The following is a 72089-nucleotide window of genomic DNA, read 5'->3' on the forward strand; positions in this document are numbered from 1 at the left end:
TTAGTCATCTTGTATTAATATTAGTATTTATATTAAGAGTTATTGTAGGATAATATTTGGTGGAGATAAGATACCTATAGTCTTATCTATTAGATAGACTTATATTGGGTATACATATTTTTAGGGAGACTTACTTAGAAGACAACTCTTTTCTATATATATATATATATATATATATATATATATATATCTCTGCAAACTTAGCTCTAAAAAGATATGATAGGTTTCTACTATCTGCTCTCTACTACATCTCACACATGCATCTGTCCACCATTCTTATCTCTATAATTTTCTACAGTTCATCTTTCATAAATTCTTTAGTTTTAGTTTGCATTATTCTTTTTAGATCTAAGAAGCTTTTCAAGAAGTAAAGAGTGAAGGACCAATTTAATACCATGATCATTGGGTTAAATATGTTAGGCTAGTTTTATAAGTCTTTAGTTTAGCATGTTTACTTTTGTATAAATTTTATTATTTATTTATTTAATGAGTCAATTCTTTACCTTCATATCTTTATTAGTTTCAATTATTATTGTTAGTTAACCATCATATTAATTTAAATGATAATAATTGTTATGAACATATTTAGGTTGAATGTGTTAGAGGCACCATCTTTGCTTCAGTCTATATTGGTAGAAGAAATTTTAATGCATCATTAGCTTAAGTAATTAAAGAAAAAGACATATCAATACCTCATTCATTAGATCTAGACTTAAAGTAGAACAAGAGAATTATTAAGTGGCTAAATTAAATATTATCTTTAGCATATAGTTTTTATACATCATATTATTTTATGTTTACTTTATAGTTTATTATATTTTACTTTATGAATACTATTCTTTTAAATATTAATTTAGAGTGTTTAAATTTACTTCTATTGTTTTGTGTTGATAATTAATCTTTATAATAAGTGGCTTCATAATTCCTTGAGAGATTGACCTTGGGGTATTTTTATCATTTTTACTATAAAAACAGTTCATGTACTTACGAATATTAACTTACATACATCAATTATATATATATATAAATTGGCTTTTATATTTATGATACGATTGTTTTCTTATTAATATATTTTTTATAGCATCATAAAATAATTAAAAATGAAAAAACTTGACTCATAAGAATTTATATTCATATTCTTTAATTATATATCTGGACTCTTTTAACTTACAATATAATCAATATACTCTATTTAGCGGATGTTTTAAACAATGAATTAATTCTTTAATTTTTGAATAAATATGATTATAAAAGGAAAATTCTTTTAGATTCATGAAAGAAAATTTAAACTTCATAAAAGGTTTGATCCCAAACTCTACCAAAAATCCTAAAATATTTATGAACAAAATTCAAAAAATTTCAATGGTTTTAAATTTATTATATTTCTAAATTCATGAGAGAATTCAAACTTCATAAAAGGTGTGGTTCCAAACTCTACCAAATATCTTAAAATGTTTATGAAAAAAATTCAAAAAATTTCAATGATAAAAAAAAAATCAATCAGATATCTATTAAATCAAATTATTATATAATATAAAATAAAAAGTAAAAGAAGCATACTGAAATAATCAGCAGTAGATTAAATAGAGAGGAGAGATATCAAGGCTTCTTTTCTTTTTCAAATTTGCCTTTCATATAATGCATATGTATCTATTAAATGAACCATCCACACTAAATTATAGAATCTATCAGATAGTATATAGTTTCACCCATAAAATTTATTAGTTTAATCTCTGATATTTCTCTGTTATTATTTTAATTTATAGTACTTCTCAACTTTTATATTTTACTATTCTCACATCCCTAACTTCAACTTCTGTTTCTAACCTCTATCACTTTTGTATATATATTTTATATTTTCAACCACTTAATTATAAAAAATTATATAAAAAAATAAAATTATATATTTAAAAATAAAAAATATCATAGATTAAAAAGATATTCGAGAAATGCCAGAAGATAAATAAATAAAGTTTGAGGGTATAATTATATATTATGCCAATCTATCTTTGGAAGAGGTTAGACCATAGAGCAAAGATTTTAAAAAAGTGTTTTGGAATATTGTGTTTATATTTGGTAAAAAATAAAGGACAAATTAAAACTGCTAGAAAAGATGTGTTCCCCCCTTTTCTTTTGTTTTAGAGTGTTCTGACTGCTTTTCCACAAACATTGGATGGATTTGCTGTATCATGTGAATCTGTGTCTTTTTGGTTGGGTTGTGTCACGGGTGCTTGCATGAATCACATTTCATCCCAATTATTTTGCCCTTGGATGTAGCTTTCCGACATGGCTGTTTTCTCATGAATTCTAATGTTCGTTCCTGCCAACAATCAGACGTAGAAAATAATCTCAAGTAATAAGAATTTGATTTTACATCTTTTATATTTAAATCCCATAACATTAAATCTCACTTTCGATATAAATATAGCAAGATTGTTATTATTTCATTCATAATTGAATAAACGGACTATAAACTATATAATAGGGATAATCATCTTTTCACACTCTATAAAATTAAATATTCACTTAATATAAAAAAAAATTCGAACTCATGACCTATTATTTTTAAGAGCAAACACTTTTGATATTTAAGCTGGGTTTGCAGCCTCAGCAAGATCAATAATATATAATCTCAAGGATGTGAATTAATTGGCCTACTTGACTGTTGTTTTATGCAATAAAGTAGCAGGTCTTATTCTTCTATTTTTTATTTTGTTTTTTTGTTTTAACATGAAATCTCACTACTTCAAAACCTTCGTCTCCAAACAAAGGATACAGGAGAAAAAAGAAATATAAACTCAAATTCAAAACCCAATCTAGCTAAATATATCAGCCCAATAAAATAAAGCCTCAAAAAATCTCTAAAAGATTGGGGCAACTAAAACACCAAGGAAACAATTACACAAAACTTGGACAAATAAAAATAACTAAATTCCTAAATTATACTTCAATTAATGGCCTCAAACTTAGTATGGAAAGAGACCGTGTTAGTAACCAGAGAAGGAGGAAACACTCAACCAATGGCATATATATTGTTCCATATTTCAGCATCTCAAAACCATATCTTAGAAATGCTTACTTGAAGCTCATGAAAATGATAGATTTGTGTTAATTCTTGATCTTGCTTGCTATATCAATTAGTTTTTATAGATGCAGACAGTTAAAGAAAGGTATTCTACTTTTACCATTTGAACCTTTACAAGAGCACGTAAGTGAGAAAACCAACTCTATATTAAACTCCATGGAAGAAGGTTAAGGATAACTCTTTAGAAGAGAGGGGAAACAGAACACCCCCTAACAATAAAGGCCTACAACCTAGAAAATCGTTAAAGCTAAAAGAAAAAGTAGAGCATAAGAGGTTGAGGGAGTGGTTTTCGGCCAAAAATCAGACAAAGAGTAGTGAGCCGTGGTTGGAAAGTCGGGGAGAAGAAAAAGATATTAGACTTCTAAACTTTCCTTGCAGGTATATATATATATATATTAATTTCTAAAATTTAAATTTTTTTTTATATATACACTTAATTTTTAACACGTGTGATTTTTATTTTGATATTATTACTTTTTGACACATGAAATTCAAGTTTATATGTATTTTTATAGTTTTTTTATTAATTTATTGATTAATAAATTACATTTCTAATTAATCACCAACTTTAATAAAAAAAAGTATTAATTATATTTTAATATTATATTAACTAATAAATAATTTTCTAATTAGATAATAATACTAATTCTATCTTAGAAAATAGAAATACATCAATTATATTCTAATATTATATTAACAAATAAATTATTTTTACAATTAAATAATAATTCTAATATAGAAAATAACATCTTAAATTATATTTTTAATATTATATTTAATAATAAATAATTTTTAATTATATCATAAGTTTTTAACTCTAAAAACATTAATATCAATTATATTGATATGTTAATTTATAATATTAAAATTAATTAGTACATAATATTATATTATTATATTAACAAAATTTTAGAATTTTAAAAGAATTAAAGACATTTAAAAATAGTAAGTTTGTTATTATTTTTTAAAATTTTATAAAATAATATTAAATATAAATTTTTTATTAAATTGTATCAATCAACTTGATTTTATAATTAAAATAATAATAACGGCCGTGCAACGCACGGGTAAACGACTAGTAGTATTTAGTTTTGGCACAATTTTAATAAATCAAATTTAAAATAAATACAATCTTAAAGTAAATGTTTTTCTCTAAAGGATATTTAAACAAGGCCTATTGGAGGAAGAAAGAAAAAGGTATTCAGCAAGAAGTGTACTACGAAAGAGGAGTTCTTTGACTTGACTCGCGGTTGATCTTGAAAGAGTAAATATTCGCCCGCGAAATAGAAATTTTTTAGATTATTGGATTATTTTGATACTTCATGCTTTTGCCATACACGATAAACTAGATTAGTGCCTCTCCAGTGGCTTGTTTAACATATAATTAGAGACAATAGTAAGTGATTTTAATAATATAATTAAATATTAAAAGGAAATTATATAATATAAATCATAGCTAATGAGATTTGCTATAATTACTGGTTTCATTAAGATGAAACAACGTCCAAATTGAACATAACAAAGAAAAGAAAGGACTCAGTCCAAGATATCTCAAGCTCGCTGAGGAACCGAGTTTGTTTAGCAATAGTGTGAGCCACTATGTTGGCTGAACTAGGAACAAAAGACATAGAAGCTTTAGCTAAACAGCCTAAGACATCAGGAATAACGGATCTATAATAGTTAGAGTCGATTCTAGCTAAAGAGATGGCTTGGATGATACCCAAATTATCATTCTCACAGACTACATCAATATGAAGAGAAACTTTAAGACCAAACAGGATATCATTTGCTTTTTTTTTTTTTAAATCTGATAATCTCTATTTCAATGCTATTCTTTTTAAATAAAATATTCAAAAAGAAAATTAAATTAACAGTTGCGATCATTTGATTGGAATGAAATTTGAAATAATTAAAATATAAATTTAATTTTGTTAGAAATAATAAGTAAATTGACTGATTGAATTAATTTTTTCCCGATTTAATAGCTTCAATATGGTTCAATTGCAAATTCAATTTTTATAGACAACTGAACTGAACTGATCATTAATTCTCAACCGGTTAAACCGCCGGTACAATCCAATTTTTTTAAAAGAGAAGTGCCTCCACATTTGTGAAAAATCCTATTAAACTATGCCTAACATTTCAAGTCAATCAGGTGATTAGAGTGTTATTGAAATAATTATTTAAAACTAATCATAATTTTTTTGCGAAAACATCATTTTTTAACTTATACTATTACAGATAAAATTTATATTCATTTATATTCTAACTAAATCTAAATTAGCATCATTTGAATGAATTGAACATTTTTATAGTCATTTTTAATTATAGATAAAATATTTAAAGGAAAATAGATTTGGAGAGTAAAGCTTAAATGGATTAGATGATTCATCAGCTAAAAGCAGTTTTGGATTATGAGTTGCACTTATGCTTCCAAATCCAGTTACATATGCGCCAGACGCGAGGTGTCTTATGCATATAGAAGAAATTTCGTGGGATACTGTTTTTTTTTTTTTAAGAGTTTTATCTTTTATGATTTCTCTAAATTTGTTTTATAATTACTTTCAAAAGATTTTATTTACATGATTTTTTATTTTTTATTTTTAATTTTATCAGAAAAAAATATTAAAAAATATATATATAAAATATCAAAAGAATATCATTTAACTTGCATCGTTGTAAAACCAGTTAAAAGAAATAGATTTTTCGTTTTTGTTTTATAATTTTATATTTGATATTTATGAATTTAATAATATTATATATTTTTTATAGCAGCTAGTATGTTTTGATGACATAGAGATATATTTTTTTTTAAAAATATATCATAATATATAAATAAATACTAAAATATAATTAAAAATATATGAAGATATAATTAAAACAAAATTAAGAAATCATTTAAGTATACTAAAGAGGATAATAGTTTTATATTTATAACAACTATTTGAATTTGTATGACAATAAAAAAATGAATTGAAATGGAGAATGAAAATGATATTATCACAATTTATTAATAAAAATGATACTAAAAGAACACTAATAAAATATCATAATGCAGGTTTAATAAAAAACAAGTATGTAAATAAATTTTTTTGAATCTTAATTTATAAACTAAAAAATTTAGGCTGTAAAATTTTTCAACTCATTACCCGTATAAGAATTAGGAAAGTTGTAATGACCCAGAACCAGATCACATGAGATATTTGGCCCTCCACTGGCCTCGCGGTTTTATCCCCTTGGCGGGTTCAGAAACTTCCTAGAAGGTCCTCCATTTTAGAATTTCTCAGAACCAAGCACGTTTAGCTTTGGAGTTCCTCCAACTCCACAGCCAAACAACCAAAAGACACCTCACGTGATTAGTTCTAACTCTTTATATATATGTTATCAACTATTCTCGCCTCATTTTGATGCGCAATTTGATTCATTCATGTACCCTCGTACCTTAGAGTACTGCTAGAAGTCGCTCCTTGTTCAGGCATCTTATCTTTGCTCTAGCGTTCACTTCCCGCCCTCGTCGGACCACTCTCTGGTCAGACTGTCACAAAAGCTATGGTGAAACATCCATTTAATAGTAACGGAAAGGTTGCTCTTAATGTATTATTTGGTTTTTATTTGATTAATTTTTTATTTAGGTTTGATTTATTTTAGTGTTTTTTCTTCTATCATTAGAGTTAAATTCTTAGTTTATTTATATTGGTTTATGTTGGTTTCGATTTCATTTATTTGAGTTTTTGTTAAATTTTTATTTGATTTAAGTTTAACATATTTTTTATTTAATTTTATGTTTATGTTTATTTTATTTTTGCTGATTATTTATTCTTGTTTTTATTTTATTTTTAGGTTTTTGACTTGTCTTTTTCAAGAACGTTAATGAATATTGTAATTAAATATTTTATTTTAGAGTCATTCTAATGTACTATAGGTATACGATATCATACAAATATATAAAAATTGATATTATTTTAATTTTAATAATTTATTAATATAATTAAATACTAAATTGATCAATTATATATAGTACTTAATTATTGATCAATTAAATATATTATTTTTATTTATTAAATTTATTTATCTATTTTTAGAATTTAGTTAGTGGTACTTGATAATTATAAAATTCAACTATAAAATTTTTACTTATATAAATAATTAAAAATTATATATAAATTTATTAACAATCTATATTAGTAGAAGAACATATAACTTAAATAAATTATGTAAAATAATATTAGTTAATAGTTTATAATTAAAAAAATAGACTTATAATGGTGATGCCATAATAATGCTCTAGCAAAATCCTTATTTTTTATATTTATTAAAATTTGTATTATTTTACTTAGTAAACCTATCAGAAATTTAACATAAACTCAAATAGAGAACAATAAGAAACTTTACAAAAATCATCTAGAAACCAACTGACACCAAACATATATAAAAAAACTAACCAAAATCAAACATAACAAATCAAAAACTAATTAGAAACTTATCTAAAACCAATAGAAATCAACCGAAGTCAAATAGAAACTCAAGACAAACTAATCAGGAACTCAACCAAAACCAACAAAAACTAAAATGTACTCTATTGTAACCTGTTAAAAAGTCAATAGAAACCCATTGGTAATTTTTTTTTATATAGCATATTTTTGAAAGAAAATATGGCAGTATATTTTATAATTATGTTATATTTGTTATATATTTTTATGAAAACCCATTTCTTTTCTTACTAATATATAAGGTATTTAATTCACATTTGATGAACTTAAGGCTCCATTTGTTTCTTGGAAAATAATTTTTTGAAAAATATTTTCTGTTTCTTTTTTGTATCTGATGCATTTAGAAAATTAATCAAGGGAAAGTTTCTTTTATCAAATAAATAACTAAATTTTAAATAAAAATAATAGTTTTTTTAATGGAAAAGTAAGTGAATATTCTTCAAAATAAAAATAAATTTTATGTATACTATCAAACAAAAAGATTTAATAAGTTATTTTTCTTAAAAAAGTATTTTTCTCATAAAACAATTTTCTAGAAATAAGTTATTTTTTCCCAAGCAAATAGATTTTAGCCATTGTTTTCTTTTCCGTGAAAAGAAGGTGAAATAAGGAAGTTGGACCTCTTATATCTTAACTCTTAAATAATACTTATAACAAAAAAAAATTATGATTTGCATACATATATTTAGATTAATGTATATATCATTCTAAAACTAAGTCTCATTTTTCTTCTTTTAAATTTATTAATTAAATTTAGATCCTCTATTCTATGATAAATTATATCATAGACCCAGATACACCGTGCATTATGTACCCGGCATCTAAAATGTGACCGTTTCATTTAAATGAGGAAACTGAATTACAAAATACATGTGTAAGAGAGTTTGAATTTAAATATAACACTCTACCTACTATTGCCAATTTAAAACATAATTGCAGTGTTCAGTTGTTTGGCTTGATTTTGTCTTCTCCATCGTTCAAAGCTTCAAATCAAATTCTACAAGTTGTTGTTATTTGTTCTTCTTTATTTTCAGTTTTTGTCCTCTGTTATATAATTATTTTTTATTCTTATATATAAATTATGCATATTTGTAGACTTTGAAAAACTTATTTCTGATAATATGAAATTCTTTATTCTTTCTCCATTTCTCAGATTTTTGAATCAGACTTTATAACGTTTAATCCTTCTTTTAAAGTACGATTATAAGTTGATTAAATATAATGTTTGTCATTATGTTAATTAAAAATATAATAACAGTTTCATTTCTGAAAAATAATAGGTTCATTATGTATGAATTACAGGTTTATCATTTTACACATAATTTTGATAACAGTTTTATCTTTAAAATTGAATAGATATATTTGTAGCACGCTAAGGTTCATTGTATATGAACTATAGATTTATAATTTTATTCATAATTTTAATAACAGTTTTATTTTTAAAATAGAATAAGTTTATTTTTATCATATTCTAGTTCACTATATATGAATTATAGGTTCATCATGTTGTTCATAATTTTGATAACGAAATTATTTTTTGAAATATAGTAGGTTCATTTTGTAGTACAATGAGCCTTATATCATTAACAAATTGGGTAAATTACATTGACAGTCACCAAAAACTTTGTATTTTGTAATAAAAAGATACCAAACCTTTGTTTTATAACTAAATAGTTACTGAACTTTAATTTTAATAACATCAATGAGTTTTACCAGTGAGTGTGAAGATAAATTATATGGGTGGTCATCGAATTTGTAACAAAAATTTACTAATTTTAATTTTAAAAGGTACTAGCGATACTTTTTTTAAATTAAATAAAAAATTTAGTACTTTTTTATTACAAAATGCAAAGTTTGATAATCATCCATATAATTTACTCTCTAAATGTGCTGAAAAAATTCATTGGTGTTATTAAAATTAAAATTTAGCAACTATTTAATAACAAATTAAGAGTTTGGTACTATTTTACTATAAAGTGTAAAGTTTAGTAACTGCCAATATAATTTATCTTTAAAATATGAATATAGAAGTTTTAAGTAATAAACATATGATATATGTTCATAAAAATAAATTATTAATCATGGGTTATAATGAACAGATTCATTATTTACAAATAACATATTCACTAAAGTATCACTTGAGGTTCATCAAATATATAATACAATTTTATAGTTTATAGATTTATTATTCGTAGGTTACAATCAACATGTTCATTATCTGCTAGCAATAAGTTCATCAACATATTATTTGATGCCCATTAAATATATAACAAAAATTCATTGATTATAGGTTAAAATCAAGAAGTTCATCATGTATTGTTAACAGGTTCATCAAAATATGACGTAAGAGTCATCAAATATGTAACATGTATTTATTCTTGTAAAATATATTTATTAAAAAAACTTATACATACAAATTTAATACAAAATAAGAACTAAATAATAAATTAAAAATTACATTTTTAACTCTTAAAAGATTAAAATCGAAAGCCAAAAAATTATAAAGATTGTAATTTTAAGAATAAGAGAGTGTATGTAAAATAAAAATGGAAAAGAAAATAAAGAAAATTGATTTTTAGTATCGGAAAAGATAGTTGTACATTTTTGTTGAAGCAAAAAATCGTATATTGAGTTGGTAATTTTTTTCTTTGATTGTAGATAAAAAATCTTCGATTAATTTCATTTCTTAAAAACAAAAACGCACAAGTCACACGTGTTAGTAGTCCTAAATGTATAATACTAGATGTATCTAAGTCGAATTGCTATTCTATAGCTCATATAATGAGGGAAGAGACACTTTATATAACTCTGGCAAATTGGCATGCTTACATTGATCATTTGGATTCAAGCTTAACCATACCATAAGTAGCTTATTGAAACAAACATCTTCCTACATAGAACCAACTAATTTGCTTATGTACATAAAATATTATCATGTTCGTTGGATGATTGGAAAAAGAATATGGCCGGCAGAGAAGAGGATAGAAATGCTATTTATCTAGTTAGAAACTGGACTAAAGTGTACGTTTTGTTAATATATTTATTTAAATTAACGAGACCAATCAAAACCTTTTTAAGCAATCTTTACTTATATTGATTAAACTAAAGATATTAATTTTTATGCTTGCTATTTATATTTATTGTTAAAAATAAATAAAGAAATAAGACAAGATTCGCAACTGTATTGTCCATTGCTTAAGTTAAGCATGGAGATCGAGAAGTATATTTATTTGCAACAGCTATATATATATATATATATATAAACTTCTGAGGCTTATTCTTTTGTCATAGAGTTCTTGTGGCTTCTCTATTGGATGAGATTGTTCTAATCATCAGTAATATTTTCTTAAGGAAGACACAAATAATTCTTTTGGCTCTTAATTATCGGCTTGCTAATTAATCAAGGAAGACGAGTCTTTACTTCTTGCATTACTAAAGCAATTCTCTGAGCTCTAACAACTAGAATTTCATTTTAGATCTCATTAATTATACGAATGAAGGATTGTTTAGAAGGAGTGAAGAATTACTCCAGAAAAAGGAATATTCAGTAAAAGATCTTAAGTTGTGTTGTGAAGTTTTAGAATGCAAAGGGTTCAATACTAATGCTGTAATACCTATATATTATAATTTAATTTCATGTCAAAAAGACAAAAGAAATAAAGTGGCATATAAAAGGAGAAAATAAATTTTAGTAAATCGATTGCTTTCAAGTAGAATGGAGTTTTATTCCACTCATATATGACATGTTTGGTTCAACTCGTCAAATGCAGTTAGTAGCTGGTGGTTAATAGCTGGTAGCTGATGGCTGATAAATTATACTATTTGAAATTTTTTTATTAGCAGATGCTGTTAGTATGTTAAATGACTATTGATGGTATAGTTTATCGTTAAATATATTTTATTTTATTTTATTATATTCAATGATACAAATTAATAAAAATAACTTATAATAATTTAAAAGATTATAGCTAATTTTTTTTAGCTCAATTATATTTATTATTAAAAATATTTATAAAAATTATTTTAAAAGTAAAAATTTAAATTTAAATTCTACTAATAAAAATTTTAAGTTTCAAATACCATAATTATAAATTTATAATTATTTAACTATTAAAAATAATTTTAAAATATTAATTATTTATTATAAAATATAAAAATTTATTTATATGAGATAAACTTAAAGTAAGCTCTTACTAATAAGTTTTAATGAAGATAATAGTGTCTAGATAAATAAAAAAATCAAATCAGTTATCGGATGATAAGAAAAAACTCTAAAATAGAGTTGATACAATCAATAGTTGATTGAGATTAAATCAGCTATCAGCTATTATTTTTTAAATTTTTACCAAACATTTTAATATAGTTGTTCAGTAAAAAATAGCTATCAGCTGCATCAAATCTCTAAACCAAACATCCTCGTAGTAACTGATGGAGTTTGTTCCAACACTCTCAATATCTATAGAATATTTATAGTGTGTCAAAATTAAATATAATATAACAAAAAATAATTTTAAACTATATTTGAGATCTAACTCGAATGATAAAAGTGTTTATTCTTGGAAATATGAGACATTGGGTTCAAATTCTCTCATTCGTATTAGATGAATTTTTACCTTTATGACGAATTTAAAGAAATGATTAATCCCATTGTATAATCCATGACGTGTTAAGCCTCTTATAATTACTTTGAGCTTGTATTAAACGCCTATATTAAGCAAGTATTTTCTTATTAAAGTTTGAATTTTTCTCCTTTTTGTTTCTTAAAAGAAAACTACCATCACCTATTAACTTGTCCCAAGTGTTGTTTCTTTGGAGCTTTCATTTCATCTACCATAACTTTCTCCAATTGAAGATGATTGAGGGCTACTGTCAAATGGGAAGGTGTCTTATTGTTGAAGCAAAAGCTTTAGATTGCAAGAAATTATAAAATCACGTGTGATAATATAATTTCTCGTCAACTAGACAAACTTCTTCTTTTTCTTGTTCTTTTTTTCCATTAAAGAAAATAAAGATTCCAACCAATATCCTAATTGACATGAGCACTGACATTTTCTCCTGATGTCCAATGGGCGCATTCATGTGAAATATTGTCGTTATTGTTATTTGTTATTGTTAATTGTTATTGCCACAATCGATCAAGGAATCCAATTTGTGAAGCCAAACAACAGTAAGGTACAAAAACTAATGTCCAGAATAGGTCACTATTAGCATTCAGCAACAGCAAGGCAAATTAAACCTCTAATTAACAAAGACAAAGACAATGATAATTAACACCATGCCAATTGCCAAATTTACATTCAACGCTGCCTCTTCTACTAATTAAATATTTTGTGAAAGGCAGGATCTAACCGCGTTCACTATATCTATATATATATATATATATAGGTAATTGGCATATGCTCATCATTATATAAACAGCAATTCTTCATCAATTTCTCCACTCAAAAGCTCCAGAAAACCCTAGTTTAACACCTCAACTCTTTCACTATCTCTCTCAAACATGCAGACTTTCTTAAAATTGGATCCCAAGATTGAAAAAGTGGTTCCATTCCTACGCAAGATAAGGTCAAGGCAAAAGGGTTTTCATAATAAAGCCAGAACAATTACTTGCAGTTATAGAATCATGCAAGAAAAGAAGACCAACTTCTATGAAGTTCTTTCTCTTCAATCCAAGAATGTAGGGTTTGATGAGATCAGGAAGGCTTATAGGAGCATGGCTCTACAGTTCCACCCTGACGTTTGTCGTCTATCAGCAAAAGAAGAATCGACGAAGCGATTCGTTGAGCTTCAGAAGGCTTACGAGACATTGTCTGATCCAGTTTCACGTAGACTGTATGATTATGAATTGAACTTGGTTGCTTCGATCGGGCTTGGTTTAGAAATAAGAATGGAGGAAAGAAAAAATAGTTTTCCCAAGGAAGTTTGGGAAATGCAACTTTATGGATTGTCTCAACGATCTCATATCCGTTTACAAAGGAAGAATAAAAAATATATGTAAAATATATATTAATTATGTTATTTATTAATTTTTCTTGGTATAACAATTAGAAATATTGTGACGATTTATCTAAAATTGTGTTTCCTCCTTGAGTGATTATAAGAACGAGTCTTCTCACTTAAGCCTAATGCATTCAGAATTTACACTTCTCTTGTCATATAACTATTGAATACGAATTAATAAGAAAATAGATTATTCTTCCTTATCCACAAACCAACCTTTTATGAGTTTTATTAATTATATTTTTATTGTTAGCACTCTAATAATTTTCTTTTTGATTATCTCCATTCAACTAGGTTATCTCAAGTTTAAATTATTAAAATAAAAGTAGAAAGGTTGTAGAATTAATGAGAAATGTGTTAACTCTTATTGTAATCAAGAACTAGATGAGTAAAAGCTGTTAAAAACAAAATGAAAAGAAAAATAAATAAGTAAAATAACGGATAATTTATTGGTAAATTTTAGGGTACCGTAGTTTATAATAGTGTAATTTTTTTTTAATATTTTTATATATTTATTCAAAGAAAATTTATAATGTCTAAGTCAAATTTGCACAAAATATTTTAATATGTAACTTATATAAATTATATATTAAAATATTTTTATATAATTTTTTTGATATAAATTAATCTAAATTTTAAAATTTTTTATTCAATAAACACATAAAAATATGGAAATTATAAACTAAGGCCCTCTACAATTCACTAAGTTTATAGTACATATGGCGCTTTTAACTTCAATTGCTACTAAGTAATTAATATATATTTTTTTGTTTTATTGTCTATTAATAGAGGAGATATTATAACTCACTCCTATGTACTAAATCTTTAAATTGTGATCAAGGTAATCATATATCAAGCAAATAATCAGAAAGGGTCTCCATCATTGCTGCATTTTATTCTTGGAGATTAGGTTCTGATCTGAGCATTTATTCCTACTGGATTAGCAGATGCAAAAACCCACCATATCTCCCAATGACATTTACTGCAACACGATTGCATAGTTGACAAAATCTGTACGAACAGCCAGTGGCAACAAAGTCAAACTGTAGCCAATTACCAATGGCAGGCAGCACTGAGCTTGAATCCATCGCTTTCTATAGGGACTAGAATTATCCATCAATAATTGAAACTTAATAATAAATGGTCAATGTCCAATATGCTGATTTTTTCTTTTATTTTTTTGCCTTTTCACTTTCTAATTTAGTAGAATATCAAATGGGTCATGAACCCAAAAAGGAGCCCTGACATTTTTTTTTATAATCTGATCTCTCTTTTGTTTAATGCCATTGATAAACTCCAAAACTCAATAAATTTACTGGATAGAAAGATTCACATTTCTTACAATCTAACACATTTTTAGTTCGCTTAATAATGTATAAATCAGAAAAAAAAAACATTTTGTAAAAGATTGGAACATACGCTAAACTAAACGATTAAAAAGAAATACTATTTTCAGAAAACTTCTATAATATTGAGTTATTAGTTTTATAAAAAATGTCTAACGAATCTAATCTATAAAGTTGGGCCAAGTTGATAGTAAATCATCTCAAGGTTATTACATTCACCCTCGTGATTATACATGGTACAAAGCATCTACATGATAATGCTGGATTATTAGTTTTCAGAAAAGAGGGAACTTATTCTTTATCATAATCTACAACGCAACAACTATTTGATCAGGTACATAGTTTGGCCTATAAATGCAGGTGATTTCATATGTTGCTTCTACACATTAAGACACAATAAAGTAGTGCAGAAACTAAATTCAGTAGAGAGAGGTAATTCTGTGGAAATCAGCAAGGCATTTCCCATTCAACTCTCCCTCAAGGGCTTCACAGATCACATGAGAAGGGTGTATGTGTGTGTGGTGATTGCTAGGGGTATATGTGATGATATGCTCAGTCATGCATAAGTGAAGCCTGCGAGAGAGAGTTGGATGGTACCTGCCTTAGACATGTAAGGTTGAATATTATTTATATATATTTATATATAGATATATATATCTCTTCCTCAACTCAAATGGCAAAATTATGAAGCAACAGAACAAGAAAGTATGCCTGAAGGTAATTTTTTCAGGTTGCTGCTCTATACACCATTCTCTACTTGTCCAAAAAGCAGAACCTGCATTCTTATTATATGGTAATACTTAGAGAGTGTTATCTCACTTAATAACTAAATTAAACCGTTTAGTAAAGACTTAAATATCAATAGCTCATAGTTTTTTTAATCCTAATCAACTGTGGCTGTATCAACTCTATTTTAGAGTATTTTCTTATCAATTGATAGATTATATGATTTTACTTATTTATTTGGATAATATTATCCTTAATAAAACTTGTTATATTTTAAGTTCATCATATAACTAATTTTTTATAATAAATAATTATTATTTTGAAATTATACTTAAGAATTAAATAATTATGATATTTATAATAATGACATTTGAAATTAGAAAATTTTCTATTAGTAGAATTTAAATTTAAATTTCTACTTTTAATATATTCATATTTATTTGAAATGACATTTAAAAATATTAAAGAATCTGCAGTTTAAATCTTATGAAACTAAAGTTTATAATTGAAAAACAAACGTTTTATATAGATTTTTTTATTGATGAATATATTTATTTTGTATGAAATATATATTCCTTTAAAACATCTTATGTATGTATGATGAACTTTTTGATTATAACCTATGATTAATGAATTTCTGTTATATATTTGATGAATCTGAATTATATGTTAATGAACCTGTTGCTAGTAGTTGATGAATATCTTGATTATATCTTACGAATAATAAATCTATACTATAAAACTGTATTATATATTTAATAAACCTCAAGTGATACTTCAATAAACCCGTTGTTTTTAGACAATGAATCCGTTCATTATAATCCATAAATATTGATTTATTTTTATGCATATATGACATGTTCATTATCTAAAACTTTTATATTTATTTGTTAATGATATAAGGTTCATTATACTATACAATTAACTTATTTCATTTTAAAAATAAATCTATTTTTAAAGATTATGAATAATATGATAAACCTATAATTCATATATAATGACCCTCAAGTAATACTTTAATGAACATGTTGGTAGATTATCAACTCGTTCGTTGTAACTCATGAATACTGATTTATTTTTATGCACATACGACATATTCATTATGTAAAACTTTTATATTCATCCGTTAATGATATAAGATTCATTGTACTACAAAATGAACCCATTCTATTTCAAAAATAAATTAGTTTTCAAAATTATTAACAACGTGATGAACCTCTAGTTCATATATAATGAACCACAAGTGATACTTAATAAACTCGTTGTTTGTAAACAATGAATCCTTTTATTATAACCCATGAATACTGATTTATTTTTATGCACATATGACATTATCATTACACAAAACTTTTATATTCATCTGTTAATGATATAAGGTTCATTGTATTACAAAATAAACCTATTCTATTTTAAAATAAATTTATTTTTAAAATTATGAACGATATGCTGAACCTGTAGTTCATATATAATGAATCTTAATGTGCTACAAAATTAACTTATTTTATTTCAAAAATAAAATTGTTACTAAAATTATGAAAAAAGTGACGAATCTATTGTTTATATATAATGAATCTCAATTTACTACAAAATGAACCTATTCAATTTCAAAAATAAAACTGTTATTAAAATTATAAATAAAATGATGAACCTGTAATTCGTACATAATGAACCTCAATATCAGACATAGTAAATCTATTATTTTCTAGCAATGAAACAATTATCATATTTGAAAGAAATGATTAAAGCTTGTAGAATCTGATTTAAAGGTTTAAAGAATGAAAAAAGAATGAAGAATCTTGACTCGTTGAAAATAAATTTTCAAAATATACAAATATGCATAATCTACATGTTGGAAAAAATAAAAACAACAATATTATGCAGCAGAGAACAAAAAAAAAAAAAGAACGAAGAAGAACAATTTGTAAAATCTAATTTGAAGCTTTAAATAATAGAGAATCGAAAATGGAGAAGATAAAATTAAATCAAACTGATGAAAGAAAGTTTTCGATTTTTTTTTAAATTGACAACAATAGATAAAGCGTTATATTTGAATTGAAACTTTCTTGTACGCGTGTTTTAAAATTCAATTTTCTCATTTAAATGAAACGGTTGTGTTTTAGACACCGAGCAAAGAATACCCAGGTATAGATCCATAATATAATTTACCGTTTTTCTTATCATGGATTCACATGCACGTGGACTCAAGATATAATTTGCCAGAATGTTTTCATGTTACGATTATGGCTTACTGGTCTAAGAAATTAGTTTAAGCCCAAGACCCAGGTAGAAGGGGGTTATTAGACCCATTAACTCAAGCCTTAGCAAACTTAACCCAACTCCTTTAATTTCAATATCAGTATCACGAGTCATAATCATAGAAGTATTATTATCGCCATCACCTTTTGGAAGTTAAGCTGAACTGCCGCACACATCACTCAATCATGCAATGAATTGTACATGACACATTATTTTTATGTATTTTTTTTCTCTTTTCTGATTTAAAAATGGAATTAAACCATTGATTAAATAGAAAAAGGAAAATACATAGAAAGAAAAAATATTTTCTTGGTGCCTTAGAAAAAGGACGAAAAGATTGAAAAGGAGATGTATGTATGTAGAGATTTGTTGGCCATGACAAAAAGCAATATTTGATTTGGAAATATCCTGATACTTAGGCATGCATTTGATGATCCCATCACTTGTTTGCTAGCGACTTTACTTATTCTTAAAGTGACCAATCATTTTCTTGTATTCACCGTCATTTTGCCGTGAAAAAACAAACATTAAAAAGGGCCTAAGCAAAATCCAAAAGAACAAAACATCATCATCTCAACACATTAACTTTAGGACAGTTTCCATTGTCTTTCGCACAATTCTCATATCAGAATCTTGAGAAACCAAGAAAAGAAAAGAGAGAATGTGTTTTAATTTAGGGTACAATTTCAAGAAGGGAAAGTTTGTTCGAGTGAAGGAAAGCGATGATGATGATGACGACGGTGGTGGCAAGGGATTAGAAGGGAAGGGTTTGCTTTCTAAGGAGATCCACAGATGGCAGAAACAACAAGAGTTGTTAAATCAAGTACAAGCATGCAAACCTTCATCAAAGTGCAATCATTTATCCTCTTCCTCTTGATTTATTTATATTATTTGAGTATTTCTGTTTGCATCTTCAAGAAAATGTAACATTTCCCAAATGTTGCTGTAAGTAGGCCTTTTTGGTTTGTTTTTTGTTTTTAACTAATAAGATTGGCTTGCTCTAAAAAATGGTGGGGGAAAAGAAATACACAAGTACAAGATGCATAAGGTTTTCTCATTGCTTTATTGTCTATTAATTCCTTTATATGTGTGTGATTTTCTTTGCCTTTAATTGTTGACTTAATTTAATAGATTACCCTTGACAGTTTTTCTTTTTAAAAACTTTCATGATGTTTTTCTTTTTAAAAACTTTCATATTACTTTTGATATTAACACATAGCCTTTTTCCCCTTAATTTTCTCTTTTCTCTCTGTTTTCTTAATATTCCTTTTTTTTTATTTTGTTTTTAATGTTTTTTTGGATTGAATTCGGGTGTGGAAGGAAGAAATTTGCGCTGTATCTAGCAATATTCCCAGAATGATAAAATGGTACAAGGTCATAATATAAGCATTTGGTATTACATACATTTCCCATATATAGTCTCTGCAGTCAATTGACATATATGTAAGGGGACTATTTATCCAATTATAATGTTGTTTCTCCGTGACATTTTCTTAGCAGCGGAAAGTTGGAGATTTTTGAACTGCAATCAAATGTTTTAATTGAATTACACAATCAATTGAGATTATTTAGTAGCTATTTTCTTAAAAATTTGATGATTTTATATTATGAGAAAGAGGGAAGTATCATCATCTGTTTTCAATAGGCAAAATCCATATTTTGGTCCCTCTATTTTTCGTATTTGTTTCAAGTAGTCCTCATACATGAACTGTGTCGTAATTGGTTCCTGTTCTTTTATTTCTATATCTACTTGATCCTTCTGTTAACAGTTCTCCAAAATTGCTATTAAATTATTTTCAGTTCAACAAATATGCTTTGCAGTAACAATTTTTACAAATGTCACTTAAAATATAAAAATTGCATATTAATAAATGTAATTAAATACCATATTTTTGCAACAATTCTTTTATAGTGACCAACAATTTTTTAAAACTGTTACTATAATAAATGTCACTAATTCTGTACCTATTGTTTTGACATTTTAGTAAATGTCACTAGTACAAAAATTACTTTTATAATTAATTTCATTATAGTTTAGCTTGTTGAGATATTTGTTTCAAGCGTTAATACTTAAACTTCATTATTATTATTATTTATTAAATTATATTAAAATTAATAATTACTTTTCATAAAAATATCAGAAAAACATAGAAATTATACAAATCTAATGAATAAGTAATCATCAAATAAGTCTATTTATTTGATCTTCTCATTTCCGCATTTATTATTCAAATTTAGACCTAAATATTAATTAGAAAGTAATTAAAAGTGTTTTTATAAAAGCATGTTAATATAATTGTCACTGCTAACTTCTTATGAAAAGCCCGGGTTGAATATATGATTTTTTTATAATTATGATTATAATTTATATTGTTTGTAGCAAATTTGGATACAACTTTAGTTAAAAAGAAATGAAAATCGTAGTTAATCAATTAAAGAGAATTTAGAATCTTGCTTAGAAAAGGATACATATGAAAAGTAATATCACTATAATTGAAGAGAATTGCAACAAAAAAAAAAAAAAAACTGATCTTGGTAGAAAATTTGCATTTTAATTTTCTATTTATAACTTTAGATTTTATTAATAATTATTTTATTTATGTGCAAGTATAAGAAAACTCAACTCTAATCCATTATATCATTTTAATTGAGCATGACATCAAATGTATATATACGTTGTCAAGGATTACATGAAACTAAAATTCCACAAATTGCTTCAAGCGGGGATGATGGCTACATACCTTCAGAGTTATAATTGTGATAAAGGATTATATCAACTAGAGTTGTAACTGCTATACTTAATTTCTTAGGAACTATAGTTTTATCTTTTTGTTAAATATATATATATATATATATTATAATTTATGTTTATAAATAAAATAAATATAGCAAGACATATAGGATTCAAAAGTTATCATATACATAATAAAAATATAATAAATGTTATATATATATATAAACATTATATTCATTGAATTATAGCAATAATTTATAAAATATTACAATAGATAATTTTGTCAATAATTTAAATAATTCCCATAACACTTTTTAAGTGTTGGTATAAAAGATTTGTAATAATATTTTACAAATGTCACCATAAGAAATTTTATAATGTCACTATAAATGAATACCAACACTTTTATGAAATGTTACTTTAATAGTTAGGGACACCCACTTAAGCAACATTTGAGCAATATTTCAGAAAAATGTTTGTATAGATTTTTAGTGACACGTTTTAAACTCTCAATAACATTTGTCAAATGTTATTATAAGCTAAATTTGTTAGTGTTTTCAGATAATATAATTTTAAAACCTACAATCCTACTTATCATCCAACTGGATAGTGAGGTGGATAATGTTGATGTCTAGAGTTCCAACATAAAAGAAAAGGTTAGGGTTTCAAAATCATAACTCTCTTTCTCACAACTCTATCTTTTACATATTCACTTATCATCTTCACATGGATAACAAGATCGGAGATAGTAATATTATCTTCCTGATAGATTGCAGAGCCCTAGTATTTCTTCTTTATTTTATGATACCAATGGCCTCTTTGAAGAAGAAGAAACGAAAAGAAAAATCAAAACCTCATCTGTGTGTAATACGTTTTTGTGTTTCAATATCATATTTAAAGAGAGCGTGCTTGTCATATTTGTTGATAAAAAACTATTTATCTTTATTAGTATATAGGTGGCTAGTAGCCTAACATATACATGTACATAACAACACGTGCAAATACGCTAGGGATCATTTAAGATGCAATTGATGTATAACTACTGCTTAAAGCAAACACAAAAAACAGAAGGACCATCCTTTCAATAAATTTCTTTCTACTTTCTTTTTTTCTTTTCTCTGTTGTTCTTATTGGACGCTACCACCCGCCAGGAAGTGGGCAAATGTTTGTTTCTGGGCTTGATCACATGATGAAGTACGATTAATTATGCCTGGAAGTTCATTAAAGATTAATTAGGCAGCATCATATAATCCATCCATAATTTGGAGCTTAGTTTTTATATCATAATTTCATAGGCAACTAAGTGAGCCAAAATTAAATATTTTGGTGGCATGTTTAATCGTGTTTGTAAAGAGATGATAAAAATAAAAAAATAAAAAAATTTATTAAAATACAATCAATTATTTACAACTAAATATAATAAAATCAAAAAATATAATAATCCAAAGATGTATTTTGCCATTTCTTAAATGTAATTTAATTTGATTAAAATTCAACAATTTGAACCTCCTTTGATTAAATCCATTAAGAAAAAAATGGCACATGAAGAGAAGTAAAAATCACAAAAATTATGAAAGGGGTATGAATGATATAAATATTGTGTTTATATGTGAAATGTGATAAAGGTTGACCAATAACTTTAAATGCACTTCTAATTTACTTTGTTTTTAAGAAAGCAATGACCATGACCATTCATATTTGATTATGCTTCTAGGGATGCTAGCATGCTCAGGTTCAAGTGCCATACGATAGTGTTATAGTTGACTCACAGGCATTATAGTGTCAGGACAATCAGTACTGACCAAGAAAACCTAATCAATAATTTTGAACAGTGTTGGCAGTGGATACCATACGAGTGAACCAAACTCAATAGCATTAACATTTACTGTGATATCAATTTCATCATCACAAGAAATCCACCTCCAAACCTTCTTTAAATACCACATCATTAGGAGAAAATTACAAAACTTCCACTCATTTACAAGAATAATAATGTTGTTTATTTACTACTTCATGATTTAGTCCGTTAATAATTTATTATCAAACATAATAAAGTCGTATATTAACTCTAATATAGTTTTAAAAAGTGTAAAGGAAAACCTAAAAGATTAAAGTTTCAGAATTCTTACTCAATTCATACAATATTTTATTAAATTTAAGTGACATGACCATTATTTGAGTTCAAAGATTTTGTTATGAAACAAAACAAAATCTAAGAAGCTAAAAGATTAAATATAGAAACTAAAGAGTTGAAGTATTAATAAATAGCAAAGCTAAGAGTTGAATATAATAAAAGTAAAGTAATTTCAAGTTAACAAAATTTGTGTTTAGTAATTACTATTGACAAAGATCAGCTAAGAAAATAAGAATTGGTAAGCTTGTACTTGCTAAGCTAATGACTATTATAAAGATAAAATATATTTTGATAGAACTTTTTTGGCTTTTTTGAATTGGTGTCTTGATTTGATGATGAGCTCTTCATTAAATAGACCTCATGCTTGCCATGTATATATGGGATGTGCAGATTTCTCTGGTTGCCAAGAAAAACATCTTTTATAAAATTTGGAGCCATCAAGCTTGTCTTCCAGTTTATCTTTGAGTTCCCGAATGCATGAGGTATTCCAATGATGTGAAACACTTCTGCCTTAGCTGATAATATCTTCTTCTTCCTTGAGGAGATTGTGTTAATCCTAGTCTTCACCGTTGTAGTATTTGAGTTGGGCTAATAGCATGGGTTTTATCTTTTTTCTATGTCTTCTAGGGAAATTAGATTTATCACATTATCAAAAAATTCGTCCAATGAAATAATGATATTTAATTTATCTTTTTTTTATATGTCAGTTTTATTTTTAAAATTAATAAAATAATAAATTTTTTAAATAAAACTTATGTGAAAAAATAAAATAAAACATCATCATTTTATTGGATGAGTGTTTTGATGAAGTGGTGAATCAAGCTCATTTCTTTATTTAAAGACTTCCAATGATATTAAAACTGCATTATTATTAAGAAAATAGAAATTTATTATCATTATATTTAGTTGAAATAAATTCTATAAAATTTATTTACAAATTTAAGTTTATGTATTAAAACAGAAATTCATTTAAGATTTTACTCGATTAATTTTTTTAAATTAATTATAATCCAAATGAATTTCATATTAAGAACTTACCTAGTTTTGACACACGCGATCATCATATCATTCATTTAGTATATAAATATAATTAAAAATACTAGTTATTTACCTATGTATTGTACAATTATTTTTATTATTTCGATTATAAAATTAAATTTATAGATACAATTTAAAATTTTTTTATATTTAACATTAATTTATAATATTTTAAAAATAACAACGAACTAACTATTTTTAAATGTCCTTAATTTCTTTTTAAAATTTTATAATTTTATTAATGTAATAATATAAAATTATTTTAAAAGTACTTTAAATTAATTCTAATATTATATAAATTAATGCTATTATTATAATTGATATTACTATTTTTTAGAATTAGAAATTATTATATAGTTACAAATATTAATTTATTAGTGAATATAATATTTAAAAATATTATTTTCTATAATTAGAATCATAATCTAATTAGAAAACTAATATTTTATTTCTTATGATTAGAATCAGTGTTGAATTAGGAATGTAACTTATTAATCAATAAATTAATAGAAAAAATAACAAAATTACACATAAACTTGAATTTCATTTGTCAAAATAAGTACACATGTCAAAATAAAAATTTTATGTATCATACATGTCAAAGAAATTTTATGTATCATACATGTGCGTTGCATGACTATTATTATTTTTTTGATAATAAAATCAAGTTGATAGATACAATCTAATAATATTTTTAATATTTAATATTGCTTTGTAGGATTTTAAAAAACAATAACAAACTAGCTATTTTTAAATATTTTTAATTTTTTTAAAATTATAAATTTTTAATGGAATAATATAAAAATTATTTATTAATTAATTTTAATATTATAAATTAATATATCCATATAATTAATATTTATATTTCTTAGAATTAAAAATTTATTATTTTAGTAAATATAATATTAGAAATATAATTTAAAATGTTGTTTTTATATTAGAATTATTATCTTATTACAAAACTGATTTATTAGTTAATATAATATTACAATATAATTAATATACTATTTTTCTATGATAGATTTAATATCATTATCTGACTGGAAAACTATTTATTAGTTAATATAATATTAGAATATAGTTAATGCGCTACTATTTCTTAGGATAGAATTAGTATCATTATATGATTAGAAAATTATTTATTAGTTAATATAATATTAAAATATAATTTATATATTATCTCTTAAAATTAGAGTCAGTATTTAATTAGAAATGTAATTTATTAATCAATAAATTAATAGAATAAACTATAAAAGTACACATAAGTTTGAATTTCATGTGTCAAAAGTAAGAAAATATCAAAATAAAAATTTTATGTGTTAAAAATTAAGCACACATATCAAAAGAATCTTAAAATTTAGAAATATATATATATATATATATATATATTTGAGGTTGTTACAGAATAGAATCGGTTGTTCAAGAAGGAATAAATATTAGACCAGAAGCTTTTCAAGTTCAAGCTTTTAATTTTTTTAGTTCGAGATCAACGTCTTGAGGCTAATATAGGATTTGCTCAAAGACCTACTAGGTTAGGTAAATATTTAATGTGTCCGCCTATCGAATAAGTTACTTTTGGAGGTGAAACTATGCGTTTTTTGGATCTACATAGATTATAGACTATAAATTTATAAATTAAGTAAAAACATATTCATATGTTAATATAAGTTTATCAGTAAAAATTAATGAATATACAGTTTATATTTAATAAATCTGAGAGTAATAACAGATGAATATACACTTTACAAGTAATGAACCCGAAAGTTAATATATTTGACACTAATAATAGATGAATATACACTTTATAAGTAATAAACTTGAAGTTTATGTTTAATGAACCTGAACTAATAACATACGAATATACACTTTATATGTAATGAATATGAAGTTTATATTTTATAAATCTGACAATAATAATATATGGATATACACTTTATAAATAATAAACACGAAGTTTATGTTTAATGAACGCGACACTAATATACATGGATATGTACTTTATAAGTAATGAGTATTGCCGCTTATGAAAAAATAAATTGATATAGGTTGAATAATAACAAGTTCCTCATCAACAAACTATAAATTCATTAAATATACATTTAAGGTTCATATAATATAATGCATACATTCATAATTTAAAAAGTAAATTTATTGCTACAAATGCTAAATATATAAGCATTTAATATTTTTTAATATCGTATTTTATAATAAATAATAAATAATTAAAAACTATTAAATATTATTAAATTTTTTAAATAATAAAATAACTAATATTTAATGTAAAATAAAGTCAATTTTAAAATTAATGCTTAATAAAATAATTAATTTTCTAAATATCTAATATAAAATTATATTGTGAAATTTATAATTAACTAGCTTGGAACATGAATATTTTATTGTTCATAAAATCATATAAAATAGAAATAAGAAGCAAACAAATAAAAATATATTTAAAAAAGTCTTTTATTATATACATGTGCTAGTCTTACACTAAAAAAAAGTGTTTACAAAATCAAACTTATTATTACTACCGCACGTGTTAAATAATCCAGGTACATATTGCTATGTATACCTAGGTTTATAATATAATTTGCCCTTGTTAACATTACCCTTTTTAAAATATTAAATTATATTTCTATTTCTATTCGTATTTATAGGTCAACTAACAAAACTATAGATAAAAGGTACTAAATTTATTATTTTTATAATAAAAATAGGTGAATAATTAAAAGGAATAATTATATATCTTAAAGCAGTAATAATAGTTCATGGATGTCGGTAATCTATTATTGGCCCTTTAATTTTAACTTATAATAGTTTTCCTTTTAAGAACTTTTTTAATATTATTCGTTTCAATTTTTTTTATTAGTGTAATAATATAAAATTATTCTAAAAATATTTAATAATTGACTTTTAGCATTATATAAATTAAGACTATAAATAAAATAAATATTAATATTTTTTTAAAAATTATTGTATAATTAGAAAACTAACTTATTAGTTAATTAGAAAATTTTAAATTTTTTTAAAGATATTATCTTTTAAAATTAGATCATTGTCTAATTAGAAAAGTAATGTTTTAGTTCATATAATTTTAAAAATATAATTTAAAAGCTATTTTCTAAGGTTAAAACTCATTATTTAGTTAAGAATATAATTTACTAATTAATAAATTAATAAAAAATAATAAAATTACACATAAATTTGAATTTCATGTGTCAAGAATAAGTACACATAATAAACAAAAATCTTATATATCAAAATATAGTCACACATGTCCAAAAAATTTAATATATATATAACTAAATGCAAAGAAGAAGGAGACGAAACTAAATGCAAAGAAGAAGGAGACGAAACTAAATGTAAGGCAGAAGGCTAGAAGGTCGTGGACATTAATGCCCATCGATTGGATTAAAAGGCAAGGAGGAGAAAAGGCTCCATAGTACTGTAAGTAGTTTGAGAATTTAATTTTTTGGTTTTAACTCTTAGTTTGATTTAAGGTATAAAATTTGGAGAAATTTATTAATTGAATACAATTTTAGGGTTTATATAATTATAATGCTATTTCTGTTATTGATGGTGTCTCAGTAATTGAAATGGTTATAGAACTTGAATCTAGAGTTTATAAATTAGAAAAATTCAAGTTTTCTAAATAATGTGAAATGAATTGATTGTGTGTGCTTTAGTTTGAAGCATGATTGCATGAATTTCTGTTTTTAAAGCATGAATGTCCTTAACATTTTGATGTAGTACTCGGTTCTGAGTACTTCATAATACACTTGCATCATAAACTGGTATTTGGGGTTAAGGGTTATGTTGGATCGACAGTTGGGTTTATTGACTTCTATCGTTTAGACAAGATTTCCAAACTGAAAATTAATTCAATGGCTGAAGAGTGTGGTTTGGATTAAAATTTTCTAGTTAAACCCTAGAAAGAATTATGTAAATGGGTTAAATAAACTTATGAAGCTGTGGAGATGTCATTATTTGTTTTTATTTTGATTTTGAGCAAGAGTTTAGGATTTGAGCAAGAGAGTGAAATAAAGAGTTAATTGGGTACTCTAGTTTTATAATACATTTGTTGCAATCGGTCCTACAAAAGCTGAATAGGATTAATAAACACATGTGTCAATGGTGATGTGGACAAATATAGTGAATATTCTAAAAGTATTTTATTTTTAAAGCCATGTCATCAAGAGAGACCAGAAAATATATCCGGTGATATATTAATTTAATCTAGGTGACCAGTTTATTACAATTTAACAATTTAATACTTTTTATTACAAAATATAAAGTTTAAGGACTAATAATTTACGCTAACATGTTTTCTCAAGATCTATAGTTATTTTATATGACTGATATTTGTTATCGTGTATAGCCCCACTATTGTTAGACTTTTATGAGCATGAGTATATCAATTATTGGAGGGTAAAATTTGCAGCTGATTGGCCCAAAGTTCCCACCACTAAGAACTTTTACCATTATTAAGAATATATTATCATATCCTTCAGAACTCACCGTTGCATAGTTGTAATGGAGCAGATAAATCTTCGCATATGTTGGAACCCATCTTCTCTAATCTAATCTCAGAGGCCTCCATACTCATCTCTGGAATCCATTCCTGAAGAGCTAGTGGATGCCAATGAAAAGTCAATGGACCGTCTCCTAATGCCTGCAAATTTCCATATCTTCACTTGCAAAGTTGAAAAGAAACACGTTTGTTTTAATCATATGAACCAAAAAACAAATTTGCAGATCCAATCCAATCATCCAACACTTCCGCTTTTCAATTTTGTTTTCTTAGTTAATTCAATGGAAGTCCAGTGAGTCGAGCGCGGGATGTGGGAAGACTCGGCAAGTAAGCTTTTACCCACGTTCTCCATCTCTTGAAATATAAGGAAACATGCTTCCTAATGCCTACGATACGATCTCCACTCTTTTGAGATATGACCACTCCTTCAAACAAAATCTATAAGGAGAGCCAGAAAGTAAGAGAACTAGACTGAAACTACTAAAATTTTAGAAAGTAGAAGGCCAATTCGGAGGGTCCTGAAATACATGTATACACCATAACGAGAGCTCCCTGCGTAATTAGCTAACAATCCTGCAACAAAAAGTGACTTCCCGATGTATATGCCGAATCTCAAATTGCAAATCCCTCTCTAGAAGTCGCCAACTTCCAATTTAAATTATTGAATGTGTATAACATTGATGAAAAATGGTGCTATTCTATATATGTATTTGTTTGGTATTTCACCATATATCCGTACAATATGATGTTTATAACTTGGTCTAATGATAAGGAAAAAAAGTTAAGAACTTTTTCTCGTTTTACAATTTTAATCAAACTAGTTTTCTTACATACGTGCGATGGAAATATTAACCATCTGACTCGTTATTTTTTAAAAATAAAATAATATATATCTTTTAAAATTAACATCATGAACATTTTTAAAGTTAAGATAATAAAAAAATCATTTTATTATAGAAAATTCATATCTATTTAAACTTTATAAATCTATATTGATTATTTTTACAGTTGATAATAAATAAATTTAATGTATTATTAAAAAATTAAAATTGGTACATATTATAAAAAATATATTAATTTAATTGAAAAATTTAGATATCTAAGTTACATGTAAGCCATTAAATTAAAATTGGTACATATTATAAAAAATATATAGCAAACACTTTGTAGTATAAACTATTATTTACTTTTCTATTTCAACAAGTTATAAAATTAAAATGTCCTATTTAGATTTAGATATCTAAGTTACATGTAAGCCATTATCACTATTTGGGCATTTAATATAAGTACAGTTAGATGAAAGTTTGTTAATTTATTTTTCAATAATTTTGAAATGTAAAATAAAATTATAAAATTATTGTTTATATTTTATAAGAATTTTATATGTAAATCATGTCAATTATTTTAAAATTATTTTTAATGGCCTAATGATAGGATCATTGAATTAGAGATTGTATATTTAATGTATAACTTCCATTTTATACTGATAAAAAATATTAATAAATAAAAATCCTATAATTTATATATTTATTTTAAGAGGAAATAAGTATATTTATATTATATTAAAATAATAATTAGATACTTCATATAAATACATTTTACATACACAACTACTATTTTTTCTTTCGTTTCTTTTAAGGTGTAATAATAATTTTAATGTATAAATATAAACATAACTTCTTAGTCATTTTTATTTTATTATAAATCTACAATAATTCATACAATTATAAACAATAGTTATATAAAATAAGTAGATATATAGAATTTTAGAATTATATTTTAATTAGAATTAATATTAGATATTTTATCTAAGTAACAATCAAGTTAATATAATTCGATAAGAGCACTATTATTATTATTTTTATTATTCTTATTATTATATTATTATTATATATTTTCATGATAAAGCTATAGTGATATATCAATATTTGATTTTAATTGATAATATTCTTAGCTTCTTTAATGTATTATTTACATTATCAATTTGTGTAACAATTCTATAGGATCATTTCTACACACTTTTTTTTTTGTTTTAACGAATTGTAAATATTTATAAGTTTAGATATAAAGATTGTATAGGTTATTTCCCTCATATAATACTTTTTATTTATCATTATTACTATTTTAGTATATTATTTTAATTCTTTGCTTATTATATTGATATTAGATTAAATATTAAAAATATAGTTAATATGTCATTTTTAAGATTAAAATTTATCTATAGTTAAAAACCTAATTTGTTAGTTAATATAAAATAAAAAATATAATTAAAATATTATTTTCTAGAATTAGCGTCATTGGTAATATAAAATTCTAATATAGTGAACTTTTAAAATTAGACTTCTAATAAATGAATTATTAATTGCAAATACTATATATTGTTAAATTAAATTAGTAAATTACTATATTAATTTAATTAACTAAAGAATTAGTAAGATCTTATTAATAAAGTTATTTGTCATTCTTCTTTCGCATTTTTGTATATGTTATGATATTTTAATTTGAAAATTTTGTTGTAATTCTATCCTATATTATAAAGTTTAGGATAATAAGTGAGAAGTATGTATTTTTAGCTTCTTGGCAACCATGCTTTACCCTTTTGTTATTAAATGCTAGAAATCCAACTTCATTTTCAAAATCACATTTATATTTACACTAATTTATTAAATGTGACAGAAAACCGATAACATTTTTCCTGCAAAACAATTGTCTTTTCTATACCATAATGTCATGATATTGAAGGGTGAAAAGGTGATTTTAGATAAAATTGTTCGGACATATTTTCCACGAAGGTAAAAGCCGTGCCACTTGCCTAATTTTACAATATGCGGTAGAAATTTTTTAAAATTAGAATAAAATTAAAAAAATTAAGAAATCATTTTGATAGAAATTACGAAACATATTATCAAAGTACAAAAAAAAAAAATTCATTTACATAGTAGATGCTTATCTTTATATTTTTTTGATGGTGTTATGCACTCCTATTCAGTAGCTATTTTAATTACAAATTTATCTTTTAATTTTTAAATAAATTTGATTATAAAAATATTAATAAAACAATTCTCGCTAGACATTGCAGCTTTATGAAATTTTATAAATATATCTATAAAGAAAGATTAAAATCTTCATAAGAAAATCAATACCTCCGTGTAAAAGACAAAGTAGAAAATTTTAATAAATAATAAAGAAAAGATAAAAAAATTTAAAAATCTATATTTATTGATGAAAATAAAATTATAAATAATAAATAAATAAAAAGAACAAACTACCATAGATTTAAACAATAATTGGTGAAAAGAAAAAAAGTTCTTGACAAAGAAAAATAAGAAAATAGAGTGGAGGGACGACAGAATTTCTTTTTTATAATCATCCTGCCTTATAATTTGGGGATCTAAATTTGGCAAACTGAGTGATGGCCGATTGCTCTCTCTTTTAGAAGTTCAGATGCTCATTAACAAAATCACTTTCTTTTTTCATTAATTTTTAAATAGGTAAAGGTATGATTTAACTTTAGTTGTTTACTATATTTAGTTCTTATATATATTAGTTAATTTATTACATTCATAATTAAATCTTAAAGTACTTCCGATGACTATTAAACCTCGAATGATAAGAAAATGGAATAACTTTTCCTGCCAATTGAACTAATCATCACGAATATAAAAATTTAATATAATCATCAATTCAAAGTACAGAAATATTTATATGTTTGTTCTATAATTTCTTTATAATAATGGCTTCGTGAGTTGGAATTTTCCCTATCCATTAATATATATGAATTGAAGAAATGTTTATCATTTCTATGGTAAAAATGTTTTACATGGAAAAGACCATACCAGTAAATAGTTACTCGCTGCAGCTTTGCCTTCAACTCTAACGATGAGGAAAGAAAGGAGAAGAAGAATGTTACATAGAAAAAAAAAAAAAAAAAACAGAAATAAATTGAAGAAATGTAATATTATTGAAGAATTCTCAATATTATACTTAGAATGAAACGTTTACGTCCATTATATAATTAACAATGTTAATATTCTTATTATTATTGTTTTATTTATGGAAGTCGAATGAGTCTGGATTTATGAGTCATATAACCAGTTTTCTGCATTATAATCGCTGGTTATAAATATATTAATGTTCATTAACATTAGTGTACGAGGAGCTCCAACTAGATATATCCCAACTTTTTACACCCTACCATGTATAAGGAAACAATTAAATAAACCTAATTAGCATATTATAAGTAATTTTTATTTGATATTCAAAGTTAATTTAATTAATATAGAGCGTGCCGGACTGGATTCTTTCGGGTGGTAATTCAAAAGCTTCTTCAATTGTTGTATTTATTTGTCAATTTTGTTTAACATTAAAGTAGACATACACACCTAGTCCCACTTGATGGCTAAATATGAAAATAAAATAAAACAAAAACAAAACCACCTTCTGCAGTTCTGCTCTTGCCTCCAATGAAGTATGATGAGGTACTATCTACTAGGAATGGATATCCAATAAAGTTTCAATTCCATGTCTCTGATAATTAATTTGTTAAAAAATTCCTCAGCCACCGAATTTGCTTTCTTCTGTGTATATAAAGACTCCATTATGTTTCAGTCCCTTTAGCATCAATCCATTGTCTAATCTAACAACCTTGGTGCTCACTGAACCACTCTTTAGAACTTAAATGTTCTCTTCTTAATTGAAAGACAGAAAGAGATCATCTGGAGAACTTTCTAAGTTCCCCCAAACACTTCAATCAGAAACATGGCAGCTTCTTTAGCCATTGAAACCAATACTGCTTCCCAAGAGATGCTCGACCTTGAGCAAAATGGTCAAGCTGAAAGGGCTCACTGGGTGCTCAACCCTCCTGAGCCACCCAGCTTGTGGCGTGAGCTCATGGGTTCGATAAGGGATACTTTGTTGCCTAATGGCAGAAACTTCCAATCTTTCAAGAATCAGCAATATGGATTCAAAACTGTTGTGTCAGTATTGCAGGCAATATTTCCTATTCTTTCTTGGTCTCGAGACTACAAAGCAACAAAGTTCAAGAACGATCTTTTGGCCGGTCTTACTCTTGCTAGCCTCTGCATTCCTCAGGTGAACACAAGCATATCACGTTGCTGCTGCTGCTACTAGCTACAGTTAATAAATCTTCTTCGCCAGTGTTTCTTAGTTGACCTGAATTTCATGTAGGGTATTGGATACGCAACTTTGGCAAAACTGGATCCTCAATATGGCCTCTGTAAGTGTCATAAAAGAACTAATTCTACTTCAGGAATTTTTAGTCTAAAATTGATTGCTGTACGTAATTCTTGTTAATATGGTCAGATACAAGTGTAATTCCACCTCTCATTTATGCTCTAATGGGAACTTCAAGAGAGATAGCAATTGGACCAGTGGCAGTGGTTTCACTACTTTTATCATCAATGATCCAGAACGTAGAAGATCCTACTGCTAATCCAGTTGCCTACAGAAACCTCGTTCTTACTACAACATTTTTTGCAGGAATCTTTCAGGCTGCCTTTGGACTATTCAGGTTGGGTATATTTTCATGTCTTAGCTTCTGGATTCACTATTAATTTTACTTCATTCACCATCTTAATTACCTTCTGTTTTGGGAATCTTACAGGTTAGGTTTTCTTGTGGATTTCCTATCCCATGCTGCAATTGTTGGATTCATGGCAGGGGCAGCCATTGTTATTGGCCTTCAGCAACTGAAAGGACTACTTGGGATTTCTCATTTCACAAACAAGACTGATGTTATCTCTGTCCTGAAAGCTACTTGGATATCAGTTCATCATTCTGTAATAGCATTTTCCTTAACTTAATTTTCCCTCTTCTCTCACCCAATTCTTTTTTTTAAAACTCAGTTGTTATTGTTTTCTGTGATCCTGCAGTGGAATCCCCATAATTTTATCCTTGGATGTTCATTCTTAAGTTTTATCCTGACCACCAGATTTCTGGTAAGCTAACAATTTCTTCCTTTTCCCTTGTAATTCTCTTACATCTGTAAAGAGTCGTCCAATTAATGAAATGATTTCTGATTTCACAGGGTAAAAAGAACAAGCAACTCTTCTGGTTGCCGGCTATTGCTCCTCTGCTTTCTGTTGTTCTATCAACTCTTATTGTTTACCTGACAAGAGCTGATCAACATGGTGTAAAGATCATCAAACATATCAAAGGGGGCTTAAATCCTAGCTCACTCCATCAGTTACAATTCAATGACCCACATATTGGAGAAGTAGCTAAAATCGGACTTATAGTTGCTATAATTGCGCTCACGGTTGGTGCCAAATTAATCAGAATTCAGAAAACTCCATCATGCTAAAGTAAACATCAACATTACTAATCAACTTCCTTTGCCTTTCCTTTGTCCAATTATGTCAAAAAAAAAAAAAAAAACTTAGGAGGCAATTGCAGTAGGCAGGTCTTTTGCATCGGTAAAAGGATACCATTTAGATGGAAACAAAGAAATGGTTGCCATGGGAGTGATGAACATCTTCGGATCTTTCTCTTCTTGCTATGTTGCAACTGGTAAGCCACCCTTTTAATTGATCTAAAAGTTCACATTCCATTGTTTTCATCATCTTAGCCCTTCACTACAAATCATATTATATGCTGGTGCAGGTTCATTTTCGCGCAGTGCTGTAAATTTTAGTGCTGGTTGTGAGACTGCAGTGTCAAACATTGTGATGGCAACTACGGTGATCATATGCTTGGAACTTTTGACAAGGCTTTTGTACTTCACTCCAATTGCAATCCTTGCTTCAATTATTCTTTCAGCATTACCAGGACTCATTGACCTTAATGAAATCTATAAGATTTGGAAGGTTGATAAGCTAGATTTCCTTGCTTGCATTGGAGCCTTCTTTGGTGTGTTATTTGCATCAGTAGAGATTGGCCTACTAGCTGCGGTAATATCTTCTGTCATCTGATAATTAATTGAAAGTTACATTCTTTTCACGCATTTATGGGTACCCACTTTTCATATGAGAATCAATTCGAACAATAAAAATTTGTGTCCATATATTAAAAAAAGAAAAACTTGATTCTGTTGCTTTATAGCTGGTATGGTGTTGACTGAATATCGAAGCATTACTGGTGTATGTATATGATACCTGTCCTTAAGCTGCTCTACAGTGTTCACCAATAATGGCAGTTCTAGAAACTAGTCTTCTGGTGGTAAAACATGAAACGAAAGGAGTATATTCAACTCAAAGTCAAGAACTGCAGATAACTAACAAGTCACTAAGAAAGAAAGAAAATGACATCATAAAGCCGAAAAGAACAATTGCATACTCTGTGGTTGACCTAATACAACATTACTTTTAGAGAGTGGCAAATACAGTGGAACACTGTATGTCTAATGTACTTAATGGGTGCATATGGGAATTCACTGTTTGATAGCTAGCGATGCACACGTTCTTTCTGAACATTTAGCAATTAACTCTTTTTCTTTCTTTTTTTTTCCTTCAAAATTTCTGAGGGGGTTATGAACTACACAGCAGGAGTAATTATCTTCTTATATTTGTCATAAAAATGTAAAAGAGAGTGCTCATGTATTTTTCTTTTCTTTTTTAATGATGAGAAATGTAGACCTGTAAATAATGGTCAGAGATAGTGGTTTACACTTGGTTAAGCAAATTCATGTGCATATGCATGTGCTTTTGTATTTACAGGAGTACATTAATTATGTACGTTTGCAGGTGACAATATCTTTTATGAAGATCATTATAATCTCGATTGGACCAGGAACTGAAATCCTTGGAAGACTACCTGGAACTCAAGTGTTTGGAGATGTCGATCAATATCCTATGGCAATTAAAACTCCTCCCGTGCTTATAATCCGTGTTAAGTCTGGCTTCCTTTGTTTTGCCAATGCCAACTTTGTCAAAGAAAAGTATACATTCTTACCCATTTTTATTTTTCTGATAAAAATTTGTTCAATAACATGAATTTCATCTAATCTGCTTCTCTTTTTAAGGATTATGAAATGGGCAACTGAAAAGGAAGAAGAAGAAAACAGGAAAACGACTATCCAAGTTGTAATATTTGACATGTCCAGTAAGTGTTTAGAAACAAAATAAATTGAAATTTAATTATATTCTTGCTATCAATTTAAGACTTCAGGAATGAATTCAGTTTCTTCCCCGAATTTTAATACTTTTATGGCAGATTTAGCAAACATTGACATTGCTGGAATTGCTTCACTGAAAGAACTCCATATGAATCTTGTCTCAAATGGAATCGAGGTAACAAATTGATTATTTAATAATTTTTATCTATCAACTTAATTAAATTATCGTCCAAATTCTTACATGATATTCTATTTATTAAATCCCTCAGCTAGCCATCATTAACCCAAGGTGGCATGTGATTCAGAAGCTAAAATTAGCCAACTTTGAGAGCAAAATTGGAGGAAATATTTTCTTAACTGTTGGAGAAGCTGTGGATGCATGTCTGAATCCTAAGATTGCTGCCATTAGTTAAGTAAAAAAATATATTAAATTAAATGTCTTTTGTCTAGCTTCCTTTTCTTGTTACCTCTCTTATGCGGTTGGGGTCTAGTCCCTTGATCTTACCTGCATCAATGGACATGTAATAAATTGTGCTCTTTTGTCCTTTTAAATCTCCTCTGAAGAGAAAAAGGAAAGCAGTTGTATAACATTAATAAAAGCTTTATGTTTCTGCAAAACACGAAAATATGTAAAATGAATAAAACTTATGCAATATGTAGTATGTAACTTCTTCTTGTTATTTTATTGCCAATAATAAAAGATTTTATCTCTATCTTTACTTTCCTAATTAATCAAAATTTTCTTTTCTGAAAATTAATTGAGCAAAAGTTCTAATCTTAAGAAAATAATATTTTTAATATTATATTAACTAATAAATTAGTTATTTAAAAAATTTTAAATAAATCAGTTTCCTATTTATATGATAATTTTTTATTTTAAAATATAGTATATTAACTGTATTTTTAATACTAGCATTTTTTGATATTTATCTTTATTTTTGACATATAAGTATAATATTAATGCATAATTTTTATATTTATTATATAATTAATATATTAACTATTAAGTTATTTTTCTAATTAAAACTTACTCTAGTCTATATTTTTAATATTATATTAACTAATAATTTATATTCTTAATTATACAATAGTTTTAGTCATAAAGAAATATTTTATCAATTAAATTTGTAGTATTAATATTACATACAATTAATAAATTAATTATTAAATATTGCTAAAATAACTTTTCTATATTGCATTAAGAAATTTTATCCAAAAAGATACTTAAAAGTATTTTAAGTTATTATTATTTTTTTAAATGTGATAGATAATTATAAAATATTGAATATTTTACTATATTTTTTCTAAAAATTTATTTTATATTTTATTTATAGTTAAAATAATAATAAAATCGTACAATGCACGGACAAGTATGTAGTGTAAATTAAATCCTCCCATATTAGTTTTTTTCATCATTTAAATTGAATCCTCATCTATTATTATTAATAAAATATTTATAAAATCTAACCACTGGTTTCAAAATCAATAGTTGAAATTGGCTATCCAATAAATAACTACTAAATTTAGATTTAAGTTTCTAATAAAATATTTGATTCACATTCAAAGGTAGATATTACAAAAACGAATATGACGGGTGGAAATGAGATAATATGTGACATAGTTTATTATATGTTATATTTAAAAATCAACCAATATAAATATAATATATGATAAACAACATTATATGTCATTATACAATTGATTTGGTCTATAAATATGATATGGTAGATTAAATTTTATTTAAAAATTTCTCCCATAGAGAGTGTCTTTAGTCTATCATATTCATTGCCCTATTAATATTTCAAACTTAAACTTTTCATCTTTCTTTTCCGTTCAAATGAACTTTTTTCTTCTGAATATTCTACTTTTATATTTGTTAACCAATAAGAAATTGGCTTACTGATCCAAAAATAAAAATTGCCAATTCCAAAATTAGATTAGAACTGAACTGGAATTAGATTGGGACCGTCGGGGTAATTTCAAACTGAAATCATAATATAAAAGAATAAAATAATTGATAAAAGAATAAATAAAACTGAAATTAAAGTTTAAACTATCAAAAATTTAAATATATATTTCTATATATATTTGATTCTGAAACATAATATGAAATTTATTTTTGACATATAATTTTTGATTTTGGTATAAATATTTATTTTTGATACATGATTCAAGTTTATATATAATTTTTAATTTTTTTATTAATTTATTGATTAATAAATTATATTTCTAATTATATAATAATTATAATTTTAGAAGACATTTTATATATTTTCAATATTAAATTGACTAGCAAATTGTATTCTAATTAGACAATGACTTCAATTCTTAAAAAAAGTAATATTTTAAATAATATTTTTAACATTATATTAACTAATAAGTTAGTTTTCTAATTATAAAATAATTTTTATTCTAATGAATTAATAATATCAACTATATTAGTTTATATAATACTAAAAATCAATTAATAAAAAATTTTAAAATAATTTTATATTATTACACTTATAAAATCTTAAAATATTAAACTTTATTATAAAAGATAATTAAATATATTTAATTTATTTTTATTTTTAAAAATATTATAAATAATTATAAAATATTAAAAAATCTATTAAATCTTATCTATAAACCCAACTTTATAATCAAAATAATAAGGTATAAAGTCTAATTTGACCACTAGTCTTATTGTTCAGGTTCAATTTAGCCATTTTCTAAATATTTAAACATTTTAACTTAAACTTTTATATATTTAGCTTAAATTAGTCTTAATTTTTATAAAAGTAAAAGAGTGAGTTACACACTCCCTAATAAAAAATAAAAGATATCTCATATTTAATTATTTAAATTAAGAATACATATATATTTAAATAAAATATAATAAGAGAATAAATATTATGGTGTTCTTATTATTTTTTCTTAATAATGACAGTGAAAGAGACAATTATAATAGTAGTTGTGCCAAACGTGATAGAAATGATATTAGTTTTAGCGAGCATAATAGTGGTAATAGTTACTTATTGCTTATTTATATTAATTGTACTAAAATTATAAAATAATTTTTAAATTATTTTTATTTTCGAGAGAGAGCCTCTTTTATTTTTTTTCTTAAAATATAGTTCATTTGAGCCAAGTATACAAAGATTTGGAATAAAAAATCCATAAATTTATTTAAATCTTTATAATAAAATTAATGACCAAATTATATTTTATTATAAATAATAATAACAGTCGTATCTGGAACTGTTAAAGTTAAAAATTGCATTTGCAAAAAAACAAATAAATTCATATCTACTCAAACATAAATTTACAAAATATAATCTATAAAAAATATAAACTAAATTAAATTAAAGAAAAACTAAATCTATCTTTTCATCATCCAACGGTCAATCTTAATCTCATTTTTCAACATAGGACTCTGGTTTGCAGGATCATGCCTTAAGTCAAACATGTACACTTAACCTGCCTTTTGTGTTTTATTGGAAATCGATCTCTCGTTTTCCATGGAAAAAGGTGTCTATGTTCATTGTATCTAAAAAGTGTCTCAAGAGATGCTCACTATGATTTTTCTATCACTGGTTTAATCATATAATAGAATTTGATTCCGGTGGCTCATCACTTTAGTGTTGTGGATGGCTAATGATATTTCACTTTTTACCTAAACAACATGTCCACATTCATTGTATCTCTAAGGTTTTGTGTTCCTTTCGGAGCTTATTGGATTGAAAGCAATTAAATTTAAGTTAGTGCCTCCACACTCTCATTTCTCTTCCACTTTTGGTTACTTATTTCCAAATCCCTTCAACTACTTCCCATTTGTAACTTTCAATCAAGTTCATCTCCAACCCATTATCTCACTTAATACAGTATTAAATTTATATATATATATATATATACTCCTAAGTGTATAAACCGTTCTCATATTAAATATAAGTTTACGTCAATGTCAATCTCTTAAAAAATTATAGAACCAGTATTTTAAGAAAGTAGAATATTCATAAAATAAATATACAATGATATAATTAACGAAAACTATATGATAAGAATAGTATTTAGTCTAGTCAATTACTTAGTAATCTCCTTGTTTTAATCTTAAGTCTAAATCTAATAAATGGAATTGTGATATTTCTTTTCTTTTAATTACTCAAACTAATAATACAACTAAAATTTCTTCTACCAACATAGATTAAAGTAAAGATAATGTTTCTAATACATTCAATTTTAAAAAAAAAATTATAATAACTACTATTATTAAATTGATATGATGTTAACCCACAATAATGACTAAAACTAATAAAGATATGAAGGTAAAAAAAACTCATTAAATAAAAATATAACAAGATTCATACATAAGTGGAAAGGCTAAACTAAATATTTATGAAAACTAGTATGATATATTTAATCAAACGATCATTGTATTTAAATAGAAAGACATTAAAAATAAAACAGAAATTAAAGACTCTTTCGAAATCCAGAATCCATCAAGATATGAAAGTGATTGATCATCATTCTCCACTTCTTGAAAAGCTTCTTAGATCTTGAAAGAATAATGAAAACTAAAACTAAAGTGTTTTTAGAAGATAAATGGTAGAAAATTGCCGAGAGAGGAATAATAGATAGATGCAGACTCTATATATCAGTTGTGTATTTGATTTTCAATATTTGTAGAGATTTCTTTTGAGAGTTATCATCTAAATATAAAACCTCTATAAGTAATCTTCTATAACTCTTAACTATTCTAAGTAAAACAAATAACTAATAATGGTCCATAATTACAAAAGAACTTAATTAATCTTCCCTCAGGCTTTGTATTATTCGGCCAAGACTATGAAAATAGTAGTCCACGCATTTTTAATTTTGGATATTGGCGCAGTCCTATTTAAGCCCATTTGTTAGTATTTAATTCATATTCTTTTCTTTTTGGCTAATGATACATGAAATTGGATAATTAAGCTAAAGCGAGGTAATAAATATTTATTTCCACATATTTTGTATATAAAACATACTATTAAAGCACTAAAACACCCTAAATATATACACATAATATGAGCCTATCAAATACCTTAACACTTAAACTTTTACCTGTTTTAAAGTAAATAGCAACTTAAAATTAACATTTGTAAAAATCATGAAGAACATTCATACTCAGCTTAGAGATATTACTCAAAAGAATCTCACTAAGGCAAAGATCATGTCAATCCAAGAACAACTTGAGTCATCAAAATTTTCTTTAGAAGTGTAAACTCAATTATTATTAATCAAAAGATTCAAGCACCCACCATTCACACATGTTTCACAACAAATATCCTAATTCATCTTCAAATGATACAATTATGATGTATAATCCAAATCATCATAACCTTATTCAAGAGGCAAAATCTTTATTTACAAACAAAAGATCAATGAGTATTTATGTTTTTTTTATATCACTTGCTTTTCAAGCCCTTATTTTCTCTTTCTTTTCTTTTTGCTTACTCCCTTTTAGATTTTCATTTAGATACTTGGAGATTTTTTTTTTCTTTAGATGTCAAGTCTTTTTATACAAATACAAACATGAATAATATATCTTATTACTTAACAAAACAAACATTAAAATACTGTAACAAAATAATAATAGCAGCGATTTATAATAAAATTAATTTTCGCTAAATAGTTTTTATATGTTAGTAATATTAAAAATTGTGAACAAAAATTAGAAATAAGATATAGTAATATTGATCATTGTGACTATAATAAAACATAATACTTTTGGAGCAAAAATATATTTCAACATACATTATTTTATTTTTATTATAACAATACCGTATAGACAAGATACATTTATTGAGTGAGAGAAAGGCAGTAAGATGTTAAAGCTACTACAGGTTTCAAAATTTTACAGCAGAATAATGTTATATTCTTATGTTAAATGGTTTTAATTGTTACTTTTATTAATATTAAGAAATTTATTATTGCTATAATATGGCAATATAATGCTATATTTTTGAATTCTTTTATCATATAAAATAACTTTATAACTTAATAAAATAAGTTATTTACATTATTTTAAACTTTTTATTTAATTTTATCAAATTAAGAATTGTACTATAAGTAATATTTTATTAAAAATATAAAAATATAATATTTTTACTACATATTTTTCAAAAAAAAAAGTGAAAGCAAGTAAAGGTCTACGTGGCTAAACAAGAAAAGAAAAAGAAGCAAAGCTGTACATATACAATAATACTCTACTTGACAAAATTTAATAAAATTATATCACATAAAATTCTAAAATTTAATATGTCATATTTATTATATTAAATATTAATTATAATATTAATTGCTTATATAGATGTTATGGAAATATTATGACTTATTATAAGCTTACCACTTATTTTAGATACTATATAATAATAAATTTTCTTAATTTTATGAGAAAATGTATGTTTATCACTTTTTAGCCTATGAAGGAGTAAGAAAAGATTTTGTTTATCTATCTACTATTCTATCTACTTGTTCATCGATATTGTCAAGAAATAATTTATTAAAAATTATTTTATAATTTATAATTGAAAAATATAATCAACCCATAAGCATCCAAACATCTAATTTCTTGTATGTATAACAGCGGGTAAATTGCCCAGCTGGTACCAAACCTTAGGACTATATATCAATTTAATATCAAAATTTTAATTTGAATCAAAATGGTACTAAAAGTACAGAAAAGTATATCAGTTTAGTCCAAATGTCTAATTTCCGACAATGGATTATGATGTGGCAAGCTGAGGAGGCATATTCTGGTTGTTTCGCCCCCTCAGCGTCTGCCACGTCAATTAACTTTGTCTCCTCAACTTGCCACGTCACCATCCATTGTTGGAAATTGAACATTTGGACTAAATTGATATACTTTTATGTACTTTTGGTACCATTTTGATTCAAATTAAAGTCTTGGTATCAAATTGATATACAGTCCCAAAATTCGGTACCAGCTGGGCAATTTACCCGTATATCAGCACTCGAACCTTTCTTTACCAAAATAATTTTACAATTAAATTTCTAATATGCAATATGTTTAGGGTTATACTTATTCCACTTTTACATGTCTAACTATGTATTTTGTACCTATCTTATCATTATAAATACAAGTATTGGGATATCATATTTACGTGCGACAATCCTTTTCTTTATGGTAGTAGAGCTGCCAAAACCAGGCACATCCCTTACTGCTCATGAAACCTGAGCTGCTATTCAAACTCTTTTTAATGATTATGGCAATGCTAAATATATGCAACTCAAACTTGCCTTCAATCAAGCATTTAAAGGTTCTCATTCTATGTCTAAAAACCTTCATTACATTAAATCCACAGTTGAGTCTCTTTATTCCATTGGTCGTCCAGTTGACGATAGTGATGTTATTCTTCAAATTTCATCTAGATTGCCCTCTATATATTCGGATGTTGTTACCGTAACGACTACTAAACACCTTTTACCAACCTTTGAGGAATTACAATCCTTCTTACTTGCTCATGAATCCCATCTTCAGACTGAATCCAATTCTAACTCTGAAAGTTAAGCTCTTGTGATTGTTCATAACTGTGGTGGACACTTTCTAAGTAAAGGCAATTTTCAAGGTTCCCACAGTGGTCGATATAGCCAAAATCGGGGCAGTTTTGGCTCCTACGGTGGCAATGGTAATCTTTTGGTGGTGGCTATCATAGTGGATATTTTTCTAGTTCATCATAACGATCTTCCTACAACTATAATGGCACTAGTCATTTTTCCAACAATTATCAAGGCCGCTCTACATGGCATTCTAGTAATTCAACACTCTACATGGCATTCTGGTAATTCAATCCTTGGTGCTCCTCCACTCTAATGCCAAATATATAACAACACTTACCATATTGCCAATTTTTATCCTCAATGCAATGAGCCATAATGATCTCTAAGGTGCTTTTGCTGGCGTACATCTTCAAGAACCTACTTGGCAAACTGATATAGGAGCTTCAGATTATATGACCAATGATCCTCTTAATTTGGATAGCGATAAACCTTATCATGGTACAAATACAGTTCGAATTGGTGATGATGCAAAAAGGTCCATTACGCATGTTGGTCAGAAAATTCTTCACACTCCAACTTCAAAATTTCTTTTGAGTAGTGTCTTAGTTGTTCCATATTTGTGTTTTAATTTACTTTCTATCCGTTTTTTTGTCTTAGACAATTATTATTCCATGAATTTTGGTTCTTTGGCTTTTAGTTTGACGGATATTCAAACCCAGCAAGCAGTTTATCATTGCAATAGTTTGAGTCATCTCTAACCATTTTTAACAACAGGTTATGATGATTCTGTTCCTCCTCCTTCAGCCACCATTGCTTCCAAGGTGTCTTCTTCATTTTGGCATCAACGACTTGCTCACCCTGGTGCACTTGTTATATCAATATATTTTCAACAAAAGTCTAGTATTTTTTAGTTCCAAGATATTAAAATTATTTTTGTCGTGCTTGTCAACTTGGCGAGCACTCTAAGTTGCCATTTCAAAATTCAAGAAATGTAACTGTTGAACCATTCCAATTAATTCACTATGATGTCTGGCATTCCCCAATTAATCCCCTCTCTAGTTATAAATATTATGTTTCCTTTCTTGATGATTATATTGGGTATATATGGGTTTATCCTTTATGGGCCAAAAATGAGATTTTTGATATTTTGTCGCTTTTAAAAATCTGATCCAGAATCAGTTTCATACACATATCAAGCAGTTTTAATGTGACAATGTTGGTGAATATCTTAATAAGAAATTTAAAAATTATTTAAAAGGGAGATTCTTATCTACGCTTAGTGTATATACCATAACTAATAAGAGAGTGACACGTATGTATAGTGTTTTATATTTTGGTATTAGATGATCTCCATCATTTAAAACCAATGAATATATGTCCATAATTTATCGATTTGGTGTATTTTCTTTTAACAATTTGTACTGTTGGAGAAAAATTAATAAATTCTAATTTAGATTCTGAGTTATTCTTTTGAATACAAAATTTGTTAGGATTTCATTGTCCTTTCCTCTCCTATTTTTATATTGCTCTTTCTTTTATATTTGTTAGTTTTATTTTATCTATTATCTTAGGCAGTATGATGAAGTGTGAAACTCTTTTTATCTTCTTTACCATATTCTATTGTATATATTCTTAAGGGTAGAATCTCACATATGTTGAAGTGTCAACCTCTTCTCCTTTTTTTTCTTTTAAATTAGGGATTATAGATGTTGTGAAACTTGGAAATCTGTTGGCTGCATAAGAATTTAACGGTTTGTGTCACATCCCAACCTCGAAATGATGGCCAATTCGATTAATCTACCACCCTTGCAATTTTTGTTAGATGAACTCTTATTTCTTAAATTGAGTTTTTATATTTTTATTTTTATGAAATTCAAAGCTATTATCTAATAAGAATAAGAGTGTGTTTTACACACGTTATTTTAATACATGTATAAATAATTTTTATGTTTTATGTATTAAAATTTTACATTTTTATTTTGTGAGATTGGGTTCTTATATTTTTATTTAGATAACAATAGTCTCTGTAAATTATTATTTAAATTTTAACTTATAAGAATTATAAAAAATGTATTACAATTTGGATTTAAATTATATTTGTATTTCACTTGAATTTAATTTATTTAAATTAAAAACTAAGGCGTTAGATTAAATTAGTTAAATTAACTAAGACATGGTATTTTAATTAATAAAAATAAGACATGAACTAATAGAATAAGAGACATAAGCTATTAATTAAAGAGATAATTATAAGAGAATTCTAATTTTAACAAATAAAAAAAAAACATTAAGACAAACTATATATAATTATAGAAATATTCAATTAGGTCATTAGTCAAATAACTTATCTATATATTTAATAGATGCTAGTCATTTACCTGCGCATTGCACGGTTATCGTTATTATTTGATTATAGATAATAATATAAATGAGATTGTAAAAGAACTTAATAACATTTTCCATATTTTCTAATTATTTGTCATATGTTTAAAACATAATAATAATTTAAAATATTTTCAAGTGTCTTCCATAATAAAATCTATAATATATTAAATTTTATTAATGTAATAAATATAAAATAATTTTAAAAAATTAATTAATTGATATGTTAATTACATATAAAATTAATATTAAAATATTATCGATATGTTTTTTTTGGATTAAAAATATTATTTAAATCAGTATATGCCATAAATATGCTGGCATACTATTAAATATAAATTTAATATTATAGTAAAAAATATAAAAACACTAAAATATAAAATAATAAATATAATAATAAATTTTTAATAATAATATAATAAAAAATGAAGAGTTGGGGCATAAAAAAATTATTTCATAGTATAATAATTCATACCTTGTAATGAATTTAAATTGTATTGTTTTTGTCCTTTTTAGTAAATTACCAATTATTTTTATTTATATCAGCCCAATTTTATAATTTATAAAATACGCTTACCATAAAATAAAAATTTACCTTTTCTATTGTTGAATACATATGATATATCATGTACTAGGTCCATGATATAATAAAAAGGTAATTAAGCTAAATTTACTTATTTTCTAACTATGTCAATTCAAATGCTAAATAGTTGCATACTTCAATCTTTTGTACACATTTTACGTTTTAATCAGTCAAAATGCATGTCATGGTGGAAATCAAAATAAGGTAGAAAGAGAATTGACATTAATATTTCTTTAGCCGTTTTCTTCTCAACATGATTACATATTTGTCATAAGATACAGGTATAACCCTTGAAATATGTTATTGGATTACTAGAAGTTAAAACAGAAACGAATTCATCAATCAGTTGAAGAATAAACAATCAAATTGAATTTTGTTGCAGTTGTCTCTTCGTTCTATGGAATTAAAGATATCCTCAGGATCGAATCTTGTGAATTCCAATTCATGAAGATGCAAAATAGTTAAACTAGCAAAAGCCCTTGATCATGCTATCATCTGAGCAAAGAATGAGAATGCTTAAGTAACTTGTTAAGGGATTTTGTCTCTTGGGCCTTGCATATCAAATTTTTCACTCCTTCTGTCACCTGTTTTTCATGCAATGCGTTCTTAGTATTCATCTTATTTTGACATAAAATAAAAATAAGAACAAATTTGTGAAAAGTATAATCATAAAAATGTAATAACCTTTCCTAAACTTCCTCTCGCATAAGGGACTGCTCTTTGGTACCCAAGAGTGGTAGGAGGAGATTTGCGGCTTGTCTCTTCCCTAAATGGCAATTTTCCATTACTTCTACTGCGTGTAGTAACTGTTGAAGAGTTGTGCCATTTGCCATTCAATAGAGTTGGAAGACTTGATTCCTTCATGCAAAATCACCCACAAATTGGTTACCATGAATTTCTTAGATTTTGATGCACTTCCATTATTGCATTGAATGGATATATAAAAATGGAAAGTTTATTAACGACTAGATGTTCAAGATTACCAAAAACAAAACTGTGGCACAGTGCTTCAGGACCTCCAGATTCATACGAACATCATCAAGGCTCCTGTTTAATGCACATTGAAACTATCATATTAAGCAATTACAGTGAAGAATTAGGAATGTTCTCAACAAGGTTGCATATAGATACCGGTGCTTTTGCTGTCCAAGGCCAAAGTAATCAGCTAAAGTTGCCATCTGCACATAAAAGAAGACTGTTTGTCAAGATATAGAGATTGGAACAGTAGTAGTATGATTAAGACATCAAAGAGCTCTAAGCATTGCTATCCTAAACTATAGTTGAAATCTTAATATCTAGAGGTTCATGCAGGATGTATAAGCATATATACATACCTTGAGATTACCAGCTCTTCTGCCAAACTTCTGAGACAAGACCCCTAAAGAGTCAATCATTCCAACAGGTACAGGTGGATCCTTACCAAGCTCTGCAAATGCTTCCTTAATGCGAATACAATCAAATCTTCGGATATTGTGTCCTGCCCATATTCTTCCATTCAAGATGCTATAAATTTTGTCAGAAACTTCTTCAAATGCAGGTGCATCTGCAACAGCGTTGCGAGTTATGCCACCACTTCGACCAGATCTTAATGCCACAACAGACAAGTCTTTAGGTCTTATGAGAGTAGTATAACTCTCTATCTCAACAAGTTTTCTTGGACAAACTATAATTGCACCAAACTCCAATACCCAGAATCGTCCTCCTGCTCTGTTGGGCACTGTTGTTTCCAAGTCGAAGAATACAATCTCTGATGATACCCCTTCCTGATAAGACTCAAAAGTATCCATTTTCGGGTATTTCTGTTAGGTTCCTGTACAAATTTACGATTCTGGGATTTTTCCAAATCTGCTCATCATCATTATGTTATATACGGCTAAGCAAAACAAGAGAAAGGGTACAGGAAAGGGTTAAAGAAGAGAATTCTTCTTTTTGAGTTTGATTGTATTGTAGTTCAAGTCAAGAGGTTAATTCAATATTGAGTTAGCTTATTGGGGATGTCTTATCAGAAAGCATATCCAGTCAGACAGGAATATCTTGCTGCAAACAAATGGTAAGAAGGGCCTTTTTTTAAATTTCTGAAACCTGTGGAAAAAGTTTTCTACTTTCTTCACATGCAAGGCCATGCATAATTGATCTTTCCTTGTGTTGAAAAAGAATTGATGCTCGTATTCCCTAATGTCTTACATAACTTTGAATCAAGGTCTCATCCTAAACCATCTCATTAGGCCAATTGAATGACTATGTTTCTTCTTTCCACTTTTTTCTTTTCCTTATTCGACCTACTCGTAGCTTTTGCTTGTGCATCTTTATGGGCCAGAGTGGAAATTTTAGAACTCAGTAGGCAGTAATTTAAATAGCCCAATGTTTTAGGAGCATTCTTTTTTAAGATAGGAAAATTATCCGTCAAAATGAGTTACTAATTATATAAATATTGTTGTAATAACTAATTAAATATTTATAAAAAAAAATAGAATTGATGCCAGTGATCCTATAATTCACAAAAAAAAATAATTATATAATGAGTCATTATAATATCCATCGTTACTTTTTAAGTTATGATTTTACTAATATTTTTCTTCATATTAAAATTCAAATGCTCTTCTCGAATCAGATTTCTTTTACAAGAGATGGGTTTTAGAAGCAGAAAATATAAACGAATCACATTTGATTTATTTTTAACTATTTTTAAGAAATGAACTGTAAATTATTTTTTCGTCTATCTGTACATTGTTCAATGCTCAAGTTTACTGTTATTTTATATATAAATATATTCTTACAATCGTAAGATTAAAATCATATTTCTTTATTTAAATATATATATATATATATAATAATAATATATTAAATATTTATAAATTCAATGATTAATAATTTAGTAAAATTCTAATATTTAAAATTTTTTACCGTTTTTAGGAAATAATACTTAATGATAATCCAAAAGAAAATTTATTCCTTATATATATGTATTCTATATTAGTTTTGAGGTATAAGTAAAGTTTTGACACATAAATATAATGATACGTTATTCTTATATTTATTTTATTATCAAAAAAATTTATATAAATATAACAAAATATTAATTACTAAATTATTTTTTTAATCAAATAAAATTCTCATCGTATAAAATAACATATTAATTATATAATTTTATCAGAATCATTAATATATTAACTATTTATTTTTAAAAAATACTATAATAATGGTAATTAAATAGCCTAATCCTGGAAATTACAAATCTATTTCATTTTGGCAACTTAGCTAATTATTTTAATTTTAACAAAAATAACTTAAATTTACAAAATTATTTACAGTTTTGAGCAATATCTAATTTTGATCGCAATACGAGTGGCTTATTTATATTATACCACATCATTTAATTTACCTAAATTGAAAATAGGCCAAAATTGCCAATAATTTTACAATTCAAATTATTTTTACCAAAATAGAAAAATTGATTAAAATTGCCAAAATCACCAAAAATCATATAGGTTTCCATTTTTCAACTATTAAGCCAAATTAAATTAGAAAAGATAATTTTCAGTTACTAAAATTTATATCATGTGTATTTAATTTACTAATACATAAAAGTTCTTTTAAAATAAAAAAGTACAATTCAATGTTTTAAATTAAAATAATATTTATAATTAAAATAATAACAATAGTTTGAACCGCATACAAAGAAGAGTAACAATAATAAAAAATAACATAATAGAATTTCAAATATTTTAGAATTTATAGTCCTAAATAAAGCTAATTCTGACAGATTAGCAAATATTATTGATAAAATAGATAAAGCATATGCCTGAAATTTAACTGAACATTTTCATAGCACAAACATGGATTAGAAAAATATTTTGCATGAAAAATAAACATGGTGCAACACTGTGAGTAGACAAGAGTTACCTACACCAACCCTAATAATTTACACTTGAAACATTTAATGATCGAGCGCTACTATTTTACCAACAGGTGTACAAATGGAGACGTACTCCTAGAGTAGGAAGGTAAATGTGCTTGTCACTTTAAAGATACAGAACATACACAGATGATCTCAGAATATTAAGCACCTCATTGTATTTCTGCAAGAAACTGTTTTCAACTAATGGACTTGGTTAATTATGAAAAGCAGCCGATGAGCAACAAAAAGATGAAACAAAATCATTAGAAAAATGAGTTCCAGAAACAAATCAAACCTCTCCAAAAATGTCCTTTTTATTTGCACGTACAACAATTCCATTGATGACAAAATACAATCTGAATCACAAATGAGAGTACAACAATCACAATTTTACGTTAGTGTTGCTGTACCTCAAACAGGGACAGCAGGCTTGAGTGGGATAAGTGCTTTCTTAATTCTTTCTACAGCTGCCTGTAAGGTGGTGAGAGATGCTGCATAAGAGATGCGTATGCAACTGTCATCTCCAAAGGCACCCCCTGGGACTACTGCAACCTGAAATCAATACAGATAATCATAATCCTATCTTAAAGATCTTAGATCTAGCAAGTTAACCAGATTTCAAAATTGTTCTCAAACCCTTAACAGATAAATGTTGTTTCATCTAAATCAACATATCAGGCAAATGTTTTTTCAACTTTTGCATTATTAATGTAGATAAACAGTACAAACCATTCTCAGTCCCTGAGAAGGGAAAAAAATTCCACAAACACATACCTGTGCATTATCTAGCAGGTATCGGCAGAGAGAATCAGAATCGTCAATTTTACCAAAACCTTCGACCTCTACGCCATAGTAAGAGCTGACATCAATGAAGAGATAAAATGCTCCCTGAAAGCAGAAATGACCTGAATCAGATTACAGAAGCATGGAAAAGGGCGAAAACGAGGCTCTCAAGTATCTAAGTGCTCTCACCTGAGGTTCTGACATTCTAACCCCTTCCATTTCTCCAAAGCTTTTAATCAAGAAATCTCTTCGTTCCTTGAATGCTTTCACCATGGTAGATACTGCTTCTCCACCAGCAAAGCCAAGTCCTAATGCAGCAACTGCTGCTTTTTGAGCTATACTGCTAGCTCCTGAAGTGAACTGCAAAAAAATACCACTGACATCAACCATAGTTCGGACAGCGGCACACAGTTGAGATCATATTGAGTAACAAAAATGGGATCATGACAGTGGACGCAAACTTTATCTTCTTGAGCCCAAAATGACTAATCAAGAAAAGCACTTGGAGCACTTTGCAATTGCTTATATGGTCCAATTCAACTAACTACATGCTTGATGTAGGACTTAATGTACACCTACCTTACAGAAGCACATTTGCTATCATACTATTGGGTACTAGATCCACATAACTCAAACCCCAAAGTTCTCATAGGGACCCCCTGAGACCAAAGACAATGACATGAAGCTCATATAGGACTACCAAGTTGGCTATGTACCATTTACAGCAGTTCAACAGAGCAAAACTATCAAAGTAAACTCCCCTTTCATCAGATAGATAGATTCACCAAGATTCATAATGCACTGCCAAACTTAATCCCATTCCAAGCTCTTAGATCAGAATAATATTGATATAAAGGTTTAATCTGAGATCTCTTCTAGCAACATATAATACAGGCTTACACACCTAACAAATTCTGAATCCTTTATTATTCTTCTACTAATTACAAAATCAAATTCTTCAGATTTCAAAAACCCCAAGTTTTTTAATGCTCACAAGTGCTTCAGGATGTACTACGCATGCTTTATTAAAGATTAAAAAAATAAATTAGCAATCCTCTATCTAAACCAGAAACCAGCTCCATTTATCTCCTGTATGCTTTAGTTGCATAATGAAAGTTCAAGACTTCATGACAAAACCAAATCTTTTCTATCTAGACCTTTCATGGAGCCTTCAAATTCCACCAAGTACTTTCAGCACCATCTTTATTTCCTTCAACTAGTCCAGAAAAAACACTTAATCCATGGGACTAACATTGGGAAATGTTAGAGACGGTCGATCAACCTATTCCCAATCAGGGCTTTAAATATTGGTGATATGGCCCGATAACATTACATGGTTTAATTCCGTTACACCGATTCGACACCCACCCTTACATAATTTAATGCTCTACTAGGAATTTAAAAATTCACAATAGCAGTGGACGATACAATCAGAAACTGTTACACCGATTTCAATATTGAAACAGTTCATAATACATTATTCAGAACCTTGTTCCTATGCAAAATATACCTAACCATTGTGACAATAATATGTATCGCAATGCTATAGACCATCTCCATGATGATTAGAGAAAGTTATCATAACCTCTTTCAGAAGCCTGCTATTAATCCCAAGAAGTCCACACATAAAAATATCTCAAATGCATGTATGGAATTCAGGAAGTGTGACAATCATAAAAACTAATTATCAAACTGCAGCGTACAACAATCAATGTGGCTGACATTCAAATTGCCTCCATCCACCTTGCTGGAGTAATAACTTTTCAATCAAGTGTACCAGAATTAATTCATTCATCACATTGTTGGGAAGCTTAAAACATATATTGAACAGCGTCAATAATTCAACAAACATTTAATCAGAGAAAAAGAACTAGATAAACGTTGGAACATTATTCATCCGGATTAAATCCAAAGTAAAGTTTTGGTAGAAAGAATAAATGGTGCATAACGGACAGAAACTATCAACAGAATGAAATTTATCTATGATCTAATACCTGACTCTGGATCTTATTGCATGCTGCAAGGAAGTGCCTAGGGGCAGCAAGATATCCAAGTCTCCAACCGGTCATTGCAAAAGCCTAAAAGTTGGGGCATAGCAATTTGGGTTATTGTTCACAACTATACAAATATTTTATACAGAAACATGTCTTTACTGAAGACAAGGAGACAAATACTGTTTAATGTTTTGGGCAAATCATCAAATGCAATCATTTGATGTTACCTTTGAAAAGCCATTCACGGTTAAAGTCCTTTCCCACATGCCTGGCAGCGAAGCAAAACTTGTATGGGTAGCCGGTGCATAAATTATGTGCTCATATATTTCATCAGATAAAACCTGGAAGCATACCAAAGAAATTCAGCAACATAAATAGACAATGGAAAGGGCTTGTATTCAGGTTCAGAAAACATACCAGAAGCCTAGGATATTTTGCCACAATCCGTGCAATCTCTTCAAGCAATTCTTTTGGATAAACTGATCCAGTCGGGTTAGATGGGGAGCAAAGAATCAGCAGTCTAGATTTTTCACTGATTTTGGATTCGAGTAGCCTTGGATCCATGAGGAAATTCTCAGATATAGATGTAGGAACAATCACAGGTGTTGCATCAGCCAACCTTGCAATTTCTGGGTAACTGACCCAGAAAGGTGCTGGAATTAAAACCTATAATAATTTTTTGGCCAACATAAGCTACTTTTGCAAACAGAAAACTTTAAATTATTAGGAGACCCTGCACTCAAATATGGTGTTCCAGGAAATGGGTGAATCTGAATAAATAAAAACAATATACATTTTTTGACGCTATCTTGTTTCTTAATTGCATTCTAGCACTCTATTGAAGACGCAAATCAATTTTACAATTTAAGAATATGGTGAATCGTGCTAACCGCTCTACCAATTTTGTTTTACACATCATTTTTGCAGCGAAACAATAACCAAAGATGTAAATGAATGAGATGTGCTCTCAATTTGACTATAAAGACTGTCATGAAATTTCGTAGAATGCAGAAAACCAGAGTTCTAGGAACTCTTAACCTGATACAAATATGAGAAGGTGAAAATGTACCCATTGGCAACAATCAAACGACAGAAGGTACTATTCCGGGACCAATTAATTAATAACAGAACAATACCATGATAATTATCATACTAATTGGAAAAATTTACCTCATCTCCTGGAGAACAAACAGCAAGTACTGCTTGAACAATACTTTGCTTAGCTCCGTTGCTGACCAAAATCTCATTAGGTGCATAAGAGAGACCGTTCTCCTCTGCCAAAATTAAAAAGTCAACACAAACATGTAAGAACTCATATGCCCATAAGACACCAAGCACCAAGTGTATTAAATAGTTTAACCATGGAAAGATGCCTTAAAACAAACTGACCCTTCAGTTTATGACAAATTGCTGTTCGAACTTCTAATGTACCAGCATTTGGAGTATATCTAGTGTAGCCTTCACGAATTGCATTTATCCCAGCCTAACTTTTCCACCACAACCAAAAAGAAGAGAAAAGAAAAGAATCAACTGCCATTGTAGTGCTAATAACCACTTTAAGGAACAGAACAGAACAGGACAGATAAAATGCCTATGAGAGTTGCAAAATAAACAAAAGAAAAGGAGATCCACCTCTGCTATTGGAGTTGGGGTATCAAAATCGGGTTCTCCAGCAGCCAATCGAATAACGGGAATTCCAGCTTCTAAGAGAGAAGTAGCATGGTCCATTATGGCTACAGTCTTTGAAGGTTTTAAAGAATTGACTCTTGGGCTCAAAGAAATATCAAGTTCCATCTCCTGATCAGAATCACTTTCTGGCTTCACTACTGCACTTATTCTAGATGACCCTACTTGTCTAGTAGCCTCTAGTGGTCTACAAAAGAACTAAGATTGGTCAACCGAAAGTGTGATTTCCAACAATGCGAACAAACAGAGAATACAATGCATCAAGTTCAACAATCTGGCAGAATTTATAGCACTAGCCATCCTTCAATTATCATTTTATTGTCTTAACCATACACATGATTTACAGACAGAATAAAGGTGAAAAAGAACTCAGCAACCAAAAGAAAAAGCAAAATTATTTAGACCCAACAACCAAACCAGCAAAAAGACTTAAACTTTAAAAGCAATTTCGTCACCACAATCAATCTCTAATCAAAACATAACATAAAGACAAAACAGCTACTTAAATTACATTAAAAAGACATCAAAATATTAAAGAAAAACAATATAAAGCAAGAACAGAATCAATAGACAGGTGCAGAGAAAGTGACTTACTTGAGGAAAAGATTATAAGGACGTGAAGGGAAGAATAAGGATCGAGAAGGCTGAGAACCCAAATCAAGAGCAACAGATTGGTGAGCAGAACCACCCAGATGAGAAATGCTTGAAGTTAAGGTTCGAAGAGAAGCAGCAGCCATTAGTGATAGTAGGTGAATCAAAAAAGACTTTTGTTTGCTTGTTTGGTGATAGAGTTCTGCCTATTCTCCAAACTAACAGCTAAAAAAGTTAGTCATTTATAAAGGGGAATGTGTTCGGAGGTTGGTGGGAAATTGTAGAGAGAGAGAGAGAGAGAGAGTGGGGGGGCTTAGGTAGGGTTATAGCGTTAGCATCTAATTTGATTGTACGAGGTGATAGCATCTAGGCCGTTGATTTTATGATGAAATAGACGTGTGCAGGTGTTCCAGGAAATGAGGAGGGACCAAGATGGTTGTGATTTGAACGATTTTCAGACTTACATTTGAGAAAAGTAGGTAGATTTGATATGATTGTATTAGAGGACAGAGTGGTGGAGGAGGGGGAAAGGAAGACGTGGGGTTTTGACTACATGGGAAGCTCGCTCAAACCTTACTTCAGCCACCTACCCACCCAGAGAGAGAGCGGTGGTACACAAACTAAGCAAAGATTCACTGTACTGATGTTTTGCTCAGTTGGGTGTTCATCCAGTCAATGTGGGCATCCGCTAGCCCCAACGCACCCAGTAACCGAGGAAAATCCAGATTGAAGTTTACGGCTTTAATGTGTTGCGGGTTGAGAAAAAAGCTGAAATGTGGTTCAGTTTCTAATTTTACATTAGAGTAATTTCAGGAAAAAGTGGTTTAATCTTTTGATATAAAATCTTTTTTATTTTCTTTTGGTAACACTTTAAGGCTAGTTTGGCATTCCGATTTTTTAAAAATTTTGGACTTTTATATTTTATTTTTAGCTGATGGAATTTTAAATTGGAAAAGCTAGGATGTAATTGTAATAAAAGTAACTATAAATTAAACACAAAAATTAAAATCATAATGACAACTATTTTAGAAAGAAAAACGGGGGCAATATAGTCATATTATAAAGTTAAAATTAATTAATAATTTTATATCACTTATGGACTAATTAAATTTAAATCTAATTAATTTGTAATATGAATGAGAATATTGAGATTTGTTAATATTATATAAATGAGCTTATTGAGACTGATTAATATAATAATATTAAGAAGTTCGATATAATTAATAAAAATTTAAATCACTTATCATGGTCTAATTAGATTAATAAATAAATTAAGTTGAATGAATCTATTAAAATTCATACATTAAATATTTTTATATTTCTTATGGTCTAATTAGATTTAAAAGAAAGTAAACTTAAAGCTAACTAGGTTTAAAATATAAACAAATCTATTAAAATTTATTAATTTAGCATGATTTTATCAATGTTGGTTGACATGGGTGTATATATATTTTGAATTAAATTAATATAGGCATATTAAACAGTTAGATAGAATTAGTAATTTTATATTCCTTATGGTCTAATTAGAATAAAAATAAACAATTTTGGAGTTAAAAGTAATATAGTTTAATGAAGTTGAATCGCCCTCTCAAGGGCCTTGTAATGCAATTGTTTTGGATTGCCTTTCAAAAGAAAAAAATAATAATAAAATAAAGTTGAATCAAATTGACTTACTAGGGACCACATGGTTTACTTAAGTTGGGGCTGAAACAGCTCTACCTAACATTCATAATTGTGGTCATTATTTTAGACTATGAAAGAAGCAAGAATTTGTGTCAATATAAAATGATAGTGAGGCAAAAAACAAAAAGAAAAAATCAGCAGCCAAGAAAAGAATTTGTTAATTCTACTTAGAAGACGCCAGCATAATTTTTATTATAAAAAATAAATTAAAAAAATTTATTTAAATGAAATGGATTCCTTATACTTTATTTTTATTTTTATTTTTATACATATTAATAATTTTAATCTTTTTTTTTTAATTTTTGTTAATAGATAAATTATAAATATTAATTAATTAAATACATAGAAATCTATAATATATTTATTAAACATAAAATAGAAAATAAAATCTAATTATTTATATGCAGAGATTCCAAACAATTCCCTATTTTATATTTAAAAATAAAAAATTTACCAAAGTTTTATTTTATAAAATGAATTTTTAAAATAAAAAAATTAACATAATAAAGAATAAATTAAAAATGCTTTGATAAGAATACAATAATTCTGCATCAACTTAATGAAGTAAGTATTTGTATTATATTAATTAAAAAGACAAGAATTACATCGTTTTTAATAGAAAATGATTAAATTTTATTAATAGCAAAATGAGACAATTATAAGTCCACATTAATAGGCACAAATTAAAGAGGAAGTTACATTGTACATGTTTTTTTTTTTAAAAAATAATTATAGAAATACCTCAGCTTTTTTTCCTTACATTTTTACGCCTCTCTTTTACTTTTTTACGCTTTTTAATTTTCACTATTTTTATTTTTCCAGCTTCCCACTTCTTTTCTCTTTTTACTTTCTAACTCCTTACTTCTTCTTCTTTCCCTATTTCCGCTCACAGCTTGTTTTTTTTTTTTTTTTGTTTTCTTCATACATTTTTTTTTTTTTTGTCTTTATAAATGATCTCAACTCATTCTTTTTCCATTTCTTTCAACTTTCAATCTAGTTTTCAAATACTTTTAAATTTATAAAAAAAAATTCAAACAAAAGACTGTTTCAACTAAGAAGATGAGAGTTTCTTCTTTTAAAACTCGATCTACTGAAAAGAAAGATGGTGAAAAAAGGAAAGCAGATGATTCAAAATTGAAACCTATGGATAAAAGGAGTAATGAGGTTAAGGATAAAAATGTTAATAAATGAAGGAAGCTTGTAATTGATAAAACTAAAATTTGATCTAAGATATTTTTTTTTATATTATTTAGGGTTTATATTGCTATTTTGTTTTAGTATTTTGTTAATAATTTTTTTTTTGTTATTTAGGGTATATTTATGATTTTTTAATTTTTTTGATATTTTTTTATTTGATAATTTTTACATCTTGATACATTGATTTACCATAATAATAAATAGAGTCACTGGTGACTCCGTCGTGGAAAGAGCCGCTTCTTTCTTACTTGATAGGGAGATTTATTTAAATTTAAAATGGAATATTCATTTTATTAAAAAAATTATTAATAAAATGATTTTTATATTTTTTTATTTCATAATTTTTTACTTTATAAAACTGTAATTTTTTTATTTTTTAAAATTTTATTTAATTTTTACTTTTGCATAATCTATTTTACATTTGCATTGTTGCTTTTGTAAGGTTGATTTTTAGTTTATTTTAAGTTTACTTTATTTTTTTCTGTAATGTATTTGAATTTATTTTTTTTACTAATTTTTTTTTTCAGTTGTGGTCATTGAAAGTGAACGTCGAAGATCATTTTAGTGTCAAAGTTGGTTATCATTTGTTTTATGATGTTATTACAAACATTAAAGATAAGTTTGATGAGAAACAATCGTTGATATTTAGGAATAGTTGTTTTGGTAGTTTTTTAGATTTTTCTGTTTTTAAGTTGCATTCCCAGCTTATTCGTTTCTTACTTCTTAAGAAGGTTAAGCAACTTAATAATTTTGAGATGCGGTTTGATGTTTATAGTTATAGATTGAGATTTGGTATAGATGAGTTTGCTTTAGTTACAGGTTTGAAATGTCATGAGGAGTTGAACAAGTTTGGTTTTGCTAAAGATTCAAATGTTTTAGTTGATAAGTATTTTAAAGATATTAAATGGATAAACAAGCAAACCAGTGAGAAAGCTTTTTTGTCTAAAAGGTGGTTGTGTGATGATGATGTTGTGAAGCTTGCTTGTTTGAATTTCTTGCATCTTTTTTTCTGTTCTCTTCACCGAAAGAGAAGTTGATTTTGTTGTCTGAATTTGATATTTTTGAATTTGATAGATATGATAATTATCCTTACGGTTTATAGGTCTTTAATCTTACTCTTGATTTTTTGAAGATTAAGTATATGGGAAAGGGAAAAATATTCAGAAAGGAAAAGAAAAAAATATTATTATAGGTTGATTGGTTTTCCTTATGCACTTCAATGTTGGTTTTACAAGTGTTGTCCTTCAGTTGTTAACTCTATTACTATTTTGGTGAGTAGTGATGTGATTCTTCGGATTTTAAAATAGTAAGTTACTAAAGTTTCGAGTTATAAATCTTTGGATAATGGTCTGTTTCGGAATAGAGGAAAGAAGGTAATTAGTTTTCTTGTTGATTTTTTTATTTTTTTATAAATACTGTCTTTTTATATTTTTATTTTTTTTAGTTGAAGCTGAAAAATATTCTTCTCACTACTGCTGAGAGGGAGAAGCTTGATTTGAACAGTTGTTTTTCAAATGATAAGAGTAAATCTGTTGTTGATAGTAATGAAAACAATGATAATAATTTTGAAGATATTGTCCCTTCTTATTTTTTTTATTCATCTACTGGTTATAAACGTAAAATGAACAAGGAATTTAGTTTAAGTTCATTTGATTCAATTAAGAAGAAATTAGATTCTCTTTTGTTTGGTTAGAAGAAATTGCAGGGTGATCTTAATAGTCTTAGGCTTTATATTGATTTGAGATTTGTTGATATTTTTGAATGTTTATGAACTTTGAAAAAGAAGCTTGGAGTTGATGAAAAAATTGATGATGTAAGTTTTTTTATAGTTGAGTTTTAGTTGATTTTCTTTTTATTGTTTGATATTTTTTTTTTGGTAATTTGTAGGATCATACAGATAACAGTGTTGGTGATGGTTCATTTGGTACTGTTAAAGATGATTCTTGTGATGATGATGATGAAAAAATAGAATATGTTGTTAAGGTAATTCTTTTTTATTATTCTTATTAGGTATATAATTTTTATACTTAAATGTTCTTTTCTTTAATTTTTTTGGTAGCTTGTATATAAATCAGAGAAGCAGTCTGATGTTTCTCAAAAATTAATGTTGATATAAAAAATGATGTTATTGAGGAAGACAACGTAAATGTTTCTCGTTGTAAAGATGATGTTTTGAAAAAAAGATTATGATGGTAATGATGAAAATTCTGTGCGTAAAGATTTGTAATGTGGGTGATGATAAAGTTGATGTTAGTATATGTGGTAGTAATATTGTTGGTATAAGTGATGATAATGTTGGTATAAGTGCTAGTGGTGGCATTCATGATGTTGGAGATGAATATATAAAAGATATTGGTGCTAATAAGTTTATTTGCATTTTTTATTATTTTATTATATTATATTATTTTTTTATTTTATAAGAATGAAATGTGAAGTTAGTTCTAGATCTTCTTTTGATAATATTGATCCATAACTTTTGAAAGAAACTCTTGCTAATGCTATGAAGGCTATTAAGATAAGCTGATTCTATATGTGTTTATTTTTTTGTATATTTTAAGTTGATTTTCTAGTTGATTTGTTGTTTTATTTTTTTCTGTTACTTTTTTACAGGTTGTTGATTCTGCTAATGTTTCTGGTACTCTTAATTTAAACTGTAGTGCTAATACACTAGTTTATTCTAAGAGAGTGATTAAACCTAGTTTTGTATTTAAGTCATTTTTTTGACTGAGTTTGGTTCTTCTAAAAGTGAAAATGCGGAAAAAGAAAGCCTAAGTTGGTGATGCATGGTCTTTGTCCTTTTAATAATGAACTTTCTACTTTTTCTAATTTTAGCAAGCAAGTTGAATTTGATTTATGGTTGATTGATGGAATGAAAAAGAAGAACAAGTAATTTCTTTTTATTGTTCTTTTTGTGTTTTATCTTTTTTAGTTTTTTTTTTTTTTGTGATTGACTTTATTATTTTATTTTTATAGGAGAAAGATTTATGATGCAAAAGATAATGAAATTAATCCTCATTTGAATCTTGGAATTGAAGTTGTTTATCAAAGAACTTGGTTTCATTCACTTCAGTATTATAGTCGTGCTCTTTCTTCATTAGTAAGTTTTTTTTCTTATTTTTTTGTTTATAAATTATTTTTGTTTGGTTAATATACTGAATGTATACTAGACATATGCTTAATGTATACTAAAGACTGTTCTTTTCTAATAACATATTAACGTGATTTTTTATTATTTAAGGAAGAAATAAAAAATTATTCATGGTGATTTTTCAAGATTTACTACAATAAATAATATTTTCTATCAGCAAATACAAAGTCTATATTCTGATTTCTTGAAAAAGAAGAAGGATTTATCTGTTATTTCATATTCACACTATGTTGTAAAGATTATTCGAGGTAAATCTATCTTATATTCTACTCATTGGGTTGATGTTGATCATGTTCTATTTTCTATTTATGTTGGCAATGAGTGGCTTTGGATTTTGGGTCGTTTGAGTTTCATAGATCATCGTATTTATGTTTATAACTCTTTCAGGTAAAAAAAGAAAGATAATTCTACTTTGGCAGTAGTAGAATCATATAGTATTATGTTGCCTCATTTTCTTGCTATTGTTGATTTTTACAATGAGCGGAAAGATATCAATTTTAACTCTGGTCCTTATGCAAATAGGAGTTTGACTGATCCATTTCATGTGGAAATGGTTGATGGATTGCCTACTCAGAAAGACAAGTGAGTTTTTGTATTTTATTATTGTATTAATAGTTTTATATTTATTTATTTTGATACTATTTTTTCTATTTTGAAGTAATTATGGTGTTTTTGTTGCTTATTTTGCTGAATACTTTATCCATTCAAAGAAATTCCCTTCTAATTTTAGTATGGAAATTTATTAGAATCGATTTGCTATTTTATTGTATGCCTATACTAAGATTTAAGAAGAAAATAACATTGCAAGTGATGATGAATTTCATCTATCAAGTGATAATTAAAGTTCAAGAATTTTTGTTATTTAGATATTTAGGAATTTGTCTTTTATATTATTTTATGCTTTTGAACATCAATGTTGATGTTTTAGTTTTTTTTTTTTTATGTTTTTGAACATTATTGTACATATTTGTTTATACATTTCTTCTTAATATAAGTTATTTTTTTCATTTATATAATTCTTTTATTTTGTTATTCGTTTAGATATATGTATAATATACTTATTACATACCTAAAGTATACTTACTGTATTTTAATTATATTTTATTTTTTTATCTTAATATTTTACTTATCAACAGTTTATGGTAAGTGAATTTCATATTCATTACAATACAAATTAATTTTTATAAAATGAATATAATATTTTAAAATGCCAAATGCTTACAATTATTTCTTTTGAAATGCCATTTATCAAAAATAAACTTCTCATCAACTAAAAATCAACTGACATTATTCTAAACTAATATTTTTTTAATATTCTGTTGTATTAAATTTTTTTTTAGAATTTTGCATGTCTTTTTGTTATTGTCCTTATTATCCACATCTGCTATATTTGTTTTATTTTTTTACTCTTCCATCCAGCTATTATTCTTCTCTTTTTTTGTCTTCCGGGCTTTATTCTTTCTTAGAATGGACAATTGCGAATATAAGAATCACAAAATTCTATCGAATCATGAAGGGCGAAAAAATTCTTCGAATCTAGTCATACCATTTCATTATATTGACAATTTCAAAAAACTGTTCATACTATGAGCATAGTATGCTGGTGGTCAGGCAAATGCGCCCTCATCTTGAGGTGGTAGGACAACTCTTTCCTTCATTTTTGTTGGTATGTCCTACATTATTTGATTGTCTATTGGGTACACTATTGCTTAATATATTTTTAGTAACATCTCTTTTGTGAAGTATTCTGAGCAAAAAGTATGTGGTCCTTGATGCATTTCTTTGAGTATTGTCATAGCATGTTGGCATGATACTTGATCAATTTGAAATTTCTTGCATGTACATGTATTTGTTGTTAGGTCTACTATATATGTTTTCTCATACTCATACATTGTGTATAATTTATCTATTGATTTTGAGACTTGTAATAACAATAATATATACCTAAAATATACCAAACATATACCAAAAATATACTTTATGTAATTTAATATTATGAATTAATTAATAGTTTGTAAATCTGACTTTCATTTTCAATGATTCTACGTAATTTTGAATAAGTGTTTCTTCTGCTCTCTTTGCCAACCTTGTGAAAGTCGACTTTACTAAATCGATATTTGTGTGGCTCGATTCTTGAATTAAAGCACGTAGGTACTCCAACAAAACTGTTATTGGTAGATCTCTTGCTCCTCCGTTTTTTGTATTCATTGATTCAGCTCGATTCTGTGTTACTGTTTTAATGGTTTTATGTCTATCTGATACAATACATATATCATTTCTCACTCCAGATATCTCCTTTAATTTTTTAAAGAACCACTCCTAAGATGCATCATTTTCAGAATTTACTATACATAATGTTAGAGGAAATACTTTACTATTTGCATCTTGTGTGCTTGTTGAGAGAAGCGTTCCTCCATAGGCAGATTTGAGAAAAGTTCCATTGACTATTATTATTGGTATACAACAAGTCCATCCTTTAATTGAAGCTTGAAGTGCCATGGATACATATATAAATATGAGATCTTCTTTTGCTTGTAGCTCCATAATTGGACCGGGATTTGATTTTTATATCATGTATAAATAGCTTGACAACATCCCACACGTTTCTTCTGGCTTTCCTCTTATTTTTTCTAAAGCTTTTGAGTGGTTCATAGATATATTGTAATCATCTTTCATGTCTCTTATTATATCTGAAGGAGTATATATTGTTTTGATACTGAGATATTTTATTTTTATGCAATTTTTGATGATTGATGTAGTTGTTTGCCTTTAATCACTATGCCTTATTTTCAATGGTTATATATGTATGTTGTTGAGCTTTCGAATTATAAATATTGTTGTTTTTCTATTTTTTGAAGCTCTTAGTTTCTAATTGCAATTATCATCCAAGCATTGTAAAAAATACTGTCTTTGGCAAGACTTTGCACCTTATATTGGAAGTGGTTATTAAGAGCATGGAAGCTTATTATCGGTAGGAAAGTGAGTTTGTCTATGTATATTTGACATTCTTTTATTTCTGAATGCCTTATATTTATTATCACATATACTTCTTGACTCTTGCTTTCTACTTCTCCATCCTCTTCTCCCACTTTCTTGCTCATTAAAATCACATATTCAAGTGCATCTGAAATGCTTTATGTTTGTTCTCCATTTGTTGATTTTCTTTTTGTTCCTCTTTTTTATCCTCATGGACCTGCTTCATTTGTTGGTATGTTTCTGTTATGGAATGTGAAGGTTGAATAAAAGAAGTTTTTCTTTTCTTGATTCAAAATTGTTATGCATAAAGAATATCTTGTGCAATCTGGTTCTGTCTTTTTGAGCTCATTATAGAATAGTAGTATTTGATTGTCTTCTATTTTGAGAGGTGGATATGAGCTCTTGACTTGATACTTGGTATCCAGCCCGGTTGATGTTTGGTTGATCTTCAGTTGATTTCATAGTGTTTGTATTAAACTGTTGTAGTCATTTTCTTTTATAAGTATTATTCTTATTATATCAAAATTGATGTAATTTATATTTTGATTCTATTCACCATTGTATTGTATGAATACTGGTAAGCTCTCCATATCTGTTGTCTACAGAAATATTATATTTAATAAATATTTTTTTAAATTAAATATTTAATAAACAAGTCATTAACTTAATATCTACACCTAATAAATAAATAACAAATCAGAATTTTTTTCTCATTCTTCTTAATTTATTTTTCATAAGCATTAAACAATGTTGTACAATATTGTGTTTTCTCTATATATATAATCAATTGAATCTATATATTTGTTTTTAGTGTTCTATTTAAAACTAATTACTTTTAAGCTCTTGTCATTGATAAATATTCATATTTATTTATTGTTGATTTTTCAGATCTGTGTTGCAGCAGTTTTGTCGAATAAATGGGAGTAGGAGCGGTTTGTCTTCTTTTCAAATTTAGTTTCTATTGAAATTTGATGGACTCTAATCTTTTTCACGTTGATTGTGTTGCAGGATGAAGATGGACGTTTCAACATAGAAGGAAGACTGTCGCAAATATTTTTCTTGGTTTTTCGAAGTTAATATAATGAAGAAAAGAAGAAAAAGATTTTGGTATTAGAGGTTGAAGATGGAAATTTCTTGTTGAAGGAAGAATGTTACAGCTTTTATTCTTATTTTTTGAAAATTTATTGAGTGAAGGAAAGAAAAAGCACACCTTTGGATTTGTGTGAATAGCTGAAATCTTTTCAAATCTTTTGGTTGAATAGTTGAAATCTTTTATTTTAGATAGATAATGGTTTGAACATATTTTTATAATTTTATTTATTTGGAGAACATATTTTTATAAACTCTTTTCTTGTGAGGTAAAAAAGAACCTCAAACTAAATTAAATCCAGCTTACATTAAGAGGTTATTGATAAGCCCAAGCCATTTAATAGTTTAACCCACTTTATTTAATAAAAGGAGCTCATATTTGTAATTTAATGACCTAGATAATAATTAATTTTATCTTATCCTTTATCTACAATATTAAATAATTTTAAATGCTTACCGCATTTGCTGGCTGGGCACTTGAATTCACTTTTTTTTTTTTTTTTTCTTTTGGTAGCTCTTCTATATGTGTTTCTTTTTTAAGTATTTGATACAGCGTGTGTGCTTTTTATTTGATGATGGTTGAATAATATTTAGATAAAATTATCCAAGGATAGTATTAACAACACAAATGCTAAGAAATTGCAACATTAGCAATAAACGTCAGAATTCAATCTTCACAGTTCCGTAAAAACAAATTAAGAAAGAAAAAAAGTTGCACCATTTTATGTGCCTTGCACCTCTAAGGCAGAAGCCTAATGAGATTGAGAGCCCGCCTTTGACAAGGAGGAGTTTCATTATGATCATACTCCAGTTTATGTTATTCTTTACCTCATATTCTTACCAGGACTTGACACGCTAGATTAAATATTATTTCATGCCTTAAAGGATTAAAGCAGAACCATGATAATAAATCTTCCTTATCGAGGGTTCCAGGATTAGAATCACATAGGGGTAAGACACACTATAAAGTTCCAAGTCATTCATAATATGACCATACTCTCTGGTTTATGAAGTTGCACAGGCTAGAATAGGCACAAAATAAATAATGCATCAAGAAAAAACCTTTGCAATCAGTAATTTACAGCTGAATTTTAAAGCTAAGGTGGATTTAAACCCTCAAAAACAATCTAAGCAAAAATAAAAGTTTGGTTTGTATTCCATAACCAACTGAAAAATATGACTGATTTACGTTGTGTTTGATTGAAAAATTCATAAAATTTATTTATAAATTTAAAATTTATGTTCTCTAAATGAAGTGAAAGTTTCTACATAATCAAATTTATATCGAATTGGTTATAATTAAACTAAATTATAATAAAATAGATAGAATTTCCAAATGAATTCAATATTCATAAGTCAATATATTCCAAGTCTCTTTCAACTTAATCATTTCTATTTTATTTTCTCTCTCGTATTTCTTTTTCAAATGAAATGAATTTTCTTATGAATTTCAATCAAACATAACATTAGTGAATTTAGGTTTCGGAATTGAAACAAAGCAACCTTTGATAATAAGTCGCCCCTATTCAATGACATACAAAAGCAATTCGAATTGCATGATAGGACAGAGTATCAAGTAAAATGGCGGCATTATGTGCATTGCATAACCAACTGAAAAACATAACTGATTTAATGAAATTTTGATTTCGGAATTGAAACAAAGCCACTTTTGATATAATGTGCCTATGCGATGACATACAAAAAGCAATCCAAGTTGCATGATATGACATACTTTCGAGTAAATTGGCAGCATTTTTCTTGATCTGTCACCTGCACTACATTTGTAAACATACATGCCATCATCAAAAACTCTTTCACAAATGAAACAAGCTCAACTCACTTATTACACATACATATGCATTAATAAAACTCAGAATATGAAAATTGAAATTCCAATCAACAAATTCAACAAGTAAGAAGTAGTATTGCCTATGTTCAGCAAGTCCGATAACAAATACCCCACATCCAATTTCCAGGTCCATTAGTTATTCATGGAGCAAGCATTACTTCCTATTGCATAACTAGTGCAATTACAATACAACCCCTGTTACTGAACACCAGAACCAGCTATGTAACTAAACTACAATGAGAAGTAATAACAAAGGCATGAAATGTAATTTACACCGAGTAAATATTTAATAATGCAAGTCGAAGAGGCAAAACTGAAACTAAGAAACAACAAGAATACCTCAAATCCTGGTACAAGAAGAATCAAAATCATCGGGAGCAACGCGAGAAATCCAGTTACTGAGGGTGCGCTTAATATCAGAGTGATTAACATAAGCCAATTCATACATACTACACAAATTCACAACAAGCGTCTCATTCAAAGCAACGGTAGGCACTCTCTCGAGTGAATTCTCCAAAACCTTAATCGAATCCGATAGATCCCTCAAATACATCAAACATAAAGCTTTATTATTAATGGCCACAACATCCGTCGCATCTCTCTCAATACACTCCTCATACTCTCTAACCGCAGACACATAATCTTTCCCTACTAAATACACTAATGCTTTATTTCTATTAATCAAATTCCTAAACTCAATCTCACTCAACAACTCATCACCATCAACATTTCTCTCATTGAACAATTTCTCAACGTTATCAAATGACATTTTTGCTCCTTCTAAATCACCAATTTGCATCTGAATATGCCCTAATTTTGACAACAAAACAGGATCTAAATTACCACCACTATGAGAAATTAAATCATTAATCAAACCTAAACAAACACTAAATTCTTTATTCTTTAAATGCTCGGTAATTATTCCATTCATAACAAAAACCTCTCTTTTTCTCCACATTTTAACCGCCACGTCATTTTCTTGTTTTTTAACCTTTACCTTTTCACGAACAAAATCAAGCAACAAATAAAACCTATCCAATCCATCTTGTCGATTACCTAATTTCAAAGGAATAAGCGCGTGTAACCACCGGAGACAGAAAGGAACCATGGAACCGGACCGGTTGGGGTAGATTTTAGGGTAGGTTTGGTAAAAGTAATGGTGTGAGTCGAAATCGTCAAGGGAATCAAGCTCTGTGAGAGCGTCCTTGAAACGGCGTAGCTTAGAGAGAGCGAGGACGTTGTAAGCGAGGTAAGTGAGGTGGTCGTGAGGAGTGTTGAGGAGAGAGAGCGAGCGAGCACGCGTGACTTTGTCGAGGATTGATCGCCAACTGCCTCTGGTGGCTAGGTCTTGGAGAGATGCGAGCTCGTGTGCTAGGTCGTTCAGAGAGGTGAATTGGTCCGAGAGAGGATCGGTGGCAACGGGGACTTGTGGATCGACTGTGTTTGAATCCATGATGATTCGGTGGCCGGAGATTTGAGCGTCAGTGTTATGTATTGTATTCTGTTGCCTGCTCGGACGAATATGGGTACAGGCGTGAATATGGGTACAGGCGTGGATATGGGTATGGGTATGGTAATTCTAACATTTGTCCAGACAAAACAGAAACGGAAAAGGATCAACTTGGCCCCTAAACTTGGACGCAATGAGCAATTTACTCAAATTTTTTAACTTTCTGGCAAATTTATCTAATAACTTGATAAAAATAGTCAATTTGCATCAACTAAAGTTTTTAATTCATAAAACAAATTCAATTTGACCTTGAACAACAATAAATATGAAACTCTATAAAAATATTTTTTAATTATGTTAGAGTAAAATTATTTAATTTACATATTTTGATTCTAGCAATTAAAAAAAACTAATTACCAATTAAGATAATTAATAACTAATAATTATAAATTATGATAATTAAATATAATTATACAAATTTATAAATAATAAATAATAAAAATACAATAAAAATATTTCAGATAAATTTTGTTATAATAAGTTAAATAACTTTAAGAATATCAAGTCATATACAATGTGCTCACTATATCAAGTTTTGAAGGTTTAACCAAAGTCTAAAACTGAAATAATTATTAAATTATTTTCATTAGAGATTAATATTAAATATTACTAAAATATACTTCCTCAATTCTAGAGTAATTGACTCTTTTTTAAATAAAAAAAAAGTTCAATTATTTGTCAATATAACATTAAAATTTTCTATTATATTTTATCATCGTGTTAAACTTATCTATATCAATTGATTTTGCATAATTTTATAAGTTTTTCCAATATTCTCAAACTGATGTTTCATATTCCAAAAAGAAGTTCTTGGAGTATTAGAATAGGTGGAACCGTGGAAGTGAGTGGAATATGGTAACTTAGTCCCTTTTTATTTTTTTTTATAATTAAGTCTATTAAATATTTTTTTAATCCAAGTAAAATATTAAAAAATATCAATAATATTTTATTTTAATTCTGTAAAAGTATAATTTTATATTATTTTAGTAATATTATTTAATTAAAAAATTTAATAAAAAATATTATTTATTTATCTATATTAGATGTTAGAATAAAACTATGTTAAAGTTAAATAATTTTATTAGAGCAATAAATATTTTTTTATATAATTTGACATTTAGTACAAAGTCCAAGGATCAAACTAAATTATTTTTATGGATTAAATTTTCTGATTGGAGTGAATTGGCCATTTTTTAGAAATTGTTAAAAAACTGGACCAGAAAATTAAAATCTGAATGAATTGCCCATGACTCCAAATTCAGCTAAAAAGAGACTACTTCCTTTTTTTTCATTTTTTATTTTTTAATTCTTCATAATTCTTAAAATTTTACAGTATATTTGATTAGTTTATTAAAGAAGATATTTTATATTTGAAAGAAAATAAAAAATAAAAAATAAAAAATAAATAAAAAAATAAAATTAAAAATATATTTTGGTGCTATAAATATACTAACTTACTAATGAAAAATTCATTTAGAAATTCTATCTATTTTTTTATAAAATTTAATTTAGCTACAAATTAATTATATATAATTATAAATTATCTTTTATTTCAATCAAAACAATAAACTTTAAAATTATAAATAAATTTTATAGATTTTATCCAAATATAATATTATTTATTATTGATATTTGTGTAAGTTACCATAAGTATTAATAATTATAGAGAGTCGCTTCATGTTTTTCTTTTTATATATTTTTCTACTTATTCTTTTATTTTTATGTTTTAATTTATTTATTTTTGTGTTGTTTAGATTTATTATATTTCTTGTTATTTTTATGTTGTTTTGCTTTTGTATATCATTTTGAGTAGAGATCAACTACTTTTTATTTGTAAAAATTTTGTTCATTTCCATCAATATATTTAGAACTTTTTGATATTTCTTTTCTAAAAGTTATAAAAGAATTTATTGATGTCATTTATACAATCAGGCTTGTTTAAAGATCAAAAAAATCTATACTGGGCCAAGTAATTTTTAACAAATATTAATAAATTTTTCATCAATACAGTTAAAGAATATTAAAAATAATTTCTTTTTTTTAAATAAGATTTTATTTTATATAATTGTTGAATGTAATTATTGCTTTGAATTGTTATTTCAAATTATATTTCGAAATTTCGTTAATGGAAGGTTGATGTTTCTCCTCTCAAAAAGTCGTAACATTTGTCCCAAATCAATTTGTCAAATGGGGTAAAATCATATTTAACCCCTCAACCATACTCTAATTAGCGCCTTAGCGCTTCATCCCCCCATCCCCCAGTACTGATTTTTCTTGTTTTTTTTTTTTTTTTTTAAAAGTTCATTTTAGCCTTTAAACTAGGAAAAGTTTTTAAAAAATAAAGTATTATTTGGTTAAGTGCTTTTTCACTCGATAGTGTGTGATTTTTTTTTATATATATTTTAGTTTATAGTTATATATATATTTTTTAATATTGTTCCAATTAATAATGTTAATAAATGTTGATTTTTAATAGTAGAATTATTTTCGAAATGATTTATTATCTAACTAGCTAATGGAATTCTCTTAAAATATTATAACTTTATTTTACAAATTATTTCATTTTACTTTATATATATATATATAATTCTTTGAGTCCGTTATAGTTAGTTGTATGATTAATTACTTAGTAAATGATTATTCTTTCAAAATTTTATATTATATTAATATAAGAGCATAGAATCTTGACAATATTAGTTAAATGAGGGGCAAGTGGTCAATTTCTCTCTTGAATTTATATCTAATGGTCAAATACATCCAATTTAATTTT

At 26.8% G+C, this 72089-nt stretch overlaps 5 protein-coding genes across 6 annotated transcripts; 2 read left to right on the top strand and 3 right to left on the bottom strand.

Moving 5' to 3' along the window:
- The first annotated feature begins 13020 nt into the window (after window positions 1-13020).
- On the top strand, window positions 13021-13573 carry LOC112536388 (chaperone protein dnaJ 20, chloroplastic-like). The gene has a single exon (XM_025159095.2). It carries the CDS (start codon window positions 13076-13078, stop codon window positions 13571-13573), a length of 498 nt encoding a protein of 165 aa, XP_025014863.1. The 5' UTR covers window positions 13021-13075.
- A 19145-nt stretch (window positions 13574-32718) lies between these two features.
- On the top strand, window positions 32719-37091 carry LOC8265600 (sulfate transporter 2.1). Its single transcript, XM_048376331.1, has 12 exons — window positions 32719-33431; window positions 33528-33576; window positions 33663-33870; window positions 33964-34138; window positions 34232-34297; window positions 34387-34617; window positions 34742-34868; window positions 34962-35248; window positions 36041-36234; window positions 36319-36398; window positions 36510-36586; window positions 36681-37091. The coding sequence occupies exons 1-12, from the start codon at window positions 33099-33101 to the stop codon at window positions 36822-36824; spliced, it is 1971 nt and encodes a 656-aa protein (XP_048232288.1). The 5' UTR covers window positions 32719-33098; the 3' UTR covers window positions 36825-37091.
- A 10034-nt stretch (window positions 37092-47125) lies between these two features.
- On the bottom strand, window positions 47126-49044 carry LOC8265601 (protein NEN4). Its single transcript, XM_048377156.1, has 5 exons — window positions 48250-49044; window positions 48047-48093; window positions 47899-47962; window positions 47600-47773; window positions 47126-47499 (listed from the first exon to the last, which is right to left on the bottom strand). Exons 1-5 carry the CDS (start codon window positions 48700-48702, stop codon window positions 47407-47409), a joined length of 831 nt encoding a protein of 276 aa, XP_048233113.1. The 5' UTR covers window positions 48703-49044; the 3' UTR covers window positions 47126-47406.
- Window positions 49045-51109: 2065 nt separating this feature from the next.
- LOC8265602 (bifunctional aspartate aminotransferase and glutamate/aspartate-prephenate aminotransferase) lies at window positions 51110-56612 on the bottom strand. Its single transcript, XM_002528926.4, has 10 exons — window positions 55871-56612; window positions 55223-55463; window positions 54980-55073; window positions 54761-54864; window positions 54008-54256; window positions 53818-53931; window positions 53591-53674; window positions 51786-51956; window positions 51588-51701; window positions 51110-51365 (listed from the first exon to the last, which is right to left on the bottom strand). The coding sequence occupies exons 1-10, from the start codon at window positions 56011-56013 to the stop codon at window positions 51225-51227; spliced, it is 1455 nt and encodes a 484-aa protein (XP_002528972.1). The 5' UTR covers window positions 56014-56612; the 3' UTR covers window positions 51110-51224.
- A 10960-nt stretch (window positions 56613-67572) lies between these two features.
- Window positions 67573-69406, bottom strand: LOC8265604 (trafficking protein particle complex subunit 12). 2 transcript variants are annotated; one of them, XM_015725246.3, is made up of 2 exons: window positions 68149-69406; window positions 67573-67730 (listed from the first exon to the last, which is right to left on the bottom strand). In XM_015725246.3, exon 1 carries the CDS (start codon window positions 69260-69262, stop codon window positions 68150-68152), a length of 1113 nt encoding a protein of 370 aa, XP_015580732.1. In that variant the 5' UTR covers window positions 69263-69406; the 3' UTR covers window positions 67573-67730; window position 68149. The 2 variants fall into 2 exon arrangements, with proteins under 2 accessions (XP_015580732.1, XP_002528974.1); XM_002528928.4 differs by having other exon boundaries at window positions 67573-67735.
- Window positions 69407-72089: the final 2683 nt, after the last annotated feature.

Source organism: Ricinus communis, chromosome 7 (genome assembly GCF_019578655.1).
Source record: "Ricinus communis isolate WT05 ecotype wild-type chromosome 7, ASM1957865v1, whole genome shotgun sequence".
In the NCBI taxonomy this organism is placed as follows: domain Eukaryota; kingdom Viridiplantae; phylum Streptophyta; class Magnoliopsida; order Malpighiales; family Euphorbiaceae; genus Ricinus; species Ricinus communis.

Bases quoted from the DNA above. Each gene is read 5' to 3' on its own strand.
- LOC112536388 (XM_025159095.2), top strand. From the start codon at position 13,076: ATGCAGACTTTCTTAAAATTGGATCCCAAGATTGAAAAAGTGGTTCCA.
- LOC8265600 (XM_048376331.1), top strand. From the start codon at position 33,099: ATGGCAGCTTCTTTAGCCATTGAAACCAATACTGCTTCCCAAGAGATG. The intron at 35,249-36,040 runs GTAATATCTTCT...GTACGTTTGCAG, and splicing joins AGATTGGCCTACTAGCTGCG to GTGACAATATCTTTTATGAA. The intron at 36,587-36,680 runs GTAACAAATTGA...TAAATCCCTCAG, and splicing joins TTGTCTCAAATGGAATCGAG to CTAGCCATCATTAACCCAAG.
- LOC8265601 (XM_048377156.1), bottom strand. From the start codon at position 48,702: ATGGATACTTTTGAGTCTTATCAGGAAGGGGTATCATCAGAGATTGTA. The intron at 47,774-47,898 runs GTAATCTTGAAC...TTTTGCATGAAG, and splicing joins GTGCCACAGTTTTGTTTTTG to GAATCAAGTCTTCCAACTCT. The intron at 47,500-47,599 runs GTTATTACATTT...CATGAAAAACAG, and splicing joins CGAGAGGAAGTTTAGGAAAG to GTGACAGAAGGAGTGAAAAA.
- LOC8265602 (XM_002528926.4), bottom strand. From the start codon at position 56,013: ATGGCTGCTGCTTCTCTTCGAACCTTAACTTCAAGCATTTCTCATCTG. The intron at 54,865-54,979 runs GTCAGTTTGTTT...TAATTTTGGCAG, and splicing joins AATTTGTCATAAACTGAAGG to AGGAGAACGGTCTCTCTTAT. The intron at 54,257-54,760 runs GTAAATTTTTCC...AAATTATTATAG, and splicing joins TTTGTTCTCCAGGAGATGAG to GTTTTAATTCCAGCACCTTT.
- LOC8265604 (XM_015725246.3), bottom strand. From the start codon at position 69,262: ATGGATTCAAACACAGTCGATCCACAAGTCCCCGTTGCCACCGATCCT.